Below are 71,542 nucleotides of genomic sequence, written 5' to 3' on the forward strand. Positions count from 1 at the left end.
AGAGAGTTGAAAACAGCAGGTCTGGGACAGGTAGCACGTCCGGTGAACAGGTCAGGGTTCCATAGCCGCAGGCAGAACAGTTGAAACTGGAGCAGCAGCACGGCCAGGTGGACTGGGGACAGCAAGGAGTCATCATGCCAGGTAGTCCTGAGGCATGGTCCTAGGGCTCAGGTCCTCCGAGAGAGAGAAAGAAAGAAAGAGAGAAAGAGAGAGAGAATTAGAGAGAGCATACTTAAATTCCCACAGGACACCGGATAAGACAGGAGAAATACTCCAGAGATAAAAGACTGACCCTAGCCCCCCGACACATAAACTACTGCAGCATAAATACTGGAGGCTGAGACAGGAGGGGTCAGGAGACACTGTGGCCCCATCCGATGATACCCCCGGACAGGGCCAAACAGGAAGGATATAACCCCACCCAATTTTCCAAAGCACAGCCCCCACACCACTAGAGGGATACCTTCAACCACCAACTTACCATCCTGAGACAAGGCCGAGTATAGCCCACAAAGATCTCCGCCACGGCACAACCCAAGGGGGGGCGCCAACCCAGACAGGAAGACCACGTCAGTGACTCAACCCACTCAAGTGACGCACCCCTCCTAGGGACGGCATGGAAGAACACCAATAAGCCAGTGACTCAGCCCCTGTAATAGGGTTAGAGGCAGAGAATCCCAGTGGAGAGAGGGGAACCGGCCAGGCAGAGACAGCAAGGGCGGTTCGTTGCTCCAGAGCCTTTCCGTTCACCTTCACACTCCTGGGACAGACTACACTCAATCATAGGACCTACTGAAGAGATGAGTCTTCAGTAAAGACTTAAAGATTGAGACCGAGTCTGCGTCTCTCACATGGGTAGGCAGACCATTCCATAAAAATGGAGCTCTATAGGAGAAAGCCCTGCCTCCAGCTGTTTGCTTAGAAATTCTAGGGACAATTAGGAGGCCTGCGTCTTGTGACCGTAGCGTACGTGTTGGTATGTACGGCAGGACCAAATCGGAAAGATAGGTAGGAGCAAGCCCATGTAATGGTTTGTAGGTTAGCAGTAAAACCTTGAAATCAGCCCTTGCCTTAACAGGAAGCCAGTGTAGGGAGGCTAGCACTGGAGTAATATGATCAATTTTTTTGGTTCTAGTCAGGATTCTAGCAGCCGTATTTAGTACTAACTGAAGTTTATTTAGTGCTTTATCCGGGTAGCCGGAAAGTAGAGCAGTGCAGTAGTCCAACCTAGAAGTAACAAAAGCATGGATGAATTTTTCTGATCATTTTTGGACAGAAAGTTTCTGATTTTTTTTTTTTTTTTTGCAATGTTAGGTAGATGGAAAAAAGCTGTCCTTGAAACAGTCTTGATATGTTCTTCAAAAGAGAGATCAGGGTCCAGAGTAACGCCGAGGTCCTTCACAGTTTTATTTGAGACGACTGTACAACCATCAAGATTAATTGTCAGATTCAACAGAAGATCTCTGTTTCTCTGTTTTGTCCGAGTTTAAAAGTAGAAAGTTTGCAGCCATCCACTTCCTTATGTCTGAAACACAGGCTTCTAGCGAGGGCAATTTTGGGGCTTCACCATGTTTCATTGAAATGTACAGCTGTGTGTCATCCGCATAGCAGTGAAATTTAACATTGTGTTTTCGAATGACATCCCCAAGAGGTAAAATATATAGTGAAAACAATAATGGTCCTAAAACGGAACCTTGAGGAACACCGAAATCTACAGTTGAATTGTCAGAGGACAAACCATTCACACAGACAAACCATTCACACAGATATCTTTCCGACAGATAAGATCTAAACCAGGCCAGAACTTGTCCGTGTAGACCAATTTGGGTTTCCAATCTCTCCAAAAGAATGTGGTGATCGATGGTATCAAAAGCAGCACTAAGATCTAGGAGCACGAGGACAGATGCAGAGCCTCGGTCTGACGCCATTAAAAGGTAATTTACCACCTTCACAAGTGCAGTCTCAGTGCTATGATGGGGTCTAAAACCAGACTGAAGCATTTCGTATACATTGTTTGTCTTCAGGAAGGCAGAGAGTTGCTACGCAACAGCTTTTTCTATAATTTTTGAGAGGAATGGAAGATTCGATATAGGCCGATAGTTTTTTATATTTTCTGGGTCAAGATTTGGCTTTTTCAAGAGAGGCTTTATTACTGCCACTTTTAGTGAGTTTGGTACACATCCGGTGGATAGAGAGCCGTTTATTATGTTCAACATAGGAGGCCCAAGCACAGGAAGCAGCTCTTTCAGTAGTTTAGTTGGAATAGGGTCCAGTATGCAGCTTGAAGGTTTAGAGGCCATGATTATTTTCATCATTGTGTCAAGAGATATAGTACTAAAACACTTTAGTGTCTCCCTTGATCCTAGGTCCTGGCAGAGTTGTGCAGACTCAGGACAACGGAGCTTTGGAGGAATACGCAGATTTAAAGAGGAGTCCGTAATTTGCTTTCTAATGATCATGATCTTTTCCTCAAAGAAGTTCATGAATTCATTACTGCTGAAGTGAGAGCCATCCTCTCTTGGGGAATGCTGCTTTTTAGTTAGCTTTGCGACAGTATCAAAAATACATTTCGGATTGTTCTTATTTTCCTCAATTAAGTTGGAAAAATAGGATGATCAAGCAGCAGTGAGGGCTCTTCAATACTGCACGGTACTGTCTTTCCAAGCTAGTCAGAAGACTTCCAGTTTGGTGTGGCGCCATTTCCGTTCCAATTTTCTGGAAGCTTGCTTCAGAGCTCATGTATTTTCTGTATACCAGGGAGCTAGTTTTTTATGACAAATGTTTTTCGTTTTTAGGGGTGCAACTGCATCTAGGGTATTGTGCAAGGTTAAATTGAGTTCCTCAGTTAGGTGGTTAACTGATTTTTGTCCTCTGATGTCCTTGGGTAGGCAGAGGGAGTCTGGAAGGGCATCAAGGAATCTTTGGGTTGTCTGAGAATTTATAGCACGACTTTTGATGCTCCTTGGTTGGGGTCTGAGCAGATTATTTGTTGCGATTGCAAACGTAATTAAATGGTGGTCCGATAGTCCAGGATTATGAGGAAAAACATTAAGATCCACAACATTTATTCCACGGGACAAAACTAGGTCCAGAATATGACTGTGGCAGTGAGTAGGTCCAGAGACATGTTGGACAAAACCCACTGAGTCGATGATGGCTCCGAAAGCCTTTTGGAGTGGGTCTGTGGACTTTTCCATGTGAATATTAAAGTCATCAAAAATTTGAATATTATCTGCTATGACAACAATGTCCGATAGGAATTCAGGGAACTCAGTGAGGAACGCTGTATTTTATTTTATTTTTATTTCACCTTTATTTAACCAGGTAGGCAAGTTGAGAACAAGTTCTCATTTACATTTGCGACCTGTATATGGCCCAGGAGGCCTGTAAACAGTAGCTATAAAAAGTGATTGAGTAGGCTGCATCGATTTCATGACTAGAAGCTCAAAAGACGAAAACGTCGTTGTTGTTTTTTTTGTAAATTGAATTTGCTATCGTAAATGTTAGCAACACCTCCGCCTTTACGGTATGTACGGGGGATATGGTCACTAGTGTAACCAGGAGGTGAGGCCTGATTTAACACAGTAAATTCATCAAGCTTAAGCCATGTTTCAGTCAGGCCAATCACATCAAGATTATGATCAGTGATTAGTTCATTGACTATAACTGCCTTTGAAGTGAGGGATCTAACATTAAGTAGCCCTATTTTGAGATGTGAGGTATCACGATCTCTTTCAATAATGGCAGGAATGGAGGAGGTCTTTATTCTAGTGAGATTGCTAAGGCGAACACTGCCATGTTTAGTTTTGCCCAACCTAGGTCGAGGCACAGACATGGTCTCAATGGTCTCAATGGGGATAGCTGAGCTGACTACACTGACTGTGCTGATGCAGCACTACATCACTCTCCTTCTTGGTAAAATAGCCCTTACACAGGGTCATTGTCCTGTTGAAAAACAAAGTTATAGTCCCACTAAGCCCAAACCAGATGGGATGGCGTATCGCTGCAGAATGCTGTGGTAGCCATGCTGGTTAATTGTGCCTTGAATTCTAAATAAATCACTGACAGTGTCACCAGCAAAGCACCCCCCACACCATATAACCTCCTCCTCCATGGTTTAAGGGGAGAAATACACATGCGGAGATCATCCATTCACCCACACCACGTCTCACAAAGACACTGAGGTTGGAACCAAAAAGCTCAAATTTGGACTCCAGACCAAAGGACAAATTTCCACCCGTCTAATGTCCATTGCTAGTGTTTCTTGGCCCAAGGAAGTATTTTCTTATTATTGGTGTCCTTTAGTAGTGGTATCTTTGCAGCAATTCGACCATGATGGCCTGATTCACACTGCCTGATTCACACAGATGTGTCTGTTACTTGAACTCTGTGAAACATTTATTTGGGCTGCAATTTCTGAGGCTGGTAACTCTAATGAACTTATACTCTGCAGCAGTGGTAACTCTGGGTCTTCCGTTCCTGTGGCGGTCCTCATGAGAGCCAGTTTCATCATAGCGCATGATGGTTTTTGCGACTGCACTTGAAGAAACTTTCAAAGTTCTTGAAATGTTACGTATTGACTGACCTTCATGTCTTAAAGTAGTGATATACTTTCATTTCTCTTTGCTTATTTGAGCTGTTCTTGCCATAATATGGACTTGGTTTAAAAAAAAAAAAAAATGGGGCTATCTTCTGTACACCTCTACCTTGTCACAACACAACTGATTGGCTCAAAGAAGAAGATTGGCATTAAGAAGGAAACTAAATTCCACAAATTAACCTTTAAGAAGGCACACCTGTTAATTGAAATGCATTCCAGGTGACTACCTCATGAAGCTGGTTGAGAGAATGCCAAGAGTGTGCAAAGCTGTCATCAAGGCAAAGGGGGGCTATTTGAAGAATCTCAAATATAAAATATATTTAGATTTGTTTAACACTTTTTTGGTTACTACATGATTCCATATGTGTTATTTCATAGTTCTGACGCCTTCACTAAAATAGTAAAAAATAAAGACAAACCCTTGAATGAGTAGGTGTTCTAAAACTTTTGACCGGTAGTGTATATGGCATATTTGAGGTTTTAAATTAGGATTTAAAACCTTTAAATATATTTATTACATTTATCTAAAACTTTAATGTGAATTATTATCTATTTGCATTTCTATAAATTGGTATGTGGAGGAATAAACATGATTAAATCGGTCCAAAAAATAGCATGTGGTTGAAATAGCATTATTTACTATTCCATTGTGTAGCAGTACACTCCAGCAGAGGGCAGCATTTGTCCACCACCTCCTGATATCTGTGGCTTTGACATGGAGCTTTCACTCTTTAAATTTACTCTAAGACACATGGACAGGGTCAGTATTTTACTCCAAATGTTTCAAATGAGAATAGGCCTTAGGTGTCTCACACAATTAAGTAGCCATTGGTCACAGGGGTAGGCTACTTGAATGTTCTGGCCACAAGTGTGAAGCTACTCAGTATTCCCCACCTCTTTGACCTGGGCTTTTTAACAGCCTCCGTCTGATGATCTCTGCAATCTGAACATTGAGTTTATAGAGTTTTGGCAGTTACTTGTCCTCAACTAAATGTTGCTCTCAACGGGCCCTGCTGCATTACGTTATTCACTTCTTTCGTCAGTATGAGTCAGTATATTTCTCAGAAGAGCACCTGATTAAATTGGTCGAATGGTTACTAAACATGTTGTAGAAGCAATTCTCACCATAAAGCAGATTTAAAAAAATATATATATATTGGGGGGATGATACAAATTCGATGATAAAGTCTTGCGAACAATGCACTGCAGAGTCTACTCAGAGACACTATCCCACTACTGGACTGCTCCGGGATTTGACCTGCTTCGTTTCCAACCTGGGCCAGTGCAGCACTCCTTAGACGACCTGGAGGGCTCGGCCTCCCCAGGAGCACTATATCCATACTGAATTTAGTGCAGACACCTGTTCGACATAGAGCGCCTCAGCTCACACAATGCACCAACCTCAGCCTCCGGGTAACTTGGGTTACAGGCACGCGCCACCGTGCCCGGCACGAAACTCAGCTGCAGGTAAAGGTGATAAGCAGAGGAGTGTGTGACGTCATTTCAAAGGAACGCTTACAATTCTTTGCAAAGTCAACGAGAATAACTAAAGACTATAGTTTTCTATAAACTAGGCTTCAAGTGCTTCAAATTGCCCTCAGATTTGACAATATTTTAATAGAAAGTCGGCGTACAGAAAATCTCTGATAGACAGTTTTTTTCTCTTAATAAGATGATGGAAGTTTATCTGTGCTGCTGAAGGTTGTAAGAAATAAAATAGGGTTAATGCATTTATACTTTACCATACATTATGGAAGAGTACAGTAAAAAAAAAAAAGAAAACACATTGAACTGACAATGAAATTGTAGTAGTCCCGTGTGGCTCAGTTGGTAGAGCATGGTGTTTGCAACGCCAGGGTTGTGGGTTCGATTCCCACGGGGGACCAGTATGGAGAAATGAAATGTATGCATTCACTACAGTAAGTCTCTCTAGATAAGAGCTTCTGTAAAATGTAATATTTCTTTATTTTAAAACAGTTACAAAAATGCTATCATTTTTTTAGAAGAAGCAATCATTTATTTTTAAATTTGCTTAGGCTAAAAGAAGATTTAGGACTATTTATATTGACCCCCCTCCCCCCCATCCCCTTTGTTTTTACACTGCTGCTACTCACTGTTTATTATCTATGCATATTATCTAATTACCTCGACTAATGTCTATCCCCGCAGATTGACTCTGTACCGGTACCCCCTGTATATAGCCTCGTTATTGTTATTTTATTGTGTTACTTTTTATTTTATTTTTTACTTTAGTTTATTTAGTCAATATTTTCTTAAATATATTTATTGAACGGCATTGTTGGTTAAGGGCTTGATATGATTTGATTTGAAATAAAAACCAACTGTAGACCTATCATTTACATTAACCATGCTTTGCTTCAAATCCATTGTTCAATGTTGCCAATTTTCAGCCTTACTGTTACTTTAGACATAGTATTAATTCTATTCAAATTCTAGTCAAAGACAGAATTGCTTTTCTGTACTGACAATCTGGGGTATTTCTATGATTTGAAGACATTCAGGGCTTAGCCCAAAACCAGTAGGTGGGTCTGACGGCATTTTCCCCCAGCACAAAAAAAGAGTCCATTTCAACAGCTATATGCATGAATTTGGTGTACTTTGAGATGAACTCCCACCTTCCCAACCGTCACAGCACACACTGCCAGTACTCAATTACAGTTGCTGCTGTGGGTCTTTCTCTACTATTGAACAATCTTTACTCTGGAATACATACATCTACAGTGTATTTCCAAAAACTCCACTGGCCTCCTTTTCTCATCTGTCCTCCTTCTAGGCCCATCTGAAAGGTAGCAAGGTAGAGGTGCAACATGTCCTTAGTTAGTTTTAAGGAGACAGAACTTCCTGATTTGGCTTCATTTTAGATTTGGTTCATTAAGAAACGTTAGCGGCCATGAATGAATTCAAACATGAGTTGGTTTTGGGGTGTAGTGTGATGTGGGTGTCTGGTGTTTGTGTTCGCAGATGGGAAGAGTAAGCCAAATTATTTTGCCAATTATCTTCAGCAGTTTGTCTGACTTTGACAGACATTAAATTACACAATGTAAATGAGACAATATTTCCATGTTGCACACCTTTTAGTTTTCTCATTAAATGCTTTCAATAATTGTATATGAATTTCTACAATTTATAGTGTGTTTGAGGTTTTTAAGTCATTGACATTCTATTGGAATTGTAACATATTGTCCCATTTACATTGTGTAATTAACCAATGGTCCCTAACAAGCCCTTAGGCCAGGGATGGGCAACTCCAGTCTTCAAGGGCTGGAGTGGTGCCACATGTTCTCCCCATTCCTAGCAAACACAGCTGATTAAACTAAATGCATTCGGAGCTGAAGATCATGATTATTTGATTATTGGAGTCGGGTTTGTGAATTGGGCCTGGGCCAAAAGTGTGACACCAATCAGGCCCCTGAGGACCGGAGTTGCCATCCCTGTCTTAGGCAGTACGTTCCCTTTTTCCACATTTTGTTACATTGCAGTCTTATTCTAAAATTGCTTAAATAAATAAAAAGTCCTTATCAATCAACACACAATACCCCATAATGAAAAAGCGAAAACAGGTTTTCAGACATTTTTGCAAATTAATAAAAAATAAAAACAGAAATAACTTATTTACATATTATTCAGACCCTTTGCTATGAGTTTCGAAATTGAGCTCAGGTGCACCCTGTTTCTATTGATCATCCTTGAGATGTTTCTACAACTTGATTGGAGTCCACCTGTGGTAAATCCATTTGACTGGACATGATTTAAAAAGGGACACACTTGCCTATAAAAGGTCCCACAGTTGACAGTGTATGTCAGAGCATAAACCAAGCCATGAGGCCAAAGGAATTGTCCGTAGAGCTCCGAGACAGGATTGTTTCAAGGCACAGATCTGGGGAAGGGTACTTCAAAATGTCTGCAGCATTGAAGGTCCCCAAGAACACAGTGGCCTGGCTCATTCTTAAATGGAAGAAGTTTGAAACTACCAAGACTCTTCCTAGAGCTAGCCGCCTGGCCAAACTGAGCAATCGGGGGAGAAGGGCCTTGGTCAGGGAGGTGACCAAGAACCCGATGGTCACTCTGACAGAGCTCCAGAGTTCCTCAGTGGAGATGAGAGAACCTTCCAGAAGGACAACCATCTCTGCAGCACTCCACCAATAAGACCTTTATGGTAGAAGGGCCAGACGGAAGCCACTCCACAGTAAAAGGCACATGACAGCCCGCTTGGAGTTTGCCAAAAGGCACCTAAACAACTCTCAGACCATGAGAAACAAGATTGAACTCTTTGGCCTGAATGCCAAACCTCACGTCTGGAGGAAACCTGGCACCATCCCTACGATGAAGCATGGTGGTGGCAGCATCATGCTGTGGGGATGTTTTTCAGTGGCAGGGACTGGGAGATTAGTCAGGATCGAGGGAAAGATGAGCAAAGTACAGAGAGATCCTGGATGAAAACCTGCTCCAGAGCGCTCAGGACCTCAGACTGGGGTGAAAGTTCACCTTCCAACCGGACAACAACCCTAAGCACACAGCCAAGACAACGCAGGAGTGGCTTCGGGACACGTCTCTGAATGTCCTTGTGTGGCCCATTCAGAGCGGAGAGACCTGAAAATAGCTGTGCAGGGACACTCCCCATCCAACCTGACAGAGCTTGAGAGGATCTGCAGAGAAGAATGGGAGAATTTTTTATACATTTGCAAAAATGTCTAAAATACAGTTTTTGCTTTGTCATTATGGGGTATTGTGTGTAGATTGATGAGGGGGGATTTAAAAAATATATATTTTAGAATGAGGCTGTAATGTAACAAAATGTGGAAAAAGTCAAGGGGGCTGAATAATTTCCGAATGCACTGTATGTGGATATAAAGATATATGAGCCAAAACGTGGACCTGCTGAGTGGAGTAAGTTATAAGACCGAGATTATTCATTTCCTTTCATCAGTTCCACCACTAGCTAATCGTAAATGTTTTAGATCGCTAAATTTAAGGGCCTATGTACACTACATGATCAAAGTATGTGGACACCTGCTCGTCTAACATCTCATTCCAAAATCATTCATATGGAGTTGGTCCCCACTTTGCTGCTATAACAGCCTCCACTCTTCTGGAAAGGCTTTCCGCTAGATGTTGGAACATTGCTGCGGGGACTTGCTCCCATTCAGCCACAAGAGCATTAGTGAGGTCAGGCACTGATTGGGTGTGTGTTCGATGGGTGTGTTCGATGGGGTTGAGGTCAGGGCTCTGTGCAGGCCGGTCAAGTTCTTCCACACCGATTTTGACAAACCATTTCTGTATGGACCTCGACTTTGTGTCATGCTGAAACACGAAAGGGCCTTCCCCAAACTGTTGCCTCAAAGTTAGAAGCACATAATCATCTAGAATGTAATTTTATGCTGTAGCATTAATATTTCCCTTCACTGGAACTAAGGGGCCTAACCCGAACCATGAACACCAGCCAGTAGTTACCGAAGTGTCTAGCCAGCCAAGCTAGCTACAGAAACAAAACCCATCAAATACACTAGCTGAAAATGAACACTTTTCATCACGACTTACATCAACATCCTTTGCTTGCCCATTCACTAAATATACTGTTCAATAACTCTGACTGACACCCAATAGCTTAAGGATGCATAGCGCTTATTCTAGCTTATTAGCATTAGCCGACCCTTATACTGTGAGAGACAATTCAGTTAGCTACTACCAACCCTGCACAAACCTGCAACTCTGCTGTTGCTGCACATTGACTTCATGGCTGTTCTGCAACCTCTCTACCTCATTCACTGCTGCCTCAACCTGCTTGCACTCTTTTGGAAGAAGTTCCAAATATCCAGATTCTGACTGAGTGACAGGCATTTTGCTGAGTGACGACATTGACATCTAACCGGTGCCGCAAGGGTGGGCGAGGGGTCAAGGGACGTGAGGGGTCCACTGCGATGTGAAATCTCGATCGATCACAGCAGGCACTGTGTCATTCTAGGGGCTTCTTTCAGTGCCTTCTGCCTAGCGCGTTATATTGTATTGTTAATTTTTGTCACAAAAATGTGTCAGTAAAATGTTTTCTTATAAATACTGCATAGTTCAAGTGATGTGTGGTTATAGAAACTCATATCAGACTGAAAAGTAAGAAGGTTGGGGCTGGAGCAAAACAAATCCGGGGCAACAGCCCGGAAGCCCAGGCCTAATGACGCTACTGCTCAATTCCTGGACTCACCCAGTGACTTCAGCACCATGGACAGGAAACCCATGCTGCGCCTCAATCGTACTGACATTGCCTGAGATGCAGCTATATTGTTTCAAAATGTAGATATTTGTTGTTATTTCATGCATTTGTTGTTGTCACGCATCCTGATCTTATTGTCTGTGTCATTTTGGGGGAACAAAATCAAATCTGAATCTCGCTACATAGACTATGGGAGGCGGAGGAAGGCAATTTCAGGACGGAACAATCATGCCTGCGTTATGTAACCCTACACTGCCGGAACGTTGACCGTGTTTGACTTCGAGCACGCGCTGTCACTGGTGGTGAGTGTTTAGCAGCTTCATCCTCGTCCAATCCTGTGAGCACAGTGTAATTTCCTCATATCAAAACACAGAGTGGGATGGGCTCCACGGTCAGACTCGTGAGGAACACTGGAGTAACGCGGGACTCGTTGTAGTGTCCGTGATTTAGGCTACACGCGCATCCTTTGCGACTGGGGGAATCAACACCAAACATCCAAGCAAGTATAATTATATGTTTATGTAAATAGCTTAATGAAAACATTTTGGAAAAAATAGGAATAGGAAAAAACGATACGCTTGTAATTCTGATTTCTAGCTGGCCTATGATGTTGTTTACTTTCCCTTTTCTTATCACAATTTGTTATCCATCGACATATTGTTGTATTTAGTTAAGTCCGAAATTATAATTGTAAAGTGCATTTAATTTATTTAAGCTAATGCGCACTAACCAAATGTTAAAGGTGGGGCTGGTTGAAAAGATGGTCAGGTTAAGTTTGAACTCATACAGCGCTTGATCATATTCAGCACCACGAGACAGTGAACAGCGCCACTGATTTCAACTGCGTATTACGATAATCCCATGGGCGACCATCCCCCCTATGCTTTGATATCTCCTTCTGGGGTTACAAGAGCGACAGTGCAACTTATGGGCTAGACTATATGTTTTGCCTTTGTTGTTGGATTTTAGTAGAATGGTTTAAAATCATTTTCAAACCGTCAATATTAAGAATTTATACATGTGGCGGATAACTTTTGATATTAGACCTACCTTTGATGTTAAAAAGGGGGAGACCTTCATCCAAGTCACCATGAAGCACATCACATAATGGAACTTAAACATGGACAAACATGGTCAGCATTTGCAGAAACAGATATTATAAGGCTATTAAGGAACGTTTTGCCATCATAAATTGGTTGTCTGTATTCTCTCTATAAATAATGTGTGTATTTAGAGTGCACTGAATGGGATATGAATGGGATAACTGTTGATAACTGAACGTTATCAACCACTAAAAAGCAAATGAAAGCTTTTACACCTTGCCATTGAAATGGGTATTTTATGGGTATTTACGCACACCATAAGATTCAGGTTGATAAAGAAAATCTATGTTGGATTTGGGGAAAATCTATCAAAGCACTTTAAAGAGTTGGACATTTTCAGATGTGGTTTTATTGGAGAAACTGTAATGTATTAGTTTGTGAACATCATCAAAAAGACAGAAAATTAGACACCTTGAAACACATAGTTTCTATCATCATCCTGAATGCTCACACACGTTTGCATGTACACACACACACACACACACACACACACACACACACACACACACACACACACACACACACACACACACACACACACACACACACACACACACACACTACCTGCACATACATACACGACATGTCCAATAAGCTTATGTTCTGTTTTTATATGGTTTTCAATAAATGATTATGTGCCATACCATATGTCAACCCACTCAGAGGAAGAGATTGGATTATATAACACTCCATACAGTTGACTGCCCTGAAGTGCACACTCAAGCCAAGCAGGCAGACAATATATAGATTGAACAGAATGAGGATGCAGTATCGTGAGGTAATTCCCAGCTCAGAAATTATCTTACATCTAAGTGTAATGCAAATAACAAATAAAACAACTTGAGTTAAATGAAACCATTATACCCACTAAATGGGCTTTCATAACTAAATTAGTTATTGTTGAAATATGAGCTTGCTATACTCTGCAGACCTGTGCAGCTATTTAAAGGCCCAGAGGTCTTATATATGTCCACACTATGAGGTTGGGAAAATATTGTGAAATTGTGAAAATTATGATAATGCCCTTTTAGTGTAAGAGCTGTTTGAAAAGACCGACTGAAATGTCAGCCTGTTTTGGTGGGATGGCATTTTGGCCTGCCTGGTGACACCACCAGGTGGTAAATGTGTTAATAGACCAATAACAAAGAGTGTTCTAAACCTCTCTGCCAATGACAGCTAATTTCATTTTTCCCCTCCCCACTCAGACCACTACCAGACAGTCCTGGCAAAATTCTTCTTTGAGAAATTGCTCTTTGCTAAGAAGCTATTTTTGTTTCTTTTTGACCATTTTAATTTAAAACAATTACAGCAAGGTACATCATTATTACCCAGAAATGATTTGATATTGAGATAAACGGCTGCAAACCACTCGCAGAACAGAAAATTACTGTTAACTCCCAGAGCTGAGGTCTATAGACTTTAGCTTGGTAGGCTAACATAGTCTTGAGTTGTGCAAAACACCCGGGTTTGATACCCAGTTGATTGCATAAGTTCCAGCCATAAAAGCCAGGAACACTGTGAACAACACAGCCAGTTCACCCGTGATGCCAAGTCAGTGTTAGACGTCCATCCATATCTGAGGCCGTCAGGAGATTATGTGGAAACCAGCCACAAGGGGCAACAGTGAGCGGTGTTCGTTTCAAGTCGGTTTCTGTTTTTGATGTGAACAGGGATGGGTGTAAGGATCTGCTTCTGGTGCCAAAGGTTGCATGTTCAAATCCAGCTATAGAAGTTGTTTTTCAGATTTTTTCCCCTTACCTTAACCATTCACAGTTAATGCCTAAGCATCTGCCTCTGGTGCCAGAGGTTGCATATTTGAATCCAGCGATAGAAAGTCGTTTTTTTAGATTTTTTTCCCCCAAACCTTAACCCTTACCATAGCCCATTCGGAGTTAATGCCTAACCTTAAGATTTTGGAGTTAATGCTTAAACTTGTCCCTATCCTTAAAAATTCAGAGTTAATGCCTAAACTTAACCTTAAACACTTGGAAACATTGGGAACAAATGTAACCCTGGCGGTCCCTTAGCAGATAGAGACCTGGGTGGAGGTATGACAGCCTCAGATTCACAGAGAGGTGTTGACCAACGTGACCATCTCCACAGCGGGAGCCGTCTGGTGCTCTGGCTGTTGTCAGAATTAAACGTTTGTCCATGTTTCGCAAGCATCAAATTTCACTTGAGAAAGATGGGCGAACATCTAATTCTAACGTGAGACCGTGAGAGCTTGTTGCAGCCATACGGCTCCCGCTGTGGAGATGCTCATGTTGTTTTGCATCTTATCTACCGAGAGCATGCATGGGCAGGCTTAGATGAAAACATCTCTCTGTAAATCTGAGGCTGTCAACCCTCCATCCAGGTTTCTATCTTCTAAGGGACCACCAGGGTTACATTTGCCTGCATGGAAAATGAAATGTTTTAAAATATTTTGTAACGGAAAGCGAAAATATGTGCTTGTTATTTGACAAGTCCAGGTAGTCCCTCACCGTTTCTTCTACCTGGGTCATTCCTCATGACCCAGGAGGAGGTTCACAAGCACTGCTGAGATTCAATCAGCATTGAGACACTGTATGGACATGATACGATAACAACTATTGAGTATAGCAATGCACAAACTTGATTGCATTTTCCTGACATTGATTGCTGTTGATGTGCAAAGAGACAACGGCTCACGCGCACTTGCTCATATGGGAGCACACCTGACCTTGTTCCCGTCTGTAACACTCCCCCCACACTGCCATAGGCCACTCCCGAAGTAAACAACATTGACATTTGTTATGTTGCAGGAGGAAAACCCTCCTATTGCACTCTCGGAAGATGCTGAACACAGAACTGTCTGCAAATTTAATTGGCCCCATTTACTCTGTGTCTTTCTTACAGTCATTTTCCTCTGTTGCTAAGTCTGTTGCTAGGGCATTGTTTGGTTGGTAGCTCTGCGACAGTGCCTGCTGCCTAATCTGATTCCACTCTGAAGCTGTGTGCTTGTGTGCCAGCTATCCAGAGGCGGGTAGAAACAAAAGGAAAACATATCGAGGCATAAAATGCTGGCATACTGCTGTTTTATTGTGATGCTCATGACACACTTCTCAGTTGCCTTAAGAGGTACAAAAAGCTGAACTCATTTCAGGTGAACTTTTGGGGTGTTCTCATATCAGGGCTGAGGGACCTAGAAGACTAAAAGTGCATACAATCTGGTATAAAACCTGCCTTCGGGTATTATTTTTTGTGGTTTAACTGATTTCTTCGCCCTTACTTGCTGAAAACGTACCTGTAGTGGAAGACATGATGGTCAGGCTACACAGTGTATTTCAAGATGGGTGTTTGCTTGGGGACAGGGACAGCTGCTATATTTACCAACATCCTGGGTGCCATGCAGTCAAAATAAAGAGATAGCATCCGGACTGTAATGGGGGGAAAGAAGTCTGGATTCAGTAAAGCGATAATGACCTGAGGGGTCAATTACGTCATTCTTGATGTAAAAAAAGAGAAGGCCAAAGACGTACACACTTACATAACCGACTCCTTTAAGCGATGATGCTAAGAGGCACAACATTCAACAGGAGAGAGGAAATGGATAAAGAATGGAGTTATGTTATAATGTGCAGTCAGGCATTATGTGGACCTTGAATTATTCAGCCGCCAAACATCAATAAAACATACACTTTTGTGCATGTACTGGAGCCTGGAGGCCTTTGTGTGTCCATGTCAAAATGGAGAGGGTGAATTGAACTACGTGTATAGGGTCTGTGAAAATCAATATACAACGCAAACATCGTACACTATTATTCTGTCATTCTTATCTCAATATTCAGTGAGCGGTTTGCCGGTGTGTTACTCTCTGGTGTCATCTTTTTGGCAGGAAAAAGGCTCTTTGGCACAGGATCCCAAAAGGAAGAAATGTCATATTTCTGTGTTTTTTATCTTGGCAGAATAACTCATGGCACTTAGTCTACCTCTCTCTCTTATAGATGTTTGAAGATGCTGCTGTCTGTTTTCCACCTAGTGGGACATCATTTTGAAATACATGAATAAATGAAGAGTTAGAACCCCACCCAGTTCCTCTCTGCAGCATCATTCACGACTAGATTTCAATCATCATTCAATTACATCGATACGTAATCGGATAATGGATTTTAGGTTGTTGTATTTTTTTGTGGCACATGCATGTGAAGGACAGTAAGCCTTGGTTTTATTGGATTTAAGAAACAGTCCCATCCCTTTGTTCCATGTTTGAGGAAATACATGCAATTTTTTTTTAAAGTAAACCAAAAAAATATTTTCTATCTGGTAGCCTATATTTGATGTGGGGCTCACTGGTTTAATGACCAAGGTCCGGTCAGTGTATGTGCCATCTGTGCCAGGCAGGGGTGGAAGTGGGCGAGGGTGACATGATTTACGTAACAGATTTCAGACAGAGTCGCCCTTGTTCGTAAAGGGTTCAGTGCCAGTGTGCCACGTCATGATGCCTTGGACAGAAATACATCTCACCTAGTTTTACTTTTCTCACAGATCCAAAAGGGAAAACTCAGCGTTAAGCACAATGGGACCATTCCAGGAATATGAGGTGCGTGTCATTGCAACACTTTCAAAGTCAATCAGTCTTGCTATATTAGGCTATCATTTTTAATCTTAACAATTCAGCTAATATTTTGGTTAAAATTTCACAACATGAGAATGATAGTTCTCTAATCTTGACTGTCACAGTCACAATAGCAGACCACAATTAGTTCATGACTGTGTTGCTGTGACAGAGCTAGTGAGATAAAAACAAAATGTGCAAAGTTACATTTGCGCACACCGATTCTGATATGAATCTGATTTGTTCTTGTGGCAAAAATTCAAGTGGTGAGCATAGTTGTGATACTTGTATGGTGCTCAGGAAAAGAAGTCACCAGGGAAGGAGAGCCCCCGCAGCCGCATCCCACGCTTGATCCTTCATCCTTTCCACCCTAATGTGAAAGGGTCGCCCCTGTCCGAATCACCCATTTCAGAGGAGGAGGGTAAGGACTGTGACATCAGCTCGGACAACTCCAAACGGACCATCAGCACCAACAGCTTTTGCTCAGGTATGTGGTTCCCATGTTTCAGATCAAGGTTAGGGTGGATCCTAAAAGTCTAAAGTAGTTTCCTCTTCTAATCTCTAAATTTAGCTGAAAACATAAAATTGAGAGGAATTTGCTTTCACCTGTCGCTATTGTCACATTGCTGATGGCAGCCAGGGCAGTTCTGGCAATGGCAGATGGGCTGGTCTATCTAAATATAATTTTTGGTGTGCAGAATGAATGGCCGCCGGTGTGTTAGAAATGCCCTGGATGATTTCTGATCCCAGTCCACCCCTGCAGCCAGGGTTCATCATATAAAAATGTCTGAAAATCATGCTAACACATTGTTATGTAGGCTTTGTTATGCCATTCTGGCCAAGTAGGCCGAAATCCACATCTTATCACATACTAGCATACTGTTGCAACAAATTTGTATTACACAAGGCTACTAACCTACCATAAACAACAAAGTTGGCAAACATAAAAGTTTGCATAATAGTTGCCATTATTCCAGAAATGACCTAGCCTTCTGTAGTAGGCCTAGATTCTTTTCTCTATCGACATTATTTTGACAACAGTTACACCTAACCAAAATTAGGTTACAACATATTGATGTATATTGAATAACATTAAGTCATCATGGAAGTTTATTGTCACCCCTTTCACCTCCCTTCAGCTTCCATAACACAGTGCTGTGGCGTTGGTAACATGAACACTGTTGGTTGGATGACTTACAGTATGAACAGATACGAGGGAGTGAACCTCGAGCTCTGAATGATTGATTGACTGCTGTGTGTTCCATGCTGCATGCGTATTCTTGGCTATACCTGTCTACATAGATGACACCGGCTGCCCCAGTAGTCAGTCTGTGTCCCCCTCCAAAACCCCGTCAGGCTCAGACAACAGTCCGCATGGCTCCCCCAAGCCCACCGCCGAGTGCAAGACCAAGGTGAAGAGGGTGAGGGTGATGGAAGAGTGGCACGCACCCCCGCCAAGGCACAAGAGGGAGCAGCGATCGTCCACATTGCCCAGAGGTAGGCTACTGCAAGGAATGGCTTCAGTTTTTTTGTAGGTGGGGTTAGGAGGATCATACATACGTTGTCCTAGTAGATCTTAGGCCAGGGCTGCCCAACCCTCTTCCTGGAGATCAACCATCCTGTGGGTTTTCAGTCTAACCCTAATTTAACACACCTGACTCTACTAGTTAGCTGCTCAACAAGACCTTAACTAGATATGCTAAATTAGGTTGGACTGAAAACCTACAGGACAGTAGATCTCCAGGAAGAGGGTTGGGCAGCCCTGTCTTAGGCATTTCTCTCAATTCTGATTCTGATTCTATGTATCTGTTTGATTGAAGTACTTGTCTAACTGTCAATTCAAATAGATCTACAAAATACATCTACATCAGATTAAAATATATATGAAATAACCATGTGAAATGGTTTCTTGTAGACCAGGGTTGGGCTCAATTTGAATTGAAAGCAGTCAATTCAGGAAGTAAACTAAAATCACAATCCAATAATAGAAAAAAGGGCATTTATTTTCAATGACTTCTCAATAAACTCAAAAGTAGAAGCTATTTATTTCATTTTTTTTTAAGTCTGCATTTTAAATTCTAATAATTTCCTGATTGACTGCCTTTAATTCAAATTGAGCCCAACCCTTATTTCTACATGCTTTGTGTGTATACACTATCTGCATAGTATTGTTTTCATGTAATTTTAGCAGTAGAAAGTAAGTGTAACCGATGTGAAATGGCTAGCTAGTTAGCGTTTCAGTCGGTGACGTCACTTGCTCTGAGACCTCGAAGTAGTTGTTCCCCTTGCTCTGCAAGGGCCGCGGCTTTTGTGGAGCGATGGGTAACGATGATTTGTGGGAGGCAGTTGTTGATGTATGCAGAGGGTCCCTGGTTTGAGCCCAGGTAGGGGTGAGGAGAGGGACGGAAGCTAAACTGTTACATTGGTGCCGTGACCCAGATCACTTGTTGCTACGGAAAAAGAGAAGGTCAAAAGGGGGTTGAGTGTAGCCGATGTGAAATGGCTAGTTAGTTAGCGGTGTGCACGCTAATAGTGTTTCAATTGGTGACGTCACTCGCTCTGAGACCTTGAAGTAGTTGTTCCCTTTGCTCTGCAAGGGCCGCGGCTTCTGTGGAGCGATGGGTAACGGTGCTTTGTGGGAGGCAGTTGTTGATGTGTGCAGAGGGTCCCTGGTTTGAGCCCAGGTAGGGGTGAGGAGAGGGACAGAAGCTAAACTGTTACTTAAGCAACAATGATTTGCTTGGTGAGAGAATGGGAGAATCTCAATTGCAAAACATCCATTGGAGGAGACAGTCAGAGCGGCAGGACCTCTGGCTTTCTCATCCAATGGGGTTTGAGGAGGCGAGACGCTAAAACATATATATTTTTTATGAGTATGCAATTAAGGTTCTCCCTATGGCTACATCCCAAATATCTCTCCTACCTCCCACAGTGTACACTTGTTCACTTCCCTTCATGGATTTGAAAGGAATTGACTGGTATAAGACATATGATAGAAACTTCCTCTAGCCCATGTCTACACCAATCCAATGAAGAAGGAGATATTATTGGGACGCACTCAATGGTTGTGTTCCCCTGCTCAGACATTGCATGTATTAACCAATGGTTGCATGACACCTCATCTTCTGTGCCTTTGGGCACCAGATTGCTGACATATGATGTGGTTAGCTGATATGTAAAATACTTATCCAGGCTTTGTAAAATCTGGCATGTGTCAGCAAGGTCTGCGCAGAAGAACGCCAACAATGAGAGGATTCGATTAATCTGCTCCGGGGATCCCGTTTAAAGCCCACGTTGAAGTTGGCTCAAAACAAAAGTCATGTAATTAAACATGTGGAGGAATGAGTAGGATTCTGTGTTTTCCCATGCAAAATTGATTGCTTTTGATTTAAAAAAATGCTTTATCTGCCTTGCAAATAAATAAAAAAGTTTGAAAATTCTAATATATACTGTATGGAAAATAGATGTATGTTTCTGGACGATTCGACATGCTGCATTGTTGACGACATGACCGAGAAGCGCAGATTACTATTTGATTTGAGATGGGCACTCCTCCCGCACTCATTTTGCCGGTTCACGGCACGCGGCCCGAGGCCCGAGGCTCAGCATAATTGAATCCGACCAACGGCTTAATCAAGGTTCAAATCCAGAGAGGCTGCTGATTGGATAAATAATGTTGAACCTGAGGTTTTCCAATTAGGCTGATAAGCAGTCAGACTTCACGTTGTACTTGCAATTGATTCACTCACCCAGTGTTGAAGGTTCAGTTTTGTCGTTATTTAATCATACATTCACTGTGAGCACTTTACTATGGTTTTATCGAATGGAAAGAGATGCCACTCAGGTATGTCATGGTTTCACTGAAAATACGTCATTAGTGTCCCATGCTTCCTTTTAAGGAGTTTACCAATCACTAATTAGGGAGAATGGTGTTCTACCAACATATTGAGTTGCCACGCTGGCTCATTCTGAGTGATTATTTTGTTTGAGAATGCATTATTGCAATAGTATTTTTGCACTAATTTAGCAACATGTCTTCAGAGGTTATTTATGGAATGAAATTGGTTGTCATGATTTGGTACAGCTCGACTGTAGGTAGTTAGGTTGGCCCTGTTCTTTTCATTATTAGTCTGGTCTGAATCTTTACTAGATTATATGCTTAAATGTACTATGTTTGGTTTTCTAGGGATTAACTGGATTTAACATGTTTTTATGAAGTGGTTGATGCAACTCGCCATGTACACATTGTATCGGCCCTTCATGTCAGTAGATTACTGTAGTGCATAGGGGAGGGAGAGGTTAGGGAAAGGGATACCACAGCCTGTCCTGCAGCCATCAGACCAGGTGTTGAGGGACAGAGCTCATGGCCTTGCCCGATAATGGACTAAAGGAACCTGATGTTATTCCTTATAGTCCAAGCAACTCACAGGGTCTGTTTTAGAGGTGAATTGGCTCTGGCAGCCAAACCAGCCAAATACTCAATTTAAATCGAGTCGATTCTGAATTGCTGTACGGTTCTAAACTTTGCCCTCTAATTTCATATCACAAATGCAAAATCTACTTGCTGTATACACTGTTTTAAATTGCAGCTGACAGTATTGTTCGAAGACGCAGATGGCTAATTAGCACTGGTAATGTTAGTTGACTGTCTTGTCTGTCCTCCGTAAACAAGCGCTGTAACATGGAAATATGGCCGTGTGGGAACCCTTTAAAGGTGTGTAGCATTTTTACCTTTCATATCAGCGAGGAAAAAAAAGATGCGTCGCTTACAGTGTGGTTAACGTTCAGAACGAGCGTTGGGGTTCCTAATAAACTCGCTCGGCCTGTAGATCCTATCGTCAATTGGCGCTGAAGGTAGTTCGCGTCTATGACTGGGTTAGCGGGTGAGGCTGAATTCGTTACAGTGGGGGAAAAAAGTATTTGATCCCCTGCTGATTTTGTATGTTTGCCCACTGATAAAGAAAGGATCAGTCTATCATTTTAATGGTAGGTTTATTTGAACTGTGAGAGACAGAATAACAACAAAAAAATCCAGAAAAACGCATGTAAAAAATGTTATAAGTTGATTTGCATTTTAATGAGGGAAATAAGTATTTGACCCCCTCTCAATCAGAAAGATTTCTGTCTCCCAGGTGTCTTACAGGTAATGAGCTGAGATTAGGAGCACACTCTTAAAGGGAGTGCTCCTAATCTCAGTTTGTTACCTGTATAAAAGACACCTGTCCACAGAAGCAATCAGATTCCAAACTCTCCACCATGGCCAAGACCAAAGAGCTCTCCAAGGATGTCAGGGACAAGATTGTAGACCTACACAAGGCTGGAATGTGCTACAAGACCATCGCCAAGCAGCTTGGTGAGAAGGTGACAACAGTTGGTGCGATTATTCGCAAATGGAAGAAACACAAAAGAACTGTCAATCTCCCTCGGCCTGGGGCTCCATGCAAGATCTCACCTCGTGGAGTTGCAATGATCATGAGAACGGTGAGGAATCAGCCCAGAACTACACGGGAGGATCTTGTCAATGATCTCAAGGCAGCTGGGACCATAGTCACCAAGAAAACAATTGGTAACACACTAGGCTGTGAAGGACTGAAATCCTGCAGTGCCTGCAAGGTCCCCCTGCTCAAGAATACATATACATGCCCGTCTGAAGTTTGCCAATGAACATCTGAATGATTCAGAGGACAACTGGGTGAAAGTGTTGTGGTCCGATGAGACCAAAATGGAGCTCTTTGGCATCAACTCAACTTGCCGTGTTTGGAGGAGGAGGAATGCTGCCTATGACCCCAAGAACACCATCTCCACCGTCAAACATGGAGGTGGAAACATTATGCTTTGGGGGTGTTTTTCTGCTAAGGGGACAGGACAACTTCACCGCATCATTTGACGGGGCCATGTACTGTCAAATCTTGGGTGAGAACCTCCTTCCCTCAGCCAGGGCATTGAAAATGGGTCGTGGATGGGTATTCCAGCATGACAATGACCCAAAACACACAGCCAAGGCAACAAAGGAGTGGCTCAAGAAGAAGCACATTAAGGTCCTGGAGTGGCCTAGCCAATCTCCAGACCTTAATCCCATAGAAAATCTGTGGAGGGAGATGAAGGTTCAAGTTGCCAAACGTCAGCCTCGAAACCTTAATGACTTGGAGAAGGTCTGCAAAGAGGAGTGGGACAAAATCCCTCCTGAGATGTGTGCAAACCTGGTGGCCAACTACAAGAAACGTCTGACCTCTGTGACTGCCAACAACGGTTTTGCCACCAAGTACTAAGTCATATTTTGCAGAGGGGTCAAATACTTATTTCCCTCATTAAAATGGAAATCATTTTATAACATTTTTGACATGCGTTTTTCTGGATTCTTTTGTTGTTATTCTGTCTCACAGTTCATATAAACCTACCATTAAAATTATAGAATGATCATTTCTTTGTAAGTGGGCAAACGTACAAAATCAGCAGGGGATCAAATACTTTTCCCCCCACTGTAGGTACTCTGTTGTGTGAGGTTGGGCCGATCGGGCCTGCTTATTTTCTGGCGGCTGTGTAATCTAATAGCCTCTGCTTGAATCATGCCATTGTTGCTAACCACAACCGCACCATAGCCTCTAACAAGGAAGGGCTTTTCAGCAGGATGAAGCTCGTCGGTTTGTTTACCGTTTTGAAGTGGCTTGCATGGTGATTTTACTTTTCTGTGATGTATTTGACTTCTGAACGCAGAGAAGTTGGTTCTTGAAATAGACATGGAAAACAACTGCAAGATGTGTAGTCATGGAAAAGCAGAATGCAGGTGTGTGTGTGGCACCAGTGTTTCCTTCCTGCTGATGCCAGGTCAGTAGTAATATCCTGTGTTTGTCTGACTCTGCAGGTAGTGAGGCAGACTTCAGCTCCTCTAGCAGCACGGGCAGCCTAAAGAGAGGGGGGAGCCTGGCCCACAACTCCACAGGGAAGAAGATCTCCTCACGCAGGTGATATATGGGGTGGCTCTGTTTCTCTACTGCCTCCATTGTAGAAGCAGACGCGCCATGCCTTTACCATTTATCTTACCCCACTAGTGGGTGTTATACTTAAAGGGCCTGTTTTCCCAGACCCAGATTCAGCCTGATCCTAAACTAAAATGCTCTTTCAACAAAAATGTAATTGGGTCTGGGAAACTGTTCCAAGAATTATAGCTATGCTATTTCTTTATGCTGTATATCTTCCCCCTCACTGGTATTTGTTTTTTCAATGATTAATGCACAACATTACAAGACTGGTGTTGTGGGAAATGTCTTCTCCTTAGCTTTGCCTAACTACTGCCTGTCTTTTCCCACAGTCGTGGTGCCCACGTCAGGAGCCTCCCTGTGTTCAAGCTGGCAGGGATCCCCTCAGCATCCCGTGATGCGGAGCTCTATGCCCCGTACAGGACAGTCCCCTCATCCACCAACAGCAGCAGCAACTCCAGCCCCACAGTACCCTCCAGGTAAACAGCCATATCAATCATTCCAGCTAGCCTATCAAAGGACACAAGCAACTACCATGTTCCTATCCTTTCAGATCAACATGAAATGCCCTAGGAAGAAGGGGCTAGGGGTCAACTTGTAATGAAGCATCTGTTGCTCTGTGATGGGTGGGCATTCACTAGGTGGGGCAAGGATGGATAGATTAGGCGCTATGCCGGGACTGTTTGTCGTCTCCTCTCCCCCCTCTTCTGAGAGACGGGGATTATATCGGTCAGGATTGGGCTATGCTGAGATTAGAGGATTTTATAAACAGGATTATTTTGGTGGGTGTCAACCTTGGGTTTATAGGAGAGGAAGAGTTCATTAATATTTCATCGTATCTCAGTCGATAGCCAGACGTGCTTGCCTGGCTGCATCCCTGCCTTTTTTTTTCACTTACTGTCTGACATTTGTGGCAGAGCTTCTGGGTTCTCATGTTGCTATTTGGCAGAATATTCACTTGAGGCTTCCTGTGCCATGACAGCAGCGCTGCACGGACAAGCTCAACCTTGCCTTTCTGCTCGGACTGTAAAAAAACTAACTAGAGTCCTCTTGAATTCAGCCCACAGGCTTAATGTAAGTCATTCTCTATGCAACACAGATAATACTTATGTATCTTATGCGGACCTGAAAACGTCCACGACTGCTTTTTGTTTCTCAAGTCATTTTATTGCCACAGGATTTTTGTCCTTGTTCCCCTCAGCTCTCTTCTGCCTGGCTGGGTTTCGTGTGACGTCCTAGTTCTCTCGCTACCTTCTGCTTGCCTGTTCTATTTCTGGCAGGGATGCAGAGAGCTCGCATCAAAGAACAAGTCCCAGGTTGTTGCTAGGATATAGCGCTAGCTTTTAAGCCTGTTTGTATGAGGGGCTGCTCTGCATATTCGCCAAATCCATCCTCAGAAACAAATGTGTTTCATCAACAAGGAAGGGCTTTTTAACCTGAGCCCTGATCACATGGATATTCCAGAACTGCTAATGTACAATTGAAGGTTAATGTGCTTTTAGTAATGAAAATGTAGGCATTTCAGGGATTTCTCGGGTAAAAACACTTACCTTGTAGACTAGAGTTGAGCAAATGTAATTTGGGCTTTCCCTCCCAATTCATTGTTTTCCTATCCATCCCTGCCAGCTTTTGACCAACCTGGCATTTTAGCTTTTTTTGCAGCAGGAAGTCTGCTGGCTGGTTAGCTTGTGTCCTGACAGTGCTATCCCCAGTCGGACACAATCAACTATTTTGAGCTTTGCATCGTGCAAGTTGCACCAATCCCTTTATTTTTTTGCATGGCCTAGTTCCTTCCCCACAGAACTGAGGGAGCCTACTTTAGATGGGGCTCAGCACAGTACAGGATGGTGTGTGTGTAATAGATGTGGTGTCCTCATCAGTATCCATATTGAGAACAAGATGTCGTCTGACCAGCAGAACATGCAGTATGTGACTCGGGGCTAAGGTGTAATTTCCTCTCGTCTCCCCAGAAGGATGACCCCCAGAAGATACCACTCCTGTGGGGACAACCATGGCATCAGACCTCCCAATCCAGAGCAGTACCTCACCCCCCTGCAACAGAAGGAGGTGGCCATTCGTCACCTGAGGAGCAAGCTGAGGGAGGTGGAGAACACCGCCCACGACAGGTTACCTTCTCAGTGAACACCACATGTTTAGCTTATTTCCTAAATGCGTCCCATAGAGTGCATTCCACCTACAGTGTAGCCAAACATTGCAATCCCACACAGCTGTAACTACTAGCTAACCCTCTCTTTTCTCCCTCAGGCAGTCTGAGATTGAGAATCTCAAGTCCCAGCTGGGACGGATGAGGGAGGACTGGATCGAGGAGGAGTGCCACCGTGTCGAGGCACAGCTGGCCCTAAAAGAGGCACGCAAGGAGATCAAGCAGCTCCGGCAGGTTGTGGAGACCATGAAGAGCAGCCTGATGGAGAAGGACAAGGGCATCCAGAAGTACTTTGTCGACATCAACATCCAGAACCGCAAGCTGGAGTCCCTGCTGCACAGCATGGAGATGGCCCAGAGCGGCTCCACGCTGCAAGACGAGCCAACCATGGACTTCATCTGTGGCGACTCCGACTCCCCTGTCAGCGACAAGCAGGGGGAGGTGGGTGACCAGGCGGCGGAGGAGATGGCGGACAGTGGGCTGCTGGTTAACGACAACCTGGAGCACGTGCTCATGTCCACGGCGGTGGACTCCAGCCACGACTCTAGCAGTAAGCTGCGCTGCCACCCAGAGGCTAGTCCGGGGGTGTCCACTCTACTCCACAGTCTGGAGGAGAAGATCACACCACTGCCTTCACCACCCTCCAACACATTCTGCTACAGCACACTCCCCTTCCCCGCTCCAGAGGACAAGGCCGTTCAGACCGAAGTGGTGTCCTTCCCTCCTGACCTGCACACCCTCCTGCTGCAGCTGCTGAAGCTCCATGGTGGTGCAGTTGGAGATGCTCTCCTCCCAGCTTCTACCAGCCTCCTAGAAATCCCAGCACTGCAGGGCCCAGACTCGGCCCCTATCCCATCCACCCCTAACCAGTCCACCTTAAGCCTGCCTAGCCCCAGCCAGCCCACCACAGTTTTGCCAGTGAGCCCTAACATGTCCAGTGATTCAGGCCTGTGTTGCTCAGACCCTGAGGTGATGGTCTCCATGCGCTTCATGGAGGAGCTGGATTTTGAGGTGAGCAGTGAGGAGCTCTGCAGGGCCCCGGAGATAAACGTGGTCAACAAACGCTATTGGAGCAGCAGCTTCCTTGTTGATCTTGTTGCTGTGGCCGTACCAGTGTTGCCCACGGTGGCCTGGCTGTGTTCCCGGCATGGAGTGGATGGGGCGGCGCCGGTCTACAACATCGCAGCACTGATCCGCGGCTGTTGCATGATGGGATTGCACTCTCTCCGTCATGTCACTCATCATGGGGCAGATGTGTAACGCCCTCTGACCCCCGCATGCACAGCCCGACCCCCCCCCCCCCAACTTGAAGCACTTCAACATCAGTTAATCAAAGAGTATTTGTGAAAATCTTTAGTTTTTCTACACTTGTGAATATTAAAGCTACAGTTATTACTTTAGGTTCCCACGCGGTTACTTTGCACTGTGTACAGTTGTTGTGAGTTATGTCAAACTGTGAAATTATTTATGGTGAAGGGATTTTGTTCATTTTATTTACTTTCCATCTATCCTGTTATCATAATTGTGTTTAAATGGATAGTCTGAGTAGGCGGTTATGCATCATTGATGTCCTGGGCTGGCACTAGTTACCCCTACTTAAAGCAACCATGTTATTTTTCTGAAAGTATTAGGATTTCTGAGGGTGGGGATGAAATTGAATGTTAGTTCAAGCAAGCGTTTGTAATGGTTTATGTTCCAAAGTCTTAAACCTGCAGCTAAAGCTTTATTAGTGAACGTTCACTCTTAATGTTTATTTTTCTACCTGGGAGTAGAGCTTTTTACGTACGTGTGAAACAAATTGTTGATAGGAGTATGAGATCAATGCTTCAAAACATCCCACACTCGTTTGTGCCTGAGCTACTGTGTAATACTCTTTACATCACATGTCCTAATATATTTATTAAAGCATGATAATCCAATCCATGTTTGATTCCTCTTGGGCATTTTCTGGTGGGAAGGGTTTAGTGGACTTTCATCCCAAGCATTTTTATAGTGACCATACATTCTATATGGCATATCTAGCAACAGCACACAACCGTTGTCTCGTTCTACAACCAATTGAGATGCATTGTTCAGCTCTTGTCTTCTTCATGGGTGCCAATTTCAATTGATTATTTTCATAGTTTCTCTTTAAATGCCAACAAGAAGGATATTTGAGTGAGCAAATTAAACTAAAGACTTCTCGGATTTACTGTTTTAATCTCCAGAGTAGAGGGGGAATCATTAATTGCAAAGCCACACACATGTCAGAGGCCAGCTCTGAGAATGGCAGAACGCAATGTTCCCGGCCCCAAACACGAGGGTACATGTTCCTGCATCCGCACAACAGCTCTTAACTAAGGAACAAGTTCAAATGAATTAATAAACAGATCTGTCTGAGCCTTTCCTTATGACTGCATAATACACTGAACAAAAATAAAAAAGCAATATGTAAAGTGTTTATGAGCCTAAATAAAAGATCCCAAATATTATCCATCTGCTCAAAAAGCTCATTTGTGCGCACGTTAGTTTGCATTTCTCCTTTGCCCCCCCCCAAAAAAAATCCACCTGACGGGTGTGGCATATCAAGAAGCTGATTAAATGGCATGATCATTATGCAGGTGCACCTTGTGCTGGGGACAAGGCCACTCTAAAATGTGTAATTTTTGTCACATCTGTGGCATTAAGTTTTGAGGGAGCATGCAATTGTCATGCTGACTGCAGGAATGTCTACCAGAGCTATTGCCAGAGAATTCAATGTTCATTTCTCTACCATAAGCCGCCTCCAACGTAGTTGTGGAGAATTTGTCAGTACGTCCAACTGGCCTCACAACCTCAGACCATGTGTAACCATGCATGCCCAGGACCTCCACATCCGAGTTCTTCACCTGCGGGATTGTCTTTTCTTCACCAGGGTTTTGACCTGACTGTAGTTCTGTGTCATCCTGGAAGCTGAAAATGTCCCAGTTCTTCCATGGCCTGCATACTCACCAGACATGTCACCCACTGATGATGTTTGGAATGCTCTGGATCTACATGTACGACAGCGTGTTCCAGTTCCTGCCAATATCCAGAAACTAAGCACATTGAAGAGGAGTGGAACAACATTCCCCAGTTCACAATCAACAGCCTGATCAACTCTATTCGAAGGAGATGTGTCACGCTGCATGAGGCAAATGGTGGTCACACCAGATACTGGCTGGTTTTCTGATCCACGACCCTACCTTTTTTTAAGGTATCTGTGACCAACAGATGCATATCTGTATTCCCAGTCATGTGAAATCCATAGATTAGGGCCTAATTAATTTATTCAATTGACTGACCATCTTCAAAGGTCATGCCACAGATCAGCAGTGACTGTTTACACACACAGACTATGTTTTCACTTGTCACGTTACATCTATGTTTGTGTGAGGGTTAAAGTAAATCTAATCAACCGGCAGACTGATGAAATGAGACTGGAGTTGGAATGAGAAGCCCCATGCGATGCTAAATAACCCATTTCCCCTACTGCCATATGGGGATGTTGCATTACATAACCATGACCCTCTGTTCATTAGAGTGCAAGCAGACTGATGAATCATTCCATCTGTTATAATCTCTCTCTGCAACCAGGCCTGGTAGAAAAGAGAAGGTTGAATCAATATGGGGAGCGGGGGATGGAGTCATGCTACATTCGTAACCAGTGGGAAGTGGGAATTTACCACAGACGAATGGCCCTCCAACAGGTAATTACTAGTGGGGAACTCGTCTATCATCCTGAGCTCTCTCATTTCTCTCACCTGCTGACTTCTGACATCAACTACTAAGGAAATGACCTTGATAACAGCCTTCACAGCAGTTAAATGCAATAAAACTTTATTTATAAAAGGCAATCAATTAATATGGTTTTTAAACATCATTTGTTTAGAGGCTTGATAGCTGAACTTTTACTCAGCTTGTTGGCCATTAGCCATCTGCCGTTTCTCAACGGGTTCATAGCATGTGAATGCATCCAACTGTTATTTATGACTTTACAACTGGTCAATTCCCACCTCCCACTTGGTTACGAATGCAGCATTAGCTGAGCTCATTAGCTGCCTCAATTTGTCTTTCTTTGATTCCATGCATCCTATCTCCGTGCATCCTTCTCAATTGTATTGGAGATGATGAACCAAGGTCCCTCCCCTCTGACCTTCTCCAATGCATTCTGAGGAGGTGAGGCGATAAGATGTGAGGAATCAAGGAAAGATGGATTGAGATTGTGCCAGAGAGAGCAAAAATAAATAAAAATAAAATAAAAATGTATGAAATGTATGCATTCACTACTGTAAGTCGCTCTGGATAAGAGCGTCGGCTAAATGACTCAAATGTAATGTAAATGTTGTGGTTAACATACCAACAGGATAAAATATGGATACTTTACTTAGAATGGCTATTATTGACACAGATGAGACAATTTCAGTTTTACAATGGAAAATGAATTATAATTCTGTAGGAACAGAGCAGATTATCCTTCAGAGATCCCTCTACCCCAACTCTTGCCGAATAACTGATGAGTGAGACATTTTGTTCCTAGAAGTAGGTCATGATCAGTCTGAGTGGTTTGGTCAAGCGGGGGTGTTTTTGGAGACAGATAGTGAATTTGTGACGATGTTACATGATATGGCCGGAAATTAAAAGAGAGTCAGGACAACTAGGTTTTGGGTTTGAAAAGCATTTGAAAGGAATTTACATCGCAAAAGATTAAAATGCCCTATTAATCTACTTAGAGAACAAGCATATCTAATGACACTGGGCTCCATGCACGTAAAAGGTTTATTCATAATGGTAGTTTTTCCTAATGCAATAAATCGTGGGTGGTTCAGAGAAATAATATGGCTTGAGTGATTCTCGGGAGGACATTTTAGTCCAATACTAAAAATGATGTTCAATCACAAAACAAGTCTGAAAAGAACAAAAGTGATTTAATGCGTATTTAATCTTAAAATTCACTTGCTTTACTGGTTTTGTACCTTTGTTTCTGTCATGACTCTAATATTGGTTAACATTCAGACACAATTGAAAAGGGATCCAGAGATTTATTACAGAAAATTAAGGAATGTGCAAAAAAAGACATTTATTGGCAAAGAAAAACATAAGCATGTATCCCCATCATGCTGACTTTGATAACAATTGGAAGAAGTATTTGCAAAGAAAGCAAAAAGGACAAATGTCAGCGGTATTATTTTCATAATTCTCAGTGGCTAACAACCTCTTTCTTCATGATCCAATGTTCCATGCAATGGGTAATATAATACTATCAATATTCTCAATATCAAGAGTCTCTGAAAAACAGAAATGAATCCCTCATTTACCACAAAGCCCAACCTCAAATAACCATGAAAACACCACTGTTTCAAAGGCATCGTTCATTTAGACATTCAATATGAAAACTATTTTTGCCAGAATCCCCATATTATATACAGGATACCCCAGTGACGGTACAAGGAAAACACAAATGTGTAAAAGGGACTATCAGTTATTCTAATCCAACAGGTCTGTTTAATTGCAAATGCCTTATGGATGTCAGCTCTTACAGCTCCATCTCTGCATATATGTTTCCATGGCAACTAGACCCTTCTGTTTGACATTCCAGTCTCATACACCGGTTGCTGGGCACTCGCACACAAGCGCACACGCACACTTCCATCACAAAAAGCTCCAATTGATTCGACATCGATTGACCATACCAAAATCATATTGATACGTAACAGGTTATTAGTCCAGCCAATGCAAAAGGCTTTGATTTATGAAATCCTTTGACCGATTCTGTTATTAACTGTCTACAAATTACAGAGGGGAGCACGGAGCTTTGCATCTTTTTATTTGCTATGATCACCGATCAAGGATGTCAGTTGGCCATCCAAGTCTGATCACCAAGTTGTCTCAGATAACACAGAGACAGAGTTTGTGTGTGTTATGCTACATTGAACGTGTAAAAAAAAAAATCTAAACCCACATTCAACATAATAACAAAGGCAAAAGTAATTAAAGAGTCGCCGCTTCTATTTTGGTGTATTAAATAGCAGGGATAAGAACAAGCAGGAATTATTTTGTAATTATTCAAGGTGTCAGAGATGTTGAGCCTGGCAGATCAGTAACCACAGGATTACCATAGGAATCCACTGCCAACTCTTGAGTAAGGCTCAATTAAATTCCCAAATCTCTTTGACAGTGTCCACACCCTCAGTTTGAAACTTATTTTTAAACCTTCAATTAAAATGTGCAATTCCAGTATATTGACGGCTGTACAGTAAAAGTACATCAGGAATATCAAGCAACAATGAGAGAATGTGTTTTCGAACAACGACGACGAGAAACATAATTAAAAAGCACAATAACCAAGGCAAGAAAGGGAAATAACTGATATACAGTGAGACTTACATTTAATTACACACCTTTGTCCTTCATGTTATAAGACAATGTCAGAGAAATAGGTCTCTTGAGAGATCACTTGTACTATAGGTACCAGAATATTTACACATATTCCTGGGAAATACAAATGGACAGTTTCTTTGTTTTCTATAACTCAAATCTAATTACTGAACCCAGAGTGACGTTTGATGGCAAGTCTTTGATATAGGGCAATGCCAAAGGGCATTGCAGAGTATTTATTTAACCCTTCAGATTCAATAAAGTATTGTCACATGAACTGCAATTACAGTTGAAGTCATAAGTTTACATACACTTAGGTTTGAGTCATTAAAACTCGTTTTTCAACCACTCCACAAATTTCTTGTTAACAAACTATAGTTTTGGCAAGTCAGTTAGGACATCTACTTTGTGCATGACAAGTAATATGTCAAAAAATTGCTTACAGATTATTTCACTTATAATTCACTGTATCACAATTCCAGTGGGTCAGAAGTTTACATACACTAAGTTCCACAGTAAAACGAGTCCTATATTGAGATAACCTGAAAGGCCGCTCAGCAAGGAAGAAGCCACTGCTCCTAAACCGCCATAAAAATCCAGACTACGGTTTGCAACTGCACATGGAGAAAAATATGGTACTTTTTGGAGAAATGTCCTCTGGTTTGATGAAACAAAAATAAAACTGTTTGGCTATAATGACCATTATGTTTGGAGGAAAAAGGGGGATGCTTGCAAGCTGAAGAACACCATCCCAACTGTGAAGCACGGGGGTGGAAGCATCATGTTGTGGGGGGTGCTTTGCTGCAGGAGGGACTGGTGCACTTCACAAAATAGATGGCACTATGAGGAAGGAAAATGTGGATATATTGAAGCAACATCAAGACATCAGTCAGGAAGTTAAAGCTTGGTCATAAATGGGTCTTCCAAATGGACAATGACCCCAAGCATACTTCCAAAGTTGTGGGAAAATGGCTTAAGGACAACAAAGTCAAGGTATTGGAGTGGCCATCACAAAGCCCTGACCTCAACCCTATAGAAAATTTGTGGGCAGAATTGAAAAAGCATGTGTGAGCAAGGACACCTACAAACCTGACTCAGTTACACCAGCTCTGTCAGGAGGAATGGGCCAAAATTCACCCAACTTATTGTGGGAAGCTTGTGGAAGGCTACCCGAAACATTTGACCCAAGTTAAACAATTTAAAGGCAATGCTACCAAATACTAATTGAGTGTCTGTAAACTTCTGACCCACTGGGAATGTGATGAAAATAAAATATGAAATAAATAATTCTCTATTATTCTGACATTTCACATTCTTAAAATAAAGTGGTGATCCTAACAGACCTAAAACAGGGCATTTTTACTAGGCTTAAATGTCAGGAATTGGGAAAACTGAGTTTAAATGTATTTGGCTAAGGTGTATGTAAACTTCCGACTTCTACTGTAAATCAGGGTAGTGTTCATTCTGCGCAAAAAAAAAAAAAAAAGGACTGATACAGGGGGTGACTTCCTGGACTTGTCAGATAAAAAAAAAACGCTAGTTTCCGTTGCGTGCCCTAATGAACACATCCCAGGTATGAGGTGCCTTCCGAAAGCTAAATGCAACAGTCATTGAACAAACATCACACTGGCCAAGCCATGTCTCGAATGATGGCTGGTGGACAGAGATTTAAAAAAATGACCGCTGCGTGGAGTAGAGATGATGTTCGTGTGGAGATGACTAGAGGATAGTGTGATGACGTTTGTCTAAGTGTTTCTTTTTTTGCCCTCCGGCTCACGGGATGAGTGCTCTAAAAAAATGTTACGATAGCTTGACAGCAATCTTCTGGTCCTTCTTCATCATCCTCTGAACCTCCTTCTCCATCTTCTTCCTCTGCTGCTCCATGGAACGCTTCTCTCTCTCGGCCATCTTCTGTTGTCTGGTAGACAAGGAAACACAAAAAGGTGTGAATTTAAAAGGATTGCAACAAACCTCATTACTAAGCTTATTGAGAGAGCAATGGTGATAGTTCAGAGGTAGAGAGAAAAAAAACTCAAAAAGTACTGCCAACCAAGTTTCCCTGAAGCCAGAATTTTCTGTGTGCAAATAATGCCTTTCTTTCCTGTTGACTCGGTGCTGAACATTCTTAATATACTGCCACCTGCTGGATAACAACGAAACTTGCAGATCTCTTGACAATATGACAGTAATATGACACTGAACATGACAGGATTATCACATTGAACTAGGGCTGTCCCCGAACAATTTTTTGCACGACCTCGAGTCATCTGGTCCACATTTTTAAACATGTATTTTTCCATAAAATTACACATCCTATGTGTTTTAATCAAATCAACTATATGCACTGAGCTTGTCTGATGCTTTAAGCGCACCGTTTGATGAAATAATTAAAAAGACACACAAATGACTACAGGGAGTATGACCGCATTTGATTTGACTTGCTGCACTGGTTAAAAAAAAATGACAGCGAGTGACTGACTAGCAACCATTGTCTCTCTCGCCTCCCTGCTGCAGTGACCACCACAGAACATCAATTTATTGTGTTTTTTTTTTTTTTTCTGAAGCTACAACATAATTACAGCCATTTCTGACTGAAAAGTTATATTACCGAAATTCCTTCATTTGTTTAGGAAAAACATTCCCTATTCCCCCAATCCTCTATTTACGTGACAAATGTATGCATCACATGCTTGTGACCAATGGGGACTGACCTATACCATAATCACATCAATAACTTGGTTATAACAAACTCCGAACACGTGACAGCAAAATGGATGCAAAGGACGTGACAAATAAACTCGAAACGGGGGAGTGTTTTAATGGATGCTCAGGAGGAAGTCAGATGTGTGGAATAAATGTAACTTGTGGAAAATATTGGAGGTCAAGAAAATGTATATTTTTTTGTAAAGCCTTTATTACAGCAAAGATTCAAAACAGTCGCATTCATTAATGAATGCAATTTCCGAAATGGAACGGTTTATTTATCGTTTACGCCAATTACTCAAGGAATGCTTTATTTTATTTTAAAACGAAAATGCTGGATTGCATTTCAAATCATGAATGACTCGTATGCTGTGTGATGACATGAATGAATGATTAATTGATACAGTAGCCTACATAAGTATTTAAATACAGGCCTAAGTAAAAATGTAAATTAAATCACAATTTTAGTTTGCTATTCACAAGAAGCATTGCATGATTCGAACCATGCCTCGAATCTCAGAAGACCTATGATTAAGAATTGTTGACTTGCATAAAGCTGGAAAGGGTTACCAAAGTATCTTTAAAAGCCTTGATGTTCATCAGTCCACGGTAAGACAAACTGTCTATAAATGGAGAACGTTCAGCACTGTTGCTACTCTCCCTAGAAGTGGCCGTCCTGCAAAGATGACTGCAAGAGCACAACGCAGAATGCTCAATGAGGTTAAGAAGGATCCTAGTGTCAGCTAAAGACTTACAGAATTCTCTGGAACATGCTAACATCTCTGTTGACGAGTCTACAAAACGTAAAACACTAAACAAGAATGGTGTTCATGGAAGGACACCACGGAGGAAGCCACTGCTGTCCAAAAAAAACATTGCTACACATCTGAAGTTTGCAAAAGTGCAACTGGACGTTCCACAGCGCTAATGGCAAGATATTCTGTGGACAGATGAAACTACAGTTGAGTTGTTTGGAAGGAACACACAATGTGTGGAGAAAAAAAGGCACAGCACACCAACATCAAAACCTCATTCCATCTGTAAAGTATGGTGGAGGGAGCAATCATGGTTTGGGGCTGATTTGCTGCCTCAGGGCCTGGACAGCCAGCTATCATCGACGGAAAAATGAATTCAAGTTTATCAAGACATTTTGCAGGAGAATGTTAGGCTATCTGTCCACCAATTGAAGCTCAACAGAAGTTGGGTGATGCAACAGGACAACGACCCAAAACACAGAAGTAAATCATCAACAGAATAGCTTCAACAGAAGAAAATACACCTTCTGGAGTGGGCCAGTCAGAGTACTGACCTCTACCCGATTGAGATGCTGTGACATGACCTCAACAGAGCAGTTCACACCAGACATCCCAAGAATATTGCTGAACTGAAACAGTTTAGTAAAGAGGAATGGTCCAAAATTCCTCCTGACTACAGAAAACGTTTGGTTGAGGTTATTGCTGCCAAAGGAGGATTAACCAGTTATTAAATCCAAGGGTTCACATACATTTTCCACCCTGCACTGTGAATGTTTAAACGGTATATTTCAATAAAGACATGAAAACATGTAATGGTTTGTGTGTTGTTAGTTTAAGCAGACTGTGTCTATTGTTGTGACGTAGATGAAGATCAGATCAAATTTCATGACCAATTGATGCAGAAATCCAGGTATTTCCAAAGGGTTCACATACTTATTCTTGCCACATATACATTTAACATTGATTATAGACCTAATTAAGTTGGGGTTTCCTCTCGCCTCACTTTTCTTAGAAAATTAAGGCAAGGGCTGTTTTCTCGTCTCCTAACACCGCTGCTGCCTCCACCCATTGTTCTCAACAGTGGTGTAAATTGCTTAAGTAAAAATAACAACTTGTCGTTTTTGGGGGTATTTATATTTTTCGCAACTTTTACTTTACTACATTCAAATTGAAAATAATGTACTTTTTACTCCATACAATTTCCCTGACACTGAAAAGTACTTGTTACGTTTTGAATGCTTAGCAGGACAGGAAATGGTCTAATTCACACACTTATCAAGAACATCCTTGGTCATCCCTACTGCCTCTGATCTGGCTGGCTCACTAAACACACGCTTTGTTTGTAAATTATGTCTGAGTGTTGGAGTGTGCCCTACCTATCCTAAATAAAAAATAATTTAATACAACAACAAAAAATACAATAAAAACAGTACCATTAAGGTATCTTTTACAATTGGGTATTTTTGCCACCACTGGCTCTCAACACCAATATGCTGTTTAACTTTGATATTACTCACATAGCAACATGGTCTAGGAAAAGCCGCCAATTCAACAGCGCACTGATGTGTTTCCGCAGAGAGCGACCACTATGCAACGCGGGAGAATGCACATTTGTTATAAAATAATAATTTTTACTAGCATTGCGCCACTGTCCTTACGTAATATAACCATATACATTTCCAGTAGCACAAATCTTAAGAGTGATGGACTGTGCCATCGCACAGCCTCCACACAGTCCACTCATATAGGCGCAAATCTGACAAGTGCCTTGTACACCATGATTCATTTTGTTTTGCTACTGGTCGTCTAACGAAATCTCAGTCGACCAACAGCCTATCGACCGAAAAATCGACCAGTCGACTAAATGGGGTCAGCCCTACATTGCACACACAAACAGTCTTATGCATATACAGTTGAAGTCGGAAGTTTAGATACACTTAGGTTGGAGTCATGAAAACTCGTTTTTCAACCACTCCACAAATTTCTTGTTAACAAACTATAGTTTTGGCAAGTCGGTTAGGACATCTACTTTGTGCATGACACAAATAATTTTTCCAACAATTGTTTACAGACAGATTATTTCACTTATAATTCACTGTATCACAATTCCAGTGGGTCAGAAGTTTACATACACTAAGTTCACTGTGCCTTTAAACAGCTTGGAAAATTCCAGAAAATGTCATGGATTAAGAAGCTTCTGATAGGCTAATTGACATCATTTGAGTCAATTGGAGGTGTACCTGTGGATGATTTCAAGGCCTACCTTCAAACTCAGTGCCTCTTTGCTTGACATCATGGGAAAATCAAAAGAAATCAGCCAAGACTTCAGAAAAACAATTGTAGACCTCCACAAGTCTGGTTCCTCCTTGGGAGCAATTTCCAAAAACCTGAAGGTACCACGTTCATCTGTACAAACAACAGTACGCAAGTATAAACACCATGGGATCACGCAGCCGTCATACTGCTCAGGAAGGAGACATGTTCTGTCTCCTAGAGATAAACGTACTTTGGTGAGAAAAGTGCAAATAAATCCTGGAACAACAGCAAAGGACCTTGTGAAGATGCTGGAGGAAACAAGTACAAAAGTATCTATATCCACAGTAAAACGAGTCCTATATCGACTTAACCTGAAAGGCCGCTCAGCAAGGAAGAAGCCACTGCTCCAAAACCACCATAAAAAAGCCAGACTACGGTTTGAAACTGCACATGGGGACAAAGATCGTACTTTTTGGAGAAATGTCCTCTGGTCTGATGAAACAAAAATAGAACTGTTTGGCTATAATGACCGTTGTGATGTTTGGAGGAAAAAGGGGGAAGCTTGCAAGCCGAAGAACACCATCCCAACCGTGAAGCACGGGGGTGGCAGCATCATGTTGTGGGGGTGCTTTGCTGCAGGAGGGACTGGTGCACTTCACAAAATAGATGGCATCGTGAGAAGGAAAATGTGGATATATTGAAGCAACATCTCAAGACATCAGTCAGGAAGTTAAAGCTTGGTCGCAAATGGGTCTTCCAAATGGACAATAGTCCCAAGCATACTTCCAAAGTTGTGGCAAAATGACTTAAAGACAACACAGTCAAGGTATTGGAGTGGCCATCACAAAGCCCTGACCTCATGCATAGTGCCAACTGTATAGTTTATTGGAGGAGGAATAATGGTCTGGGGCTGTTTTCCATGGTCCGGGCTAGGCCCCTTAGTTCCAGTGAAGCGAAATCTTAACGCTGCAGCATACAATGACATTCTAAATAATTCTGTGCTTCCAACTTTGTGGCAATATTTTGGGGAAGGCCCTTTCCTGTTTAAGCATGAAAATACCCCCATGCAAAAAGCGAGGTCCATACAGAAATGGTTTGTCGAGATCGGTGTGGCAGAACTTGGCTGGCCTGCACAGAGCTCTGATCTCAACCTCATTGTGGGATGAATTGGTACGCCTAACTGCGATCCAGGCCTAATCGCCCAACATCAGTGCCCGACCACACTAATGCTCATGGCTGAATGGAAGCAAGTCACCTCAGCAATGTACCAACATCTAGTGGAAAGCCTTCCAAGAACAGCGGAGGCTGTTATAGCAGCAAATGGGAGACCAGCCCCATATTAATGCCCATGAGTTTGGAAAGAGATGTTCGATGAGCAGGTGTCTACATAATTTTGGTAATGTAGTGTATATGTTTGGTCTCATCGAAATAGAGTAGGCTGCCAATGCATGGGCGGAGAATCCCTGGCAGTTATCTTTCCAAGGAAATTTACTACCTGAATATGATTAGGCTATAGTTTACTACATTGCCTATAAATACATATTTATAACCCATATTTGTCTCAGTCTGAAAATCGTCCCACTCCTAAAAGGTAGGCTATAAAAATAGCTCAAGAGAAAGTGCAAGTCTCTCCAACTCTACGTCTAGCATATTAGCTGATATAGCCCACTAATACCAATAGCTTAATATAAATGGGCCATGTGAGAATCTCAAGTAATTTAACCTAGGCTATTTTTGCACATTTTCGATATTGCCTAATGAGCACAAAATTGCCAGGACCATGGCTGGCAAGTGAGCTGAATCACATATGCCTAAAATAACACTGCAGGACAGCGGTTGGGTTCAGAACCAGTTATGCGATAGCGGTTGGGAGCAGGATGAAGAAATCAGTCCCGCGCAGACTACATCGAAGCCAGTTCCACTGCTTCCCCCCCATTCTTCCCCTCCAATCAGGGACTGATTTAGACCTGGGACACCAGTTAGATGAAATTCATTATCAGGTAAACCAGCAGGCTCTGGACCTGTAGTGTAAGATTTGAATACCCCTGCTCTTCACATTATTAAAAGTGCTATCACCTGAGCACCAAATCGGCCTCCCAGGCAGCATCTGACGACTCATCCTCCCAGGCGTTGGCGTCTTCATGCCAGGTATCCATGTCTCCAAGCTCAGACTGTAGGACAGAGAGGACAGGAATGCAGTCAGGAGACAGTTGCTGACACAGTATAGGATGGCAGTGGGACCTAATCTCCATTAGCAACTATTCTTCACAACGCTATAAACCTTTATTCAACCTGAATACAGAGAACTGTGGCCCAGGAGGAGTTGTGCACTCCTGGGAATGAACAATGTCACAGCACTGGTCCAACTAAAACAGACAACTTGAGATGGTGAACTAAAAAGAAACTCAGACTTCATCATATTGCTATAGAGAGCTGGTCTGTAATCCTTGAAACAAGAAATTGGACAGGCGTTGGCTAGCTTCTCACCTTTTGGTGGCTGAGGTTTTGAAATCTGGACACAGTGGATAGAGCAGTACCACCTCTCTCAAAGCCCCTCCCCAGCCCATCCTCTTTCAAAAGACCTCTGTTTACAACATTTTCAGAGGTTAGCAGTGTACATTAGAACATTCAAGTTAAAAACCCCACCCTAATGTCAAATACCACCTCTGCAAAATCAGTATTCATCAAAATAATAATTAACACTAATCCACAGTACAAGGTCATATCCAATACAACACAGAGTGAAACCCTCTCTATTTTCAAGTAATGTGGTGGCAACATCATTTTATGGGTATGCTTGTCATCGGCAGGGACTGCGGATTTTGTCAGGATAAAAGAAGTTAGCCCAAAACCCGACTCAGTCTTCTGTAAACCTAAACCTGAGAGAATTCAATTTTTTCAGCGAGACAATTACACACATTTTAATGCCAAAGACACACCAGAATGGCTTTCCAATAGGTGTTGAGTGTTCATGTGTGGTCTAGTCTCAGTCCTGACTTTAAATCGGCTTAAAAGAATCTAAGACAAAGTTTAAATACTGCTGTCTGTCAATGATCCCCAACCAAATGTAATGGGTTTGAGCAATTTTGACAAAAACAATGGATATAAACTCAGCAAAAAAAAGCAACGTCATCTCACGGTCAACTGCGTTTATTTTCAGCAAACTTAACATGTGTAAATATTTGTATGAGCATAACTAAATTTAACAACTGACAAACTGAACAAGTTCCACAGACATGTGACTAACAGAAATGGAATAATGTGTCCCTGAACAAGAGGGGGGTCAAAATCTTGAGATTGTCTGCAATGACAACAAGCTCAGTCTGATGATGCTGTGACACACCGCCCCCAGACCATGACGGACCCTCCACCTCCAAATCGATCCCGCTCCAGAGTACAGGCCTCGGTGCAACGCTCATTCCGTCGACGATAAACGCGAATCCGACCATCACCCCTGGTGAGACAAAACCGTGACTCGTCAGCACTTTTTGCCAGTCCTGTCTGGTCCATCAACGATGGATTTGTGCTCATAGGCGACGTTCTTGCCGGTGATGTCTGGTGAGGACCTGCCTTACAACAGGCCTACAAGCCCTCAGTCTAGCCTCTCTTAGCCTATTGCGGAAAGTCTGAGCAACGATGGAGAAATTGTGCGTTCCTGGTGTAACTCGGGCAGGTGTTGTTGCCATCTTGTAACTGTCCCGCAGGTGTGATGTTCGGATGTACCGATCCTGTGCAGGTGTTGTTACACGTGGTCTGTCACTGTGAGGACGATCAGCTGTCTGTCCTGTCTCCCTGGAGCGCTGTCTTAGGCGTCTCACAGTAGGGATATTGCAATTTATTGCCCTGGCCACATCTGCAGTCCTCATGCCTCCTTACAACATGCCTATGGGTACGTTCATGCAGATGAGCAGGGACCCTGGGCATCTTTCTTTTGGTGTTTTTCAGAGTCAGTAGAAAGGCTTCTTTAGTGTCCTACGCTTTCATAACTGTGACCTTAATTGCCTACCGTTTGTAAGCTGTTAGTGTCTTAACGACCGTTCCACAGGTGCATGTTCATTAATTGTTTATGGTTCATTGAACAAGCATGGGAACCCTTTACAATGAAGATCTGTGAAGTTATCTGGATTTTTTCAAATTATCTTTAAAAAGACAGGGTCCTGAAAAAGGGACGTTTCTTTTTTTGCTGAGTTTATGTTGCCATAAGAGTTGTGCAAAGTTGTTAGAATCTTATTCCAAATTATTAAAAGCTGCAAAGGCTGCCAAAGGTGCTTCCACCAAGTATTAACACAGGAGACTTATCAAACTATGGTATTTCAGTTGTCTTTTCTTAATTTAGAACATTTTCTATAACTTTCTTTCACTTTGAAAATGTGGAGTAGGTTGTGTAGCTCTGTAGAAAGAAAAAAAAAAATCTAATTTTCTCATTTTAGATGACATTTTATGGCAACAAAATGTGAGAAAAAAAGCTCTGGATGGTGTAAACGTTCTATAGGCAGTGTACTTTGGGCGATGCTACACAAACTCACAGATGGCTGGATGAAGGAGGTGTCCTGAGTGGCTGCCAGTCTGCTGGAGAAGCCTGCACTGCCGTCAGGTACCAAGTAGTTGAGTGGCTCCCTCTTCTTCAGTACAATCTGGGGTGGGGACAGAGAGAAAGGAGACAAGTTAAAACTACTAAGACTCAACAATATGATATGGCGTGACTACAAGCAGCAGTGTGAGGCAAGAGGCTGCACTCGTCATCACCAAACCAAATACTGTTAAGCATCAGTGCATGTGCACGGGAGTTTGCTTCGCCCTCATGCCATGTGATAGCTCGGTGAAAACAAATGTTGAACAGTGCAGCCTTGCCCTTTAGACAATTTTTGTTTGTGTTGGGAGTTGCCCTGCTCCTCCCTTCTGGTAAACGTATATTGCTGAGTCTACTGACAATTACTGTTGAGAAATGCACTTAAAGCTGGAATCTGTAATTAGTGAAAATGCCTCATCCATTTGGGATATTTCAACAAAGAGGTCAAGTCAAACAAACACTTTTTTCCCCTTGGACATCATTGCATGCACATATTTTTTATTTTATTTAACTAGGCAAATCAATTTAAGAACAAATTCTTATTTTCAATGACGGCCTAGGAACAGTGGGTTAACTGCCTTGTTCAGGGGCAGAACGGTAGATTTGTACCTTGTCAGCCCGGGAATTCGAACTTGCAACCTTTAGGTTACTAGTCCAACACTAACCACTAGTGTATAACACCAGAGTATGTACAGTACTGCGATTTTTTTTATCATGCTGCCTGACACTCTTCTCCTGAGTTTAATCAACTCAACAAAACAAACAACAAAAGATGCTGGGGCAAACAGTGGCAGAGATTTCAGCTTTAAATGAAGACCTAGCCTACTTTCTGTGTTTTCCTGATGGTGGGAGCCATGTCTTTGAAGTAGTCTGGTTCCTCTTCCTCGCCAGGCTGTGGTGACACGTTGCCATTACCGCCCTCGATCTTGATACTTGTGGGACCATCTTCATCCCACGAGCTCCATTCTTCAATCTCTGCCTGCACAGGGTTTGGTCAAAGTGACAAGGTGTAAATGAAGTTTCTTGTAAAAAGAACATGACGAAAATAATATGATGAAAACAAAGAGAAAGGATTTAAGTGTGCCACAAAGTAAACATTGACTGTTGGTTGCACAATAAATGCTTGATGATGTAATTAATGACAATAGGGGGAAAGCAGGTTTGTTAGGGATGTAAAGCGAATCGACTAAGCACTTACAGCACATTATTGCTAACATGATGCATCTTATAAACTTGTATATCACTGACCGGTTTGGGTACTGATGAAAAATCAACCGTCGTTGGAAGAGAGATCTGATCCCCGCTTAGCTTACGCAACCTCCCAGATCTATGTCAAAACAGGAAATGTGCTTACTGTCAAACTGTGGGCCACCACAAAAACATACATTTTAGAGCAAAGGCATTCCATGGGAAGCAATTTTCTCATGCAAATAGCACTTGATTTCTATGCTAATGTATTTGGTTGTGCTCAAGGAATGACATTCCATATCATTCATTTCAACATTAAGTAAAATGACTGGAAATCTTACAGACTATGGCTTTCAGATTTGACCAAATCTGACACAGCAAAGGGTTCTAGATCAGTTTTGCTTCTTTCAATTCACCATAATGGGTGTTCCTTACCTGCATATCAACCTTTTGAAGAATGAAAGGAAGGTTGCAAGCCACGTGCAAATCTTAAAAAGGCGAAACTGAGAGATAGCCATGGTGAAGCTGAGCTAAAAGGAGGACATACCATTATTAGCAAATTGGATTTATAATCTGAATTTTCCAGCAAGACTGTCATCAACATCCATCTAATAATGAGTAAGCTTGCTGGCTGTCATAGCTTTTGTCATTAGCATAGCTAGAAAGTTAGCTAGCTATTTTCTTCCTGGTTACTACTTCCTCCTGGCAATTTAAAAAGTATCATAGTATGAGTCATAATACCCACAAAACCTAGCAGTCAAACAGGGAAATGGTTCCAATTGTTTTTACACCATTAATGTTAACCATAAGGGATTTTTGAAATTTTGGAAAAATAAGGGCTGCGTTTCATGTAGGCTTATCCTGGCGTGACATTTTGATAACCGTGTAAAACTCTCTAGGACAATGTGACTAACAGTATATCTGCCTGTATTTACCTCCCAAAAATGAAATGCTCATTGGCTGCTAATGTGGCCATCATAAAGACCTACAAATGCCATGATCTGGACGAGACTGCCGAATCAAGGCAAAGGTAAGCATCTCTGGATTAACTATCTAATGTTAGCTAAATGTAGTAATGAATAAATTGACTACATTTCTTTAAATGGGCAATTATGTGAACTGTCTTGTGCAAGTTTTAAATTGACAATGCCTGTTAGCAAATGTGTCAGCTAGAGATGACGTGCAGGAGCTTGCAGGGATTTGTAGTTTAGCATGATGTCTACTTTGATGCTACTTAGCATTTTCGAATCTGAGAGTAAATAGTTGTGCTGTTATTTTTATTGATTTGGCCAAAGCTTTTGATACGGTAGACCATTCCATTCTTGTGGGCCAGGTAAGAAGTATTGGTGTCTTTGGCCTGGTTTGCTAACTACTCTGAGTGCAGTACATAAAGTCAGAACATCTGCTGTCTCAGCCACTGCCTGTCACCATGGGAGTACCCAAAGGCACAGCACTGCACTCTATACTCCTCCATAAATCTGGTCATCTCTGTATACCCGTCGCAAGACCCACTGGTTGATGCTTATTTATGAAACCCTCTTAGGCCTCACTCCCCCTTATCTGAGATATCAACTGCAGCCCTCATCCTCCACATACAACACCCGTTCTACCAGTCACATTCTGTTAAATGTCCCCAAAACACACACATCCCTGGGTCACTCCTCTTTTCAGTTCGCTGACAACTCTTACTGACAGTTGTGGCTGCTTTGCCTGATGTATTGTTGTCTCTACCGTCTTGCCCTTTGTGCTGTTGTCTGTGCCCAATAATGTTTGTACCATGTTGTGCTGCTATCATGCGGTTGTCATGTGTTACTGCCACACTACGTTGTCTTAGGTCTCTTTATGTAGTGTTGTCTCGTTATGAAAGGAACTAGACACGGACACGAATGATCCATTGGTAGTTTGTTGTAACCAAGTATTGGTGCTAACCGTGTGTTATTGGATGCTAGCATGCTAGTTAGCTACGGCGTCATAAGACAAGGTGCACTGGGTGGGTTTCACGGAAGAATACTGTACCAAGTTATCAGGCTGAATAAACTATGTTTGAGCCTATTCCTGGAAACATTGAACCACTGTAGTTTACATCAATTATAATTTCTAAGTGGAAGTTGGAAAAGTTATATTTGAATGTTTCAGCGAATGGCTAGTGAGGGAGGCCCTGCGCTCTCGCTTCCCCAGTTGTTTAGTTAATTTTCTTTCCAATCTCCTTTGCATTAGCGTAGCCTCTCCTGTAGCCTGTCAACTATGTGTCTGTCTATCCCTGTTCTCTCCTCTCTGCACAGGCCACACAAACGCTTCACACTGCATGGCTGCTGCCACTCTAACCTGGTGGTCCCAGCGCGCACGACCCACGTGGAGTTCCAGGTCTCCAGCAGCCTCTGGAACTGCCGGTCTGCGGCCAACAAGGCAGAGTTCATCTCAGCCTATGCTACCCTCCAGTCCCTCGACTTCTTGGCGCTAACGGAAACATGGATTACCACAGAAAACACTGCTACTCCTACTGCTCTCTCCTCGTCTGACCACGTGTTCTCGCATACCCCGAGAGCATCTGGTCAGCGGGGTGGCGGGACTGGAATGCTCATCTCTCCCAAGTGGACATTCTCTCTTTCTCCCCTGACCCATCTGTCTATCTCCTCCTTTGAATTCCATGCTGTCACAATCACTAGCCCATTCAAGCTTAACATCCTCATCATTTATCGCCCTCCAGGTTCCCTTGTAGAGTTCATCAATGAGCTTGACGCCTTGATAAGTTCCTTTCCTGAGGATGGCTCACCTCTCACAATTCTGGGTGACTTTAACCTCCCTACATCTACCTTTGACTCATTTCTCTCTGCCTCCTTTCCACTCCTCTCCTCTTTTGGCCTCACCCTCTCACCGTCCCCCCCTAATCACAAGGCAGGCAATACGCTTGACCTCATCTTTACTAGATGCTGTTCTTCTACCAATCTCACTGCAACTCCCCTCCAAGTCTCCGACCACTACCTTGTATCCTTTTCCCTCTCGCTCTCCTCCAACACTACTAACTCTGCCCCTACTCAGATGGAATTGCACCGTCGCGACCTTCGCCCTCTCCCTCTCCTGCTACTCTCTCCTCTTCCATCCTATCATCTCTTCCCTCTGCTCAATCCTTCTCCAACCAATCTCCTGATTCTGCCTCCTCAACCCTCCTCTCCTCCCTTTCTGCATCCTTTGACTCTCTATGTCCCCTACCCTCCCGGCCGGCTCGGTCCTCCCCTCCTGCTCCGTGTCTTGATGACTCATTGTGAGCTCAGAACAGGGCTCCGGGCAGCTGAGCGGAAATGGAGGAAAACTAGCCTCCCTGCGGACCTGGCATCTTTTCACTCCCTCCTCTCCACATCTTCTTCCTCTGTTTCTGCTGCTAAAGCCACTTTCTACCACTCTAAATTCCAAGCATTTGCCTCTAACCCTAGGAAGCTCTTTGCCACCTTCTCCTCCCTCCTGAATCCTCCTCCCCCTCCCCCTCTGCAGATGACTTTGTCAACCATTTTGAAAAGAAGGTTGACGACATCCGATCCTCGTTTGTTAAGTCAAACGACACCGCTGGTCCTGCTCACATTGCCCTACCCTATGCTTTGACCTCTTTCTCCCCTCTCTCTCCAGATGAAATCTTGCGACTTGTGACGGCCGGCCGCCCAACAACCTGCCCGCTTGACCCTATCCCCTCCTCTCTTCTCCAGACCATTTCCGGAGACCTTCTCCCTTACCTCACCTCGCTCATCAACTCATCCTTGACCGCTGGCTACGTCCCTTCCGTCTTCAAGAGAGCGAGAGTTGCACCCCTTCTCAAAAAACCTACACTCGATCCCTCCGATGTCAACAACTACAGACCAGTATCCCTTCTTTCTTTCCTCTCCAAAACTCTTGAGCGTGCCGTCCTTGGCCAGCTCTCTTGCTATCGCTCTCAGAATGACCTTCTTGATCCAAATAATTCCGGTTTCAAGACTGGTCATTCAACTGAGACTGCTCTTCTCTGTGTCACGGAGGCTCTCCGCACTGCTAAAGCTAACTCCCTCTCCTCTGCTCTCATCCTTCTAGACCTATCTGCTGCCTTTGATACTGTGAACCATCAGATCCTCCTCGCCACCCTCTCCGGCACGGCTCACTCTTGGACTGCGTCCTACCTGACAGGTCGCTCCTACCAGGTGGCATTGCGAGAATCCGTCTCCGCACCACGTGCTCTCACCACTGGTGTCCCCCAGGGCTCAGTTCTAGGCCCTCTCCTGTTCTCGCTATACACCAAGTCACTTGGCTCTGTCATATCCTCACATGGTCTCTCCTATCATTGCTACGCAGACGACACACAATTAATCTCCTTTCCCCCCTTCTGATAACCAGGTGGCAAATCGCATCTCTGCATGTCTGTCAGACATATCAGTGTGGATGACGGATCACCACCTCAAGCTGAACCTCGGCAAGACGGAGCTGCTCTTCCTCCCGGGGAAGGACTGCCCGTTCCATGATCTCGCCATCACGGTTGACAACTACATTGTGTCCTCCTCCTAGAGAGCTAAGAGCCTTGGCGTGACCCTGGACAACACCTGTCGTTCTCCGCTAACATCAAGGCGGTGACCCGATCCTGTAGGTTCATGCTCTACAACATTTGCAGAGTACGACCCTGCCTCACACAGGAAGCGGAGCAGGTCCTAATCCAGGCACTTGTCATCTCCCGTCTGGATTACTGCAACTCGCTGTTGGCGGGGCTCCCTGCCTGTGCCATCAAACCCCTACAACTCATCCAGAACGCCGCAGCTCGTCTGGTGTTCAACCTTCCCAAGTTCTCTCACGTCACCCCGCTCCTCCGCACGCTCCACTGGCTTCCAGTTGAAGCTCGCATCTGCTACAAGACCATGGTGCTTGCCTACGGAGCTGTGAGGGGAACGGCACCTCCGTACCTTCAGGCTCTGATCAGTCCCTACACCCAAAGAAAGGCACTGCGTTCATCCACCTCTGGCCTGCTCGCCTCCCTACCTCTGCGGAAGCACAGTTCCTGCTCAGCCCAGTCAAAACTGTTCGCTGCTCTGGCACCCCAATGGTGGAACAAGCTCCCTCACGACACCAGGACAGCGGAGTCAATCACCACCTTCCGGAGACACCTGAAACCCCACCTCTTTAAGGAATACCTGGGATAGGATTAAGTAATCCTTCTAACCCCCCCCAAAAAGATATAGATGTACTATTGTAAAGTGGTTGTTCCACTGGATATCATAAGGTTAATGCACCAATTTGTAAGTCGCTCTGGATAAGAGCGTCTGCTAAATGACATAAATGTAAATGTCTCTCTTGTCATGATGTGTGTTTTGTCCTATTTTTTATTTTTATTTTATTTTTTAATCCCAGCCCCCGTTCACACAGGCCTTTTGGTAGGCCGTTATTGTAAATAATTATTTATTCTTAACTAACTTGCCTAGTTAAATAAAGGTTAAAATAGAAATGTATTGATAAGTCACCTTGTCAGAGAGGTTATCAAAACGTCATGGCAGGGTAAGCCTACAGGAAACATAACCCTTATTAAGCGTTTCTAAAATCCTCTATGGGAAAAATGTATGGTTGAAGAACTATTGGAACCATTTCCCTGATTGAACGCTAGGTTTTATGGATATTACGAGACCACCATCGTGGGGCTCAATTGCTTCATCATCTAATTCCCCATTCAAAACAACTGAGAACTCATACAAATATGAGCTCAAATCATGCAGGTCGGAAAGTCGGAGCTCAAGAAAGAGGTCCGAGTTCTCGAGTTCGATGACCGTTCAAATCGATTTTCCATTGGAGATCGTTTTTTTTTTTTTTTTTCTGGGTTCCGAGTTGTTTTTAACGCAATTAAGTCGGAGATTTCAGAGTTCCCAGTTGTTTTGAACGCGGCATTATAATCAAGTCTAGGTAACGTTACCTCGATATTTTGGGGTCTGAAACGGATATATACAGGTAGTTCATTGTCTTCATTGCTAAAATACAGACACTCACCGTACAGCTCAATATACTTGCTTAGCTGACAGCTGGCGAATCAGATGTGACCGTCCCCAGAATTCATGTGTTTGGCTAGCTAGCGCTAACTTAGGAAATCAGCATACCGATATGCAACGTATTTTTCCTTGTAAATTTCACTCTCGAAACAACACACTTGCAATAATGACACCAGTCATATCACAAGCCTATGTGTCTAACAGCTGCTACCTAGCATCCGTCCTCATTATTTATTCCATAAATATTTGTCGCTTCTTCATAGCCTCACAGCTGACATCTTGAATCTGGGGAGAGGATGTGGAACCACAGCCGGGGCAAGAGGCACACTAAGTATCTCTGGGCTATGATAGGCGTTGGTCTTCTGCCCCCAGTGGTAGAACATATCGTAGGACTTCGGCTTTTTTTTGTCTTCCTTGAAAGAGCTGTTATGTGAAATGTTATAGGCAACAAAAAAACAAAAAAACAGCATTTGGTTAATAAAAGTATGAATGTCATCCAGGCAAACTATGGATTTATTATGACCAAATAATTATGACCATTAACCATTGGTGTAAAGTACTTAAGTGAAAATACTTTAAATTACTACTTAAGTAGTTTTTTTGGGCTATCTGTACTTTACTATTAATATTTTTTGCCAACTTTTACTTCACTACATTCCTAAAGAAAACAATGTACTTTTTACTCCAACACATATGTCTGAGTGTTGGAGTGTGCCCCTGGCTATCCGTCAATAAAACATGTAAGGAATTTGAAATGGTTTATACATTTACGTTTGATACTTAAGTACATTTTAGCAATTCCCATAATTACAAAATTACAAATAATTTTAATCGAAGTGGTCGGAGTATTTTGAATATTTGGGGCGTAGTCAACCATACAAACTGGCCAATGAGCTGACGAAGTACTTGGACGTGGTAGATTTGAAAGTGTGTTATAAACAGACAGACTGACGTTTTTTTTGTTGCTGGAAAGTGTAATTGTTTCACGTGAAACTACATTTTATAAAAGGTGAGATGCGTTTTAATCTAATGTACGATGTAAAAAAAAAAAAAAAGTCATTTTGATTGCTTTATAGCTTTGTTTCCTTGCAAATCTTTGTGCTACGGCATACACCACAATCCGGTAGCTAACGCGTTATTCGCTAAGCTAGTTTTGCTTTGGCTAGACGAGATGCAACTGGTTAGCTGGCTAAGGGCGTTAACTTAGTTACACATATCCCAGCGAGCTGGTTATTTACACCAGGGTCTGTTGTCTGCTTGTTGATTCACACATCAAGAGTATATATCGCACTATAGCGTAGATGTCATGTGTGAATAGCTAGCTAGGCTTACAGTCTACTAGCTGCCTCAATATCTATTAGCTAACGTAACGACGGTAACGTTAGCTACATTCTTTGCAGAGATGTTGGAGGAGGAACATACAGACAGACAGCACCAACTTGCCATGTTGTGTCAGAAGCTCGACCGAATTAAAACAAGATGTCTAATCGAAGGTAATAAAACCATTTCATTCGTTCTATGGCGAAGACAACATGCCTCATATATTGTACATAGTGATATTCTCCATATAAGGCCACTGAGTTTGCAAATGGTCACTCAGTCTTTTTTCCTCCCATTTTCATGCAGATGACACTGATAATATCAACCAGGCCATTGGCTCAAATTCGCCTGAAACCTGTCTCGCATATCTGATGGTCTTGGAGAAGAAAGGAGACCCTCACTTGGATCCTAGTCATCTCACAAAGCTTACAGACTTCTATACCCGTGTATTCTCAACTATGCCACTGGGAAAACACTGCCAAAATGAGAGCTATGCCAGGATGCTGGTCAGATTTGCAGAGCTGAATGTGTGAGTGAACCATGATCATACTGTACCATGAGAGGCTTGAGCTTTGCTTTGCAACATGTTCCTCTGTTGACTGTACCTAGCTACATCAGTTAAATACAATGTGTGGTGTGTATTAATAATATTAAAGTGGCAATCTAGGATTTTGGAAAACTACAAAGTCGCCACTTTTTTTGGTTAACAGCTGAGGGATAAGGCAAGAAATTCATGGATGCAAGGACTGACCATCCATGAGCTCAAAATAATAGTTCTATCCATATTTTGAAGCTATTCAGTGTTTGTTTACAATTACATGGTTTACAAATAATGGAAGTCAAATAAGTTTACATGTTGGGTTCTCTGACGGATTCCGACAGTTGAACTAAGCTCTGGAGGCATTTATACCAGTAAATTCTTTTATTCTAAAAATCAATGGCTTATTTCAGAATTGAAGTCTAAAAATATATGTACCAATCCCAGATTGCCCCTTTTAACAGACCACTTTTTTGGTATGAATTTTTTTCCTTCATATTGTCGAATGAGTCCTTTTAATTTCTTTCAGAATTCAAGACCCCAGTGGGGCAGAGGGCAACTTCAATGTTGCGACTACACACTGCCAGGATTTCGCTTTTGTCCACATTGCACACGCTCAGTTTGAACTGTCACAAGGTAGAGAGATGCACAACAATCTTTGGTTCGACTGGTATAGATGATTTATACACACAGACAACACAAATGTGGGTTATTTACTCAACTTTAGCTCCATATTTTTACCAGCTTTTTCATATTCACCCAATACAGTACACACCCAGAGCAACTATTCAATCTCTAACATGTTATTCATATCCTGACAATGATGAATGCATCTGTCCAATCTGTGAAACTCACATTCTGGAACTCCATACTGCTGCAGGAAAGTATTATTGGTATCTAGTCAGTAAGATTATTATTTCTTTACTATCCCATCTCAAAAGGCAACACCAAGAAAAGTACTTGGATACTTCAGAGGGCCATTGAACTGAATGCCAAACCCAACGACCTGCTGGAGGCTGCTATGCAGAACTTGACACTGGGCAAGGCAGAACTTCTGTCCTCTGAGGATAAGGAAAATGTACCAGGTTAGTTGTGTCCAATTTCCAATCCCATTTGAGATCAGTATTAACCGGAAGCTCATCTTTCCTTTTTTTTTTTTTATGTCAAAGATAAAAAATAGTATAATACATGAACATACTTCTTCGCCCTAGATTTGAATGAAATCACTACTTGTATGCTACTTTAGGGTTCTAGTACTGTATATTGATTGTCTTAATGTGTTGTCAATTTTTTTTTCTTTCAGTCTCAACTTATAATATAAATGGTTCTGCAAAAAATGGCAAAGAATTTCGCAAAGTCTCCAGAAACTCCGACGGTACAGGCGACTTGCAGCTCTCCAGTATATTTTCTTCAGGGTAAAATACGCGTTTGTTTTTTTTACAGTGCCAAGTTCTCACACCAAGCTTCTCTCTGTTTGGATTTACATTCTTCTATTCTGTCTCGTGAAAAAAATGTGTTGACACTGTTCTTCTCATTCCCTTAGAACAATGGAACCACGGAATGGACCCTTAGAGGACCAGGCTCCAGCTTGGAGGTCTGGGTCGCAACGAAAGAGAGCCGTTGGCATAGTAAAGTTTGATTTTAGTCTTTTAAAGATCCTACATGAGTTTTTATTAGTAGTAGTTTTAAATAGTGTTGGGGGGGATTGATACAGTTACATATCGCAATATTACTTTGGACGATATTGTATCGATACTTTGACTCCAAGTATCGATTGTGGTTTTTGCTAGGTAGCGTTAGCTAGGGCTAGTTGGTTGTATCTGCGCCCAAACTCGGGTATTTTTCATCCTATAGCTTGTTCTCCATCTTTTTAAATTGTTAGCCAACATGTTGTTCGCACTTTTATTTTCATGACTGATCAAAACTTGATTTTATTATGGCTCTTGTCTCTGCAGCAGACATATAGTGAGCAATATGTTAGGAACATCAAATCACAATAAAATCACAGTATCGAATCGCAATACATATAGAATCGTGAGATTCGCAATACATGTCGTATCGGTACCTAAGTATCGTGAGAATATCATATCGTGAGCCCTAGTTTTAAAGTAGTTTTTTCCCCATCACTTCTCTGGCTTTAAATCATCTCTTGTTCTTTATTATCCTGCCCTTCAAGCCAGGGAGAGTGCCTGTAGTCCACTGCTCTATCTCAGAAATGGATGATGATGACAGTGATGGAAGACAGGTGACGAGGAGGGAGGCTCTCATCCCAAGTAGCTTGTCCAGGTAAGCATTTTTATTTATTTTTTTACATTTTTCAAGGAAACACGTTCAGAACACAGGATTACAAAGCCTAAACTGATGAATGGAACTTTGTTTAGGCAAACATCTGGTTCAAGTGCCATGTTTACCTTATCCTCCCAAAAGCGTGTTGAAGATGGGGACTTACTCAATCTAAAGGTTTGTGAATGAAAATCCCCACCTTTTCAGTTGTAATTATAGATTGCCTATGATTTTTTTTTTAACACCCGGCCCAACTGTTTACAATTATATAAAATAACATGGAGAGCAGAGCATGTGATATTTTACATAATCTTATTTTAAAGTCGAGTTGATTGGACCGTCAAATCATTGTTGATTTGCTCTCTCAGACACCAATCATTAGCCCTGAGCCACGCCCATGGGAGGACATGGGAATGGTGGACTCCACCACTACACTGTTGCAAAGGCAAGATAGGAGAGATGCCACTAGGATGGAAGGTAGGTACCTTTTACGTTGAAGTGAAACCATTTTGACCTAGTAGTTGACGGTGCAAAAAGCTTGTTTAGTGAAAAGCATTAGTTGGTGCACACCCACATATTCAAAGAGGTGCTCACTAACGGAATGGTAAACTTGTGAAAAAAGTTTCTCACTCATATCGAGTTTATGTTCTCTGCTGTTTCAATGGTAGATACCACTGACAACATAAACCAGATAATCGGTTCCAGCTCCCCTGAGGCTTGCCGGATTTATCTGACCAAGCTGGAGAAGAGGGGCAATCCTCAGACAGACACCAACCTTCTCCTAAAGCTGAAGGACTGCTATTCCAGAGTCTTCTCCAGACTGCCGCTGGGAATGTACAGCAAAAACGAAAGCTATGCCAAGATGCTGGTCCGATTTGCCGAACTCAAAGGGTGAGTGTACTTCAGGATGTTTTTGGAAATTAAAAAACAAAAAAACATGCATATATTCAGATGTGTTTCCAGTGTTCTAGAATTGGTTTGATTGCTGTCTAAAAATGTCCTCTGTAGTATTGATGACCCAGATGATGCTCGGGACAACTTCATCGTTGTGAGATCCAACTGCAAAGGCTTTGCCTTTGTGCACATAGCACATGCTCAGTTTGAGGTGGCGCAAGGTAGATTGCCCATTTTTGTATTTTACATAAACGATCGTGCATAATATTGAGTTTTGATACTAAAGAGATTTTTGTTCATATTCTTCCAATAGGTCAGGTCAAGAAAGGCACCTCAATACTACAGAAAGCCCTTCAGGTGAACGCAAAGCCCACTGAACTAATTGAGACGGCAATGCAGAAGCTAAAAGCCGGGAATTACCAGTTTCTCCCCGCAGAAGACCGAGAGTGTGTCCCAGGTAGGTTTCATTTACATTTAGTCAATTATGCTGTATGTCTTGGTGGGGTTCGTTAGGGCATGCAATGAAAAATGTGGTCCCTCTGTTTTCTCCTGTTTGGTACCTAATGAACATGACCCTGTTCATCCTGACTACAAAGTGATAACGGCTTCAAGCTTAAAGCTTGCAAACCTGATGTAAGTTTTAGATTCCTTATGTGTGTTTCTTTTTACAGAGCCACAGTCCCACGGGTCATTGAGTCTGTCAAACTATTGTAGAGAGAGGGAGCCGGAGATTCCCGCCCGTTTACCTCTGAGCCAGACACAGCCCAAACCCTCTAGCATGGAGCTGTCTTCAGGCTGGAAAATGCCAGCCCGTGTCAGCCGAGTCGTGTCTCCAGAGGTTTGGTTTGCTATGTTATTTTTGGGGTTACTACTGTGTCATCAACATGAAAAGTGCTAGCATCAAACTCCAATTTAGTTTGTTCATTCTTATGGCTGAGTTAACTACATTTCTGTCTCTCTTTTTGCCTCTGTTTTGACACTCTTAACACTTATGTTTTTGTTTTCTTTTGGATTCTTCTATTTTAATCTTTGGGTTTATCTGTGTGCGTGTTTGGTCGTCATCAGGAGAAGCACACCCCTCCTGATCTCAGGCCCATTCCACGTCTGGTGGATTCTCTGCCCACCCCATCCCTCCCTCTCCCGTCCAGACTCAACCCACCCGTCGCCTGCCAGACACCCAACAACAAAGACCCCAGGGCCAACAGGTGAGGGGGCTGGAGTGGACATATATCTGACATAAAAGCTCTTGTGCAGTGATCCTAATCACCATAATCTAATGAATCTATTGAGCTATATTAGGAAATGGTATTGTCAGTGTTGGGGAAGCTACCCTGAAAATATTACTTCCCACTGCAAGAAGTTGCGCTACAGTAAAGCTACCCTCAATGAAAATATATTTTGTTTAACTAAAGTTACTTTGAAAAGGTTACTTTGAGAACTACCTCTTGAAAAATGATATTTTAATCTGAACTGTCATAGTGCAAAGTTAAGACTCATCCATCCTGTGACATGGCTTAAATAACAGTCACGGCAGACGGTATGGTGAGATCTGTGAGTGTGTTTCGTCTTGGAATCAAGAGGAAAGATGGGAAGCAGTGGTGCAAAGAAATAGGACTTTCTTTGACATTTGCATTCCCTTCTCTCCTCAGTTACGTTACCCCCGTGGTCAAGAGGAACCCCCCGTTTGCGGCCCCTCTCTCAGCAGCCCATAAAGCCGGCCCTGACCAGCAGCAGCCGTGCACCCCCCTCAGCCAGGCGTCCTATGCTCAACAGACCCACCAGGTAAACCACAAACGCCATCCATGGGATTTCCCTGATCACTTGAGACGCAGTCAGGTCAGGAGGAACTATCTCATGGCCCTAGTTATGTTCTCTATTTGTGAGTTTTCTGTTTAAGTTATAGGCCTATGTCAAATGAAATGTGAACTTGATGGTTGAATGACTCTGCACTTGTCCCTTACTTCAGGGTTCCACCGCTGCTCTCTCAAACGAGTCCATCGTGATAAAGGGCAAACGGTTCCTTGTCCTGAAAATGATTGGCCGAGGTGGATCCAGTAAGGTAGGGTCTAGTTGTCTTGTTCATTAGGGCACAATGTAACAAACTCTCAAAAACATTGCGCAACGGAAAACAAAAGACAGTTACTTGTTGGACAATTTAAGATTGTACTTCCCTGTTTCAATTTGTTTGAAACCAGAAGATACCAGGGAAGTTCTACATGTGGTTGGATGGCCGGATTAGCTGGGTTTTTTTTTTAAAGCTGGTTTGATGGTAGGTTCCCTGTCATTTCAGGTGTACCAGGTTCTGGACCAACGGAATCAGCTGTTTGCTGTGAAGTATGTGAACCTGGAGGAGGCTGATCCCCAGACAGTGGAGAGCTACAAGAACGAGATAGAGCATCTCAATCACCTGCAGCAGTACAGTGATCAGATCATCAAGCTGTATGATTAGTGAGTGTTCAGTGTTTGCTACTCTGACTTATTCCGCTAGGGTCTAGCAATAAATTATTTAGACTTTTTGATAGAAATGCATACACTGTACATCCAAAACACAAAAACTGGTGGTACTGGTACATACATAAAAAATAAAATGCATAGTCACATGGCCTACATAAAACAAAAAAAATGAAGGATAACACAACGTTATTTTAGTTATGTTTTATTTATTTTTTTGTCCCCATTTTTGTGATATCCAATTGGTAGTTACGATCTTGTCTCATCGATCTTGTATCAACTTCCCAACGGGAAAGGCGAAGGTCGAGTCGTGCGTCCTACGAAACATGATCCGCCAACCTGCACTGGTTCTTAACACCTGCTCGTTTAACCTGGAAGCCAGCCGCACCAATGTGTCAGAGGAAACACCGTTCAACTAACGAGTCAAGTCAGCTTGCACGGATCGAACCTCGGGCTGTAGCGACGCCTCAACACTGCGGTGCAGTGCCTTAGACCGCTGTGCCACTCGGGAGGCCCCAACACAACGTATTTCGGTTGTGGTCTCTGTTCCATCCTCACTGGGATTCCCAGTGAGCAGTGCATTTTATCAGTCGAGTTCTCTTGTGTTCCAGTGAAATAACAAACAGCTACATCTACATGCTGATGGAATGTGGTAACCTGGACCTCAACACCTGGCTACGAAACCGTAAAACTGTCAACCCGCTGGAGAGGAAGTTCTACTGGAAGAATATGCTGGAGGCAGTCCAGACCATCCACAAACATGGTTATCTCTCCATCTGTCTTGAACTCTATCTCTCTTCATCAGTAACAATTATGTTTTCTAAAGTTCCTCATACCCAAACATTGCACTCTATAAGAGTCCTTTTAGTTTTTTCAGTAACTTTTTTGTGTGTAGGTATTGTCCATAGTGACTTGAAGCCAGCCAATTTTGTGATTGTGAATGCCTCGCTGAAATTGATCGACTTTGGCATTGCAAACCGCATCCAGCCTGATGTGACAAGCATTATGAAAGATTCTCAGGTAAGAGCACAACCCCCATCTCCAACTGTTGTTCATTATGTATGTATGCATAACCAGAAGCTTGCCAAAATAAGGATATTGATCTTCAAGAAAAAAATCCTAAACACAGGTGGGGACCTTGAACTACATGCCCCCCGAAGCAATCAAAGACACCTCCTCCCAGCCAGGGAAGGCAAGCTTTAAGGTGAGCTGATGTCCCTTCCTTCCAAAACAATGTATTTTTAATACATGCATATTCCATATGGACTCATTTTATATCAATGTTGGAAGATTATGCATGTGTAATGATGTATAATAAATATCTTTGTTGATTTGATTCATAGATTAGTACTAAAGGTGATGTGTGGTCCCTTGGTTGCATCATGTACTGCATGACCTATGGGAAGACTCCATTCCAGACCATCACCAACCAGATCACCAAGCTACACGCCATCATTGACCCGACCCATGAGATAGAGTTCCCTGACATTGCAGAGAAGGATCTGCTAGATGTGTTGAAGGTGAGTGATTCCGCTATGTATTGTTTGTTTTTTTTGGTTTGAGTTTTGATTTACTGTGAATGACATGGATAAGTGGGATCTAATGGGATATGTATATATTTTTTTTCTACCCCCAGAGGTGCTTGGTACGGAACCCTAGAGAGCGGATTTCCATCGCGGAGCTGCTGGCGCATTCATACCTAAAGCTTCAGTCTCAGCAACAGTCACCTGTGCCAGGTACATAAACGCCCACACATTATGCATATTTATAACTTATACCTGCCATAATTCCAAGTGTTTTTATTTCATTTTTTTAATAAGAAAAAGAATTGCAACAACTTTAATTTTGTCTTCCTCTATATCTCCTTTCAGCACCTCCTGACAATAACGATCTGAAAAGGATCCTCAACGAGCTCGCTGCCTTACAGTCTCCCAACAGCATTGCCAGGGCTGCTCATGTAAGCATAACAATGTGGAATTTCCAATAATATTCATCTTATCGTCATTTGCTTTTAACTGACTGGCATCTTCTCTGCAATCGACAGAACTTGGCGAAAATGTGTAACAGTGGTCGGAAACTGGACGCTGCAGGGTGTGTAAAGTCATCCAGCCTGCTCAACTGGAAGATGTGATCTGGCCATGTAGATGCTCCACTGATGGCTTAAAAACCCACATAGGGGTCAGCAGATGGGATTCCATATCTAGCCTAAGTCATGCTTTACCCAAGAGATACTGCCCATGCCATGCTTCAGCACAACCCGAAAAATACATCCTGCTTGGCAGTACACTGGCCTTGTTTGAATACTTTGAAAATGTATCCTTCCTTCCCCGTCTTGAAGAAGTCACTGATCTGACATGTCTGGATTGGTGAAAGCTATGAAGTGGAACCTATGCTTTTATTCTATCCAAGTATGTTAGATCAGTGCTGACACAGGATGAGAGGAAAAAAGGAAGCATTTTAACAGTTTTTAAGCAGGGTCCATATCTGCCCTACAGAGCTCTACCATCTCCATGTTTTATCCTCTCATGTCCTCATGACTTCCCCTTGCTTGCATCTTGAAGGATACAGATCTACACATATTATTTTTTTTAAAGAATTTTTTTTGTGTTTCTTTACTTTACACATTTTACTGTACTCTCAAACATGTAACTGCAAAAAATTCTCAAATAAACTAGCTAACCGATGTTTATTTCGGCTGTAGTTATATATTTATTTTTCTGGTACTGGTAGGATACAAATAACTGAAAGTCTTGAATGAATTATAGTGAAGCTGCTGAATGGCCAAAAGGGGGCATTTTATGTGGTGGGGGGGGGGGGATAACCTGCTCTGACAATGTAAAATGGGATGACTTAAGTGTATGGTGATAATGCTGTCTCAAATTCATATCAAAACCAACCAAAGGATTTCAGCACCACATCAGGGAGAGCTATGGAAATGGACCAATACTGCGTGCACCATTTTCTAATACCTCAATCAGCATGACTGTTCCATGCTCTTCATGACACCAGACATCTCTCTTTTTGTACCCAGGAATGGTTTCCACTAGATAGCACAGCCACAAAGTCAAAATTGGCTTTTGTAATAATTCATGAAAACAAAAATGAGCTTTTTGGTCTTTAAGGTTAGCAGTGTGGTTAACCGGGTCATTAGTTGTCTTCACCTAAGCACAGTACTTGACTTGGGAAGGAGGTCACTGGAACTGAGTAAAGGCACCTCAGATTTTATTCTGAAAGAGTTCCTGCACCTCTTATATAATATTACCTCAAAAGTATTGAGTTCCTGCACCTAAATATAAATGAGTACTGGCACTTATTTCAGGCCAAATCAAGCACTGGCCTAAACATTCATTTACAAAATGGCAAAATGTATAGCAAGGAGGGGGTGGGAAAGGGATATGGTATATAGTGACAATAATACATTTTATTGGGCAGATGCCTTTCAAGACACTCATAATGCATTTTAAGGACATCTTACATAAAATTTGGTACTATAAATTAAATCTTTCATTTAGGCCTATAATGAATTTACAGGGAAAATATAACATTTTAATAATGATCAGCTTATTTTTTATAATAATGGCCGGGTTCTGTCACTTTGCACTGATACCATGTGTAGTGAACAGTAGCTATTGCTGTGTAGGCTACTCCCTGTTAGCTAGCTAGACTCAAGGCTTGCATTTTGACTCATAAAGTGATCTCGACTAAGAAAAGGTTAGTGACCACTGTTCTAGTCTATATAGGCTATGGCCTATTATTATTATAAACTGGGTGATTTTAGCCCTGAATGCTGATTGGCTGACAGCCGTGGTATTTCAGACCGTATACCACGGGTATGACAAAGCATTTATTTGTACTGCTCTAATTAGGTTGGTAGCCAGATTATAATAGCAATAAGGCATCTCAGGGCTTCGTGGTATGTGGCCAATATACCACGGCTAAGTATCCAGGCACTCCATGTTGCGTCATGCGAAGAACAGCCCTTAGCCGTGGTACACTGCTCAAAAAAATAAAGGGAACACTTAAACAACACAATGTAACTCCAAGTCAATCACACTTCTGTGAAATCAAACTGTCCACATAGGAAGCAACACTGATTGACAAATTTCACATGCTGTTGTGCAAATGGAATAGACAACAGGTGGAAATTATAGGCAATTAGCAAGACACCCCCAATAAAGGAGTGGTTCTGCAGGTGGTGACCACAGACCACTTCTCAGTTCCTATGCTTCCTGGCTGATGTTTTGGTCACTTTTGAATGCTGGCGGTGCTTTCACTCTAGTGGTAGCATGAGACGGAGTCTACAACCCACACAAGTGGCTCAGGTAGTGCAGCTCATCCAGGATGGCACATCAATGCGAGCTGTGGCAAGAAGGTTTGCTGTGTCTGTCAGCGTAGTGTCCAGAGCATGGAGGCGCTACCAGGAGACAGGCCAGTACATCAGGAGACGTGGAGGAGGCCGTAGGAGGGCAACAACCCAGCAGCAGGACCGCTACCTCCGCCTTTGTGCAAGGAGGAGCAGGAGGAGCACTGCCAGAGCCCTGCAAAATGACCTCCAGCAGGCCACAAATGTGCATGTGTCTGCTCAAACGGTCAGAAACAGAATCCATGAGGGCCCGAAGTCCACAGGTGGGGGTTGTGCTTACAGCCCAACACCGTGCAGGACGTTTGGCATTTGCCAGAGAACACCAAGATTGGCAAATTCGCCACTGGCGCCCTGTGCTCTTCACAGATGAAAGCAGGTTCACACTGAGCACATGTGACAGACGTGACAGAGTCTGGAGATGCCGTGGAGAACGTTCTGCTGCCTGCAACATCCTCCAGCATGACCGGTTTGGCGGTGGGTCAGTCATGGTGTAGGGTGGCACAGCCCTCCATGTGCTTGTCAGAGGTAGCCTGACTGCCATTAGGTACCGAGATGAGATCCTCAGACCCCTTGTGAGACCATATGCTGGTGCGGTTGGCCCTGGGTTCCTCCTAATGCAAGACAATGCTAGACCTCATGTGGCTGGAGTGTGTCAGCAGTTCCTGCAAGAGGAAGGCATTGATGCTATGGACTGGCCCGCCCGTTCCCCAGACCTGAATCCAATTGAGCACATCTGGGACATCATGTCTCGCTCCATCCACCAACGCCACGTTGCACCACAGACTGTCCAGGAGTTGGCGGATGCTTTAGTCCAGGTCTGGGAGGAGATCCCTCAGGAGACCATCCGCCACCTCATCAGGAGCATGCCCAGGCGTTGTAGGGAGGTCATACAGGCACGTGGAGGCCACACACACTACTGAGCCTCATTTTGACTTGTTTTAAGGACATTACATCAAAGTTGGATCAGCCTGTAGTGTGGTTTTCCACTTTAATTTTGAGTGTGACTCCAAATCCAGACCTCCATGGGTTGATAAATTGGATTTCCATTGATTATTTTTTTGTGATTTTGTTGTCAGCACATTCAACTATGTAAAGAAAAAAGTATTTAATAAGATTATTTCATTCATTCAGATCTAGGATGTGTTATTTTAGTGTTCCCTTTATTTTTTTGAGCAGTGTATATTGGCCATATACCACAACCCCTCGTACCTTATTGTGTGTATTAGCATACTGTTAGGCTATTCTCTAAATTTCCTTTTAGGGTGTTTTAATATGCAGCGTGTAACCTAATACAAAGCTGATTGTTCGCCGTGCCAGTGATTATCACTAGAAAAGCCTGGCCTCGTTGGACTCACCTTTTGGGCCAATGATGTGTCTTTTGAAAGTCAACATGCTAGCAGTCTAATAAACAGTGCATTCAGAATGTATTCAGACCACTTTCATTTTTCCACATTTTGTTTCGTTACAGCCTTTTTCTAAAATGTATAAAATATTTTTTCCCCTCATCAACTTACACACAATACTCCATAATGACAAAGCAAAAACAGGTTTTTAGAAATTTTTGCAAACTTATCAAATAAAAAACAGAAATATTACATTTACATAAGTATTCCCAACCCTTTGCTTAGTACTTTGTTGAAGAACCTTTGGCAGCAATTACAGCCTCGAGTCTTCTTGGGTATGACGCTACAAGCTTGGCACACCTGTATTTAGGGAGTTTCTCCCATTCCTCTCTGCAGATCCTCTCAAGCTCTGTCAGGTTGGATGGGGAGCATCGCTATTTTCAGGTCTCTCCAGAGATGTTCAATCGGGTTCAAGTCCGGGCTCTGGCTGGGCAACTCAAGGGCATTCAGAGACTTGTCCCGAAGCCACTCTTGCGTTGTCTTGGCTGTATGCTTAGGGTCGTTGTCCTGTTGGAAGGTAAACCTTCACAACAGTCTGAGGTTCTGAGCGCTCTGGAGCAGGACATCATCAAGGATCTCTCTACTTTTCTCCGTTCATCTTTCCCTTGATCTTGACTAGTCTCCCAGTCCCTGCCACAGAGAAACATCCCCCCAGCATGATGCTGCCACCACCATGCTTCACCGTAGGGATGGTGCCAGGTTTCCACCAGACGTGACGCTTGGCATTCAGGTCAAAGATTTCAATATTGGTTTCATCAGACCAGAGAATCAATTTTTTCATAAATGTTTTCTTTTGGTGCCTTTTGGCAAACTCCAAGTGGGCTGTCATGTGCCTTTTACTGAGGAGTGGCTTCCGTCTGGCCACTGTACCATAAAGGCCTGATTGGTGGAGTGCTGCAGAGATGGTTGTCCTTCTGGAAGGTTCTCTCATCTCCATAGAGGAATTCTGGAGCTCTGTCAGAGTGACCGTCGGGTTCTTGGTCACCTCCCTGCCCAAGGCCCTTCTCCCTCGATTGCTCAGTTTGGCCGTGCGGACAGCTCTAGGAAGAGTCTTGGTGGTTCCAAACTTCTTCCATTTAAGAATGATGGAGGCCACTGTGTTCTTGGGGATCTTCAATGCTGCAGAATCTTTTTGGTACCCTTTCCCAGATCTGTGCCTCGACACAATCCTGTCTCAGAGCTCTACGGACAATTCCTTCAACCTCATAGATTGGTTTTGCTCTGACATGCACTGTCAACTGTGGGACCTTAAATAGACAGGTGTGTGCCTTTCCAAATCCTGTCCAATCAATTGAATTTACTACAAGTGGACTCCAATCAAGTTGTAGAAACATTTCAAGGATGATCAATGGAAATATGATCAATATATTTGCAAAAATGTCTAAAAACCTGTTTTTGCTTTGTCAGTATGGGGTATTGTGTGTAGATTGATGTCATTTTTTTTATAATCCATTTTAGAATAGGTTGTAACATAACAAAATGTGGATAAAGTCAAGGGGTCTGAATACTTTCTGAATGCACTGTTCATGTCATATATGCTATCGGAGGAACAATAATTTGGTTGTGGTTATGAAGGTCTTAGGTAACATTAGAATATGAAAGAAAATGTATTTCAAACAACACAATAGCATTTTCATTAGTTTATGTAACTGTAAGATATATGTACAAAAGAAAAAACACTTAAACACCACAATTTAAGTCTGAAAATCCAGGAAAAAAATACATTTGTAAAGGGAAGATCTTAAGGAATGAATTTATGAACTTAAGAATATGCATTTCAAAAGAACGGAATTGCATATTTTGAGTTTAAATATATTACTGTGCTTAGAGTGTTGCGAGTGCACCCGGGGAACACATGTAATCGCAGTAATTCTGCCCCCCAAAAAGTTATATATTTTTTTTGTTTTGAGACCAAATCTTTATTCATTTTTTCATTCTCCTGTTAAGGGAAAGGGGGGGGGGGGGGAAACACATGCACAATACACTAATTATTATAATTTAAAAAGTAACAATACAGAGCCAAAAAGTAACAATACATTTAGTATGTAAAGGGAGGGGTAAAAAAGTGAGCCTCCACCCCAGCATGCTACCCCATTCCCCCAACCCCACCCATCCAGCATGTCTCCCTTCAATAACCCCCTCACCCAGAAACCATGTTTTTGACCCCTTTGACCCCTTTTAGCAACTAGGGTTGTTTGTCAGTCCCGCCTCCCCTCCCCAGAAAAACCCTCTCCATACCACCTCTTCCCGGAGGGCCTAAAAGCAAAGAAACTAAAAAAAAATGAAAATGCCAAGAGTGTGCAAAGCTGTCATCAAGGAAAAGAGGGTCTACTTTGAAGAATCTAATATATATATATATATTATACTTGTTTAAAACTTTTTTGGTTACTACATGATTCCATATGTTTTGATGTCTTCACTATTATTCTACAATTTAGTAAAATAAAGAAAAACCCTTGAATGAGTAGGTGTGTACAAACTTTTGACTGGTACTGTGTATATGTTTCTTTACTTTGGGGGGGGGGGGGTTGTATGTTCGGGCTCTATAGATTGCTTATGTGGTTTAGCTGAGATTATTCTTTACAGAGCCAAGAGTATTTGTCCAAGCCTCAATTGTTTCTTGACAAGCATCATTAATTCTCGCTGTCGATAATTCTAATATTAGAACTTCTAATAGTAACTGTATCCACTGGCGAATTGGGAGAGAGTGAGATAATTGCCATCTAAGAGCCAATCTTTTTTTTGCGGTAGGGCTGCCTGCCAGCATTAACCATCTCTGATTTATTGAGAAATTCAAGGAGCTATCATCGTTAAGTAGCATATTAGATGCAAAATGTTGAATATTTACATTCATGAACTTCTAAATGAATCCTGTAATTTTGTCCCTGGATGATTTTTCTTCAAGGCACTCCCACATCATGTGAAGGAATGTGCCTACCTGATTTAGGGGACACAGTGAGCAGTTGGGAGTTGGGGCCAATTTCATCGTAAAACGTTTCCTTGGTGTTAAATATAGTCTGTGAAACAAATTGAAAATATATAAATGGATGGTTCGGATTATGGAATGCCAAGGTCATATTTTTACATGTTCTAGTCCAGTTAAAGGTGCACTATGCAGAAATTGCTCTGCCATTTCCTGGTTGCTGAAATTAGAATAGTTCGCCTAATTTCACTTTATGTGACAAAAAAAGAAAGTATAGTGTAGAGAATTGTACTATCTAAACCGCTGCAAAATATATTTTCCATAACCAAAAAAACTGTATTTTCAGCTGTTTGAAGCTGGTGTACAAAACCGAAAGTAAAAGACGCAAAAACTAAACTTAAGCAGGGGAAGCATGGAAATAGTGCACATAGAACAGCTCTACCACTTCTTAGACTTGCTTTCAATATATCTAAAATGTTACATATTACAGCTTTAAAGGGTTATTGATTGTCACGACTTCCGCCGAAGTTCTTTCCTCTCCTTGTTCGGGCGACGTTCGGCAATCGGCATCGCCGGTCTTCTAGCCATCATCGATCCACTTTTCATTTTCCATTTGTTTTGTCTTGTCTTCCCACACACCTGGTTTCAATTCCATCATTACATGTTGTATATTTAACCCTCTGTTCCCCCCATGTCCTTGTTCGGAATTGTTTATTGTAAGTGCATGTGCACGTTTATCTGGTGAGCGACGGGTTTTGTACCCATTGATTGTTTGTTCTGATTCCGGTGGTTTTTATTATTAAACTGCTCCGTTGTAAACACAGTTTTTGCTCTCCTGCGCCAGACTTCTCTGCCGCCAGTACGCACCCCTTACATTGATATTCACTTAGATTGGTGGACCATATTTTTTTAAATGGCTAGCTTAGAATATGAGCTTTCCAAAAGTTATTTATATTTTATAGAGATGAGTCCTTTCGTGGGACCAGATCATTTATTTATGAATCCCATCATTGGATGGTCCGGTAATTTCCCGGGTTTCCCAAGGACTACATAGGCCAGCATAGCTGACCTAAGTTGTAACTATAGAAATAAAGAGTTTCCTGGTAATGAGCATGTGTCTTTCAAATCTTGGAATGTTTTCAAACCATTACTGTCCATTATATCGGTAAGGATTTGGACCATTGGGGGATGCAAAAGGCCGTCCTCCAGATCACAAGGCATTATTGTGAAATATTGGAGTTTTAATTCCCAGTTACATAGTTTTTTCAAATTTGTGCCAAATAGAGAGTGTGAGCATTAACAGGTCCAAAGCGTAGTTTATATTGTTTAAGGTGGCTATTTCCTAACAGGGGTACGCGCAATGCCGTTGGGGGTACGCCAAATAAAAATGTGATTCACATTTTCAAACAGTCCATTTGGATTTTCCAACGGGGCTATAAATCTGGGTGATGCTTTTTTCTCACCTGAGTAGCCCTTGTTCCACTGCCAAAAATACAATTAAACCATCTAGTGTTCAGCGAAATAACAATAACTAGGCTGCCTGTCAAATACAGGTAGCCTAGTCAAATAATTAACATCCAATCACATTAACCGTTACTCTCTCGCGGAAATTCCACTAATGGTCCGCATGTAGCCAAACGTAGCTGCTGCTCATTCCGTTTGCTCGAAAATGGATAAATGGTTAAAAAAAAGTAAGGCCCACGTCCATAGAGACACATACCAGCTTTGGTAGTACTGCTACTACCAGCAGTACTACACCTGCACTGTGTCATGATGCATCAGTGACATGGCAGGAGATGTTTTGAAACAATTACTGCTTCGCATACAAGCCAGTAAATTCTATGCCTTACAGCTGGATGAGTCAACAGACGTGGCGGGCCTGGCACAGCTCCTGGTATATGTCCTTTACGTTTATGGGGGGTCAATTAAGGAAGACATCCTCTTCTGCAAACCACTGGACACCAGGACAACAGGAGAGGATATTTTTAAAGTACTGGACAGCTTTGTGACACCAAATGGACTTCGGTTGTCAAGATCTGTTGGTATCTGTACTGATGGCGCAAAACCATGACATGGAGACTTAGTGGAGTGGTAATGCGCATGCAAGCAGTTGCTCCCGACGTCACCTGGGTACACCGACAGCTTGAAAAACGTTTTGGACACTACAGTGAAAATGGTTAACTTTGTTAAAGCAAGGCCCCTGAACGCTTGTGTATTTGCTGCATTATGCAATGATATGGGCAGCGACTATCTAACACTTTTACAACATACAGAAGTGCGCTGATTATCAAGGGTCAAAGTATTGACACGTTTTTTTGTATTAAGAGACAAGCTTAAAGTTTTCTTTACTGACCATCATTTTCACTTGTCTGACCGCTTGCATGATGACAAGTTTCTCACATGACTGTCTATCTGAGTGATGTTTTTTCGCCTGAATGATCTGAATCTTGGATTACAGGGACTCTCCGCAACTATATTCAATGTGCTGGACAAAATTGAGGCTATGATTAAGAAGTTGGAGCTTTTGGAGCTGGAGCTGGAGTTGGAGCTCTTTCTGCATTAACAGGGACAACACACAGGTCTTTCCATCATTGTATGATTTTTTTTGTGTGAACTCAAGCTTACGGACAATGTCAAATGTGATATAGTGAAGCATCTGAGTCAGCTGTGTGTGCAATTACGCAGGTACTTTCCCGAAACGGACGACACAAACAACTGGATTCGTTATCCCTTTCATGCCCTGCCTCCAGTCCACTTACCGATATCTGAACAAGAGAGCCTCATCGAAATTGCAACAAGCGGTTCTGTGAAAATGTTATTTAAATCAGAAGCCACTGCCAGATTTCTGGATAGGGCTGCGCTCAGAGCATCCTGCCTTGGGAAATCGCGCTAAGACACTGATCCCCTTTGCAACCACGTACCTATGTGAGAGTGGATTCTCAGCCCTCACAAGCATGAAAACTAAATACAGGCACAGACTGTGTGTGGAAAATGATTTAAGACTGAGACTCTCTCCAATACAACCCAACATTGCAGAGTTATGTTCATCCTTTCAAGCACACCCTTCTCATTAACCTGTGGTGAGTTATTCACCATTTATGATGAACAAATAAGGTTTCTTATGTTTAATAAATGTATTGTATAGTGTGTGACAGGCTTACAATGATGTCAAAAAACAACATTTGAGAGTGCGCTGACCTTGGTGCTAGAGGGGGTACACAGCTGGAGGTTGAATGTTTGAAGGGGTACGGGACTATAAAAAGTTTGGGGTCCACTGGTTTAAGGGATATACAGGGAACACCACCTCTTCCATGGCAATAGGAGACACCGTATTTATCTCTATACTCAGCCAGGGGGCGGAAGAATCCTGTCTAAACAAAAGTAGGATTGAACGAAATGCTAGTGCCTGGAAATTCAGTTGAAAGTTTGGTACGGATAGTCCTCCTATGTCTTTCCCTCTTTAAAAGTTTGTTAATTTTATCCTTGATTGCTTACCTTGTCATACATTTTGAAACCGCGCTATGGATTTTTTTCCAATTGCCAGAAGTGGGAGACAAGGGAAGCGTTGCAATACAGAAATTCAGCGGTGGCAATATTCATTTTGACAATAGATATTCTGCCGGATAAAGCAACTGGGATGTTAGTTCTTCTACTGAGGTCGGATTTAATTGATTTGAGCATTCTGTTAAAGTTTCTGGCAAAGGTTTTATCTAAGAAAGAAAATATATCTATTCACAAATATTTAAAATGGGAAACGAATGGGATTCCATAAGTAGAGACTGGATCTTGAGAGGCAGTAGGGCAGATTTGGTTAGATTTATTTTATAACTTGAGACGCAGCTGAATTTATAATGAGATGACTTGATCCGTAAAGTTGAGCGATATTGGTGTCGAATTGCCTGGGCCAGATGCTCCATAGACAATAAAAATAGCAGAGGTGAGATGGGATCACCTTTGCCTGCTACTTGTAGTTATTCTGAATGGAAAAGAGCAGGTATTGCCTGTTATTACTACGGCTGAGGAATTGGAAATGAAGAGTCGTCTCCAGGTCCTGATTAGCTCACTCCGACTGGCCGTTAGACTGGCGGTGAAACCTGGAGGATAGGCTGGCCTATGACCCAATGAGTGTGCAGAACGCCTTCCAGAACCGGGACGAGAACTGAGGACCACGGTCGGAGACCATGTCCACCGGAAGTCCATGGATCCGGAAGACGGGCTGCACCATGAGCTGGGCCGTCTCCTGTGCAGGCGGTAGCTTAGGGAGGGGAATGAAATGGGTGGCTTTGGAAAACCTGTCCACCACTGTGAGGATAGTGGTGTTGCCATCAGATGGAGGGAGACCAGTGAAGAAGTTCAGGGATATATGTGACCATGGATGGTGAGGGACATGAAGAGGTTGAAGGAGGCTAGCCGGAGCTTGCAGAGGAGTCTTATTCTGAGCACAGACAGTGCAGGCGGCGACAAACGCGGAGACGTCAGGGACCATGGTAGGCCACCAAAAGCATTGTCGCACAAAGGCCATGGTCTGACAGGAGCCAGAGTGGTAGGCAAGCCTGGAGGAATGAGACCATTCCAGGAACGGGGAGCGGGCCGCGTCTGGGACAAACATGGGAATGTTGCGCCTCACGGACCTGGTGGTCTATTCCCCAGATGAGAGTAGCTGCCAGACACAAGGTAGGAAGGATGGTCTTGGGGTCCAGATGGATTAATACGGAAGCTGTGGTGAAGCGGTGCTTAAGGTCCAGGAACTGCTCTCTTCTTTCCGGTATCCATCTTCACATTACCAGCAGTGATGATGTATCCAAGGAAGGAGATGGTGGAGCGATGGAACTCGCGTTTCTCTGCTTCAACAAAAAGCTGGTTCTCCAGGAGACGCTGGAGGACCTGTCGAACACAGAGAACGTGTTCTTGAGCTAAGCAGGGGAAAACGAAGATGTCATCGAGGTAGACGAACATCAACCAGTTCAACATGTCACGTTGAACATCGTTATCCAGGGCCTGGAACACGGCAGGAGCGTTAGTCAGACCGAATGGCATCATCAGGCGTTCGTAGTGTGTGAATACAGTGAATACAGCCGTCCCTGGAGTGGTGTAGTGCCTGGGAGACGGTCGATCTCACAGTCATAGGGTCGATGCGGAGGAAGCGAAGTGGCCCGGGCCTTGCTAAAAACCTCCCGGAGGTCCTGGTACTCTGCGGGAATGGCGGAAAGGTCCGATGCTTCTTCCGAGCCCACAGGAAGACATCCGGGGCAGGCTGCGCCGATCTCAGGCAATGGGCGTGGCAGAACGGGCTCCAGCCCATGATAGCACCAGCAGTCCAGTTGATATGGGGATTGTGTTGCTGGAGTCAAGAAAACCCCAATACCACGGAACCTGAGGAGACTTAATGAGCACGAACTGCATTGACTCACTGTGGTTCCCTGACACTCGCAGGTTGATAGGAGTAGTATTGTGGGTGACTCTGCCTATAGAGCATCCATCCAGTGCTCAATTGTCCATGTGAATGGAGAGGGGCTGAGTGGGGATGCCCAGCTCTGACACCAGGGTAGCGTCCATGAAACTCTCATCGGCCCCAATGAGTCAATGAGAACCTGGAGAGATTTCGACTGGTTGCCCCACAGCAGGATGGCATGGAGAGGGGTGCGAGTAAGGGGAGAAGGAAAATTCTCTGTATGGCCCACCAGAGTACTCGTACCTACTGATGAGCCTGGTCTTTTAATGGACAGGTAGACACGTAATGACCGGTAGTCCCACAATATAGACAACTCTTGGTGTTAAGTCTGTGTAAACATTTGGGGAACTCGGGTAACCTTGGATTCTCTCTGGAACGAGGATGCCGGAGACCTCCGGGATTCCTCGGAGGCGAGGCGGGACTGGAATCAGACCTCCT

General features: G+C 42.9%; 3 protein-coding genes across 10 annotated transcripts; 2 read left to right on the top strand and 1 right to left on the bottom strand.

Moving 5' to 3' along the window:
* The first annotated feature begins 14,286 nt into the window (after window positions 1–14,286).
* Window positions 14,287–27,570, top strand: LOC106583782 (syntabulin). 6 transcript variants are annotated; one of them, XM_014168370.3, is made up of 7 exons: window positions 14,287–16,490; window positions 16,806–16,992; window positions 17,808–18,002; window positions 23,368–23,467; window positions 23,815–23,961; window positions 25,456–25,608; window positions 25,748–27,570. In XM_014168370.3, exons 1-7 carry the CDS (start codon window positions 16,467–16,469, stop codon window positions 26,904–26,906), a joined length of 1,965 nt encoding a protein of 654 aa, XP_014023845.3. In that variant the 5' UTR covers window positions 14,287–16,466; the 3' UTR covers window positions 26,907–27,570. The 6 variants fall into 6 exon arrangements, with proteins under 6 accessions (XP_014023845.3, XP_014023886.3, XP_014023831.3 ...); XM_014168411.3 differs by having other exon boundaries at window positions 14,289–16,490; window positions 17,862–18,002; XM_014168356.3 differs by having other exon boundaries at window positions 14,291–16,490; window positions 25,453–25,608.
* A 2,997-nt stretch (window positions 27,571–30,567) lies between these two features.
* On the bottom strand, window positions 30,568–49,789 carry LOC106583820 (receptor-binding cancer antigen expressed on SiSo cells). Its single transcript, XM_014168420.3, has 7 exons — window positions 49,479–49,789; window positions 43,929–44,023; window positions 43,554–43,632; window positions 43,132–43,284; window positions 42,262–42,369; window positions 39,812–39,906; window positions 30,568–33,939 (listed from the first exon to the last, which is right to left on the bottom strand). The coding sequence occupies exons 2-7, from the start codon at window positions 44,009–44,011 to the stop codon at window positions 33,822–33,824; spliced, it is 636 nt and encodes a 211-aa protein (XP_014023895.1). The 5' UTR covers window positions 44,012–44,023; window positions 49,479–49,789; the 3' UTR covers window positions 30,568–33,821.
* On the top strand, window positions 44,314–59,652 carry LOC106583830 (dual specificity protein kinase Ttk). Of its 3 annotated transcripts, none has more exons than XM_045704709.2 (25): window positions 44,314–44,523; window positions 50,878–50,970; window positions 51,104–51,326; window positions 51,865–51,971; window positions 52,277–52,420; window positions 52,639–52,750; window positions 52,879–52,963; window positions 53,512–53,621; window positions 53,717–53,795; window positions 53,987–54,095; window positions 54,287–54,509; window positions 54,627–54,733; window positions 54,826–54,969; window positions 55,184–55,350; window positions 55,578–55,717; window positions 56,162–56,294; window positions 56,479–56,571; window positions 56,803–56,960; window positions 57,575–57,726; window positions 57,859–57,983; window positions 58,093–58,167; window positions 58,307–58,483; window positions 58,600–58,699; window positions 58,835–58,920; window positions 59,008–59,652. In XM_045704709.2, exons 1-25 carry the CDS (start codon window positions 44,490–44,492, stop codon window positions 59,092–59,094), a joined length of 3,063 nt encoding a protein of 1,020 aa, XP_045560665.1. In that variant the 5' UTR covers window positions 44,314–44,489; the 3' UTR covers window positions 59,095–59,652. The 3 variants fall into 3 exon arrangements, with proteins under 3 accessions (XP_045560665.1, XP_082819609.1, XP_082819610.1); XM_082963483.1 differs by lacking the exon at window positions 44,314–44,523 and adding an exon at window positions 50,373–50,486 and having other exon boundaries at window positions 50,863–50,970; XM_082963484.1 differs by lacking the exon at window positions 44,314–44,523 and adding an exon at window positions 50,373–50,486 and having other exon boundaries at window positions 50,880–50,970.
* Window positions 59,653–71,542: the final 11,890 nt, after the last annotated feature.

The sequence above is a fragment of the Salmo salar genome, chromosome 02 (assembly GCF_965601325.2).
Source record: "Salmo salar chromosome 02, fSalSal1, whole genome shotgun sequence".
Lineage (NCBI taxonomy): Eukaryota > Metazoa > Chordata > Actinopteri > Salmoniformes > Salmonidae > Salmo > Salmo salar.

Coding starts and splice junctions, on each gene's coding strand:
- LOC106583820 (XM_014168420.3), bottom strand. CDS start 44,011: ATGGCTATCTCTCAGTTTCGCCTTTTTAAGATTTGCACGTGGCTTGCA. Junction 42,370..43,131: donor CCATCAGGAAAACACAGAAA/GTAGGCTAGGTC, acceptor TCCCCACCCCAG/ATTGTACTGAAGAAGAGGGA. Junction 33,940..39,811: donor GAGGCCGATTTGGTGCTCAG/GTGATAGCACTT, acceptor CTTGTCTACCAG/ACAACAGAAGATGGCCGAGA.
- LOC106583782 (XM_014168356.3), top strand. CDS start 16,467: ATGGGACCATTCCAGGAATATGAG. Junction 16,491..16,805: donor GACCATTCCAGGAATATGAG/GTGCGTGTCATT, acceptor TATGGTGCTCAG/GAAAAGAAGTCACCAGGGAA. Junction 23,962..25,452: donor AGCCCCACAGTACCCTCCAG/GTAAACAGCCAT, acceptor TCGTCTCCCCAG/AAGGATGACCCCCAGAAGAT.
- LOC106583830 (XM_045704709.2), top strand. CDS start 44,490: ATGATCTGGACGAGACTGCCGAATCAAGGCAAAG. Junction 54,096..54,286: donor AGATGCCACTAGGATGGAAG/GTAGGTACCTTT, acceptor TTTCAATGGTAG/ATACCACTGACAACATAAAC. Junction 54,510..54,626: donor CGATTTGCCGAACTCAAAGG/GTGAGTGTACTT, acceptor TGTCCTCTGTAG/TATTGATGACCCAGATGATG.